The sequence below is a fragment of the Castanea sativa genome, chromosome 7 (assembly GCF_040712315.1).
Source record: "Castanea sativa cultivar Marrone di Chiusa Pesio chromosome 7, ASM4071231v1".
Taxonomy (NCBI): domain Eukaryota; kingdom Viridiplantae; phylum Streptophyta; class Magnoliopsida; order Fagales; family Fagaceae; genus Castanea; species Castanea sativa.
The window spans coordinates 43,939,593-44,011,681 of NC_134019.1; the positions used below are offsets into that span (position 1 = coordinate 43,939,593).

General features: G+C 34.8%; 3 protein-coding genes across 5 annotated transcripts; all 3 read left to right on the top strand.

Moving 5' to 3' along the window:
* The first annotated feature begins 7,952 nt into the window (after positions 1-7,952).
* LOC142643168 (cullin-4) lies at positions 7,953-22,958 on the top strand. The gene is made up of 17 exons (XM_075817715.1): positions 7,953-8,464; positions 12,286-12,401; positions 12,513-12,859; positions 15,568-15,748; positions 15,974-16,096; positions 16,213-16,500; positions 19,117-19,242; positions 19,374-19,475; positions 19,564-19,617; positions 20,660-20,766; positions 20,865-20,925; positions 21,022-21,153; positions 21,280-21,417; positions 21,543-21,623; positions 21,825-21,905; positions 22,025-22,105; positions 22,589-22,958. The coding sequence occupies exons 1-17, from the start codon at positions 8,092-8,094 to the stop codon at positions 22,700-22,702; spliced, it is 2,505 nt and encodes an 834-aa protein (XP_075673830.1). The 5' UTR covers positions 7,953-8,091; the 3' UTR covers positions 22,703-22,958.
* Positions 22,959-25,330: 2,372 nt separating this feature from the next.
* Positions 25,331-45,085, top strand: LOC142642939 (multiple RNA-binding domain-containing protein 1-like). 2 transcript variants are annotated; one of them, XM_075817392.1, is made up of 17 exons: positions 25,331-25,494; positions 27,184-27,300; positions 27,406-27,548; positions 28,184-28,291; positions 28,565-28,679; positions 31,429-32,216; positions 32,469-32,600; positions 34,574-34,663; positions 34,773-34,896; positions 35,238-35,561; positions 36,888-36,952; positions 41,435-41,603; positions 42,999-43,103; positions 43,187-43,288; positions 43,373-43,546; positions 44,522-44,653; positions 44,731-45,085. In XM_075817392.1, exons 4-17 carry the CDS (start codon positions 28,281-28,283, stop codon positions 44,902-44,904), a joined length of 2,505 nt encoding a protein of 834 aa, XP_075673507.1. In that variant the 5' UTR covers positions 25,331-25,494; positions 27,184-27,300; positions 27,406-27,548; positions 28,184-28,280; the 3' UTR covers positions 44,905-45,085. The 2 variants fall into 2 exon arrangements, with proteins under 2 accessions (XP_075673507.1, XP_075673506.1); XM_075817391.1 differs by lacking the exon at positions 27,406-27,548.
* Positions 45,086-49,787: 4,702 nt separating this feature from the next.
* On the top strand, positions 49,788-54,195 carry LOC142642940 (protein EIN6 ENHANCER). 2 transcript variants are annotated; one of them, XM_075817393.1, is made up of 4 exons: positions 49,788-49,837; positions 51,657-51,841; positions 53,257-53,324; positions 53,915-54,195. In XM_075817393.1, exons 2-4 carry the CDS (start codon positions 51,667-51,669, stop codon positions 54,044-54,046), a joined length of 375 nt encoding a protein of 124 aa, XP_075673508.1. In that variant the 5' UTR covers positions 49,788-49,837; positions 51,657-51,666; the 3' UTR covers positions 54,047-54,195. The 2 variants fall into 2 exon arrangements, with proteins under 2 accessions (XP_075673508.1, XP_075673509.1); XM_075817394.1 differs by having other exon boundaries at positions 51,664-51,841.
* The last annotated feature ends 17,894 nt before the right edge of the window (positions 54,196-72,089 follow it).

Genomic DNA, 72,089 nt, shown 5'->3' on the forward strand with positions numbered 1-72,089 from the left:
AAGAAGAAGGAAGATTTGGCTACATGGCTATCAAACTAGACTTAGAAAAAGCCTATGACAGGCTTGAGTGGAGTTTTGTGTGAAGAGTTTTACAAGCCTTTCACTTTCCCCCAAAAATTACTAAGATTATAATGAGCTGCATTGCGAGTACAAGTACATCCATCTTGGTTAATGAGGGTGCTTTACAATCTTTTGAGCCTTCTAGGGTTATTAGACAGGGAGACCCTTTATCCCCGTATATTTTTATATTATGTATGGAGTACTTAGGCCACCTTATTGAGAAAAAAATGCGTATATGGAGTTTGGACTCCTTTGAAGGCCTCTAAGGAAAACTTAGGCTTTTCCCACCTCTTTTTTGCGGACGACATCATATTGTTGGGAAGGTGGACCTGGCTGCCTATGATGCAATGGTGGATGTGCTTGGAAAATTTTGTGCGGAATCAAGCCAAAAAATTAGCTTGGCAAAATCTCGCATATACTTTTCTCCAAACGTTAATGAAAGCTTAAAGGAGGAAGCTTGTGAGAAAATGGGCATCCAAGAAACGCAGGAGATTGGAAAGTATCTCGGATTCCCATTAGGACATAGAGGGGCGAATAGAAGCCCATATAAGTTCATTGTGGAAAAGCTCAAGAACAAACTAGCGGGGTGGAAGGAAAAATACTTATCCTTTGCTGGTCGTGCGGTTTTAATTAAGTCTATGATGGCTGCCATCCCAAATTATGTGATGCAAGGAGTGGCTTTACCTGCCCACATCTGTGATAAATTGGATAAAATTAATAAGGACTTTTTATGGGGCTCCACTAATGAGAAAAAGAAGATGCATATGGTGGATTGGAACAAAATTATAAGGTCCAAGGAAGAAGGGGGCTTAGGAATACAAGCGGCCAGGGTGAAAAATATAGCTTTTTTCTCCAAATTAAATTGGAGAATGTATCATGAACAGGATGCTTTGTGAACTAAGGTGTTGCTTAAAAAGTACTGTTCCAATTTGAGAATAAGATCAAGAGATCCGGAAAAACTTTCGTCTTCTCCGAATTGGAAAGTAATTAATCTTGGGTTCCCTATCTTTAAAAAAGGAATATGGTGGGGAATTGGAAATGGACATGGAGTTTGGGTTTGGTCAGACAGCTGGATTAATGATGAATCTCTTCGGGGCATGGTTGAGGGATCCCTAAGGCAAGAAGAAGTGGATCTGACAGTGGCTACTTTGTGCCGAGATCATGAATGGAGATGGGAACTCCTCTCCTTTGAAGTTCTAGAATCAATCAAGAATAAAATTAAAGCCATCCCTCTTCAATTCTTTGGAAGTTGAAAAGATACTATCATGTGGAAATTTACTAAAGATGGTGAATTTTCTACAAGTTCAGCTTATCAATTAACCTTTCAGCCTGATACAACAAAAACCAATTTCAAGAGCAGTGGATATGGAAGTTGAATATTTTACCAAGGATAATAAGCTTTCTATGGTTGTGTGTTCATGGCAGCATATCAGTGAAGTGTGTGTTGGCAGAAAAGGGTATCAACTGCAATAAGGTGTGTCCTGTGTGCAAATAGCATGATGAATCTATAGTCCACCTGTTGCAAGATTGTGTCGTAGCTCGGGATTTATGGTGTAAGCTGGGTGTTCCTCCTTCTCTTATTAATTCCTTTAATGAAAATTTTGTAAGTTGGCTTAGAATTAATAGCTTGAGTACTGTTAAACATAACACACACATTCATTCCTTAGTGCACGGTATTTTTGTATGCGGTTTGGTGTTTGTGGAAAAACAGGAATAATGTGGTGTTTGATAACAGTACCCCAAATCCTAAGCTAGACAAACTCTGCTTGGGTTTATCTATTGTAATGAACACATTGTTGCAATAAATTAACCGAATTATTTTTGTCAATTATTTACAATCTATTCAAATAAGATTCGTGAAGTGATAGCCTATTATTCCAATATATTCAAAGTAGTAAATTGATTATTGTAACAACATATATATCATTGCATCAAAGTTGTTATTAAAATATCTAGAGTTCATTGTAACAATTTTTTTATTGCACAAATCTATTGCCTCAAATTTTATTGCAACACCTCACATCAACTATTGTAATAACTCTTTTCTTTGTAACAAAACATTATTCTCTTGTAGTAGTTACCTTTTTCTTCCTCAACTTTAGTGTTAATGTATTTGGGGATCCTCATATCACAATATGCAATAGAGGATTTTAGTGTGTCCTTGCAAAAAAAAAAAAATGATCAGATGAATTTCCACACTTGTCTTCTCTATTGCTCTCTATTGCAACCATGATGATACCGTTTAATTGTGTTTTTTTACTTATGCTATGTATTTTTGCGGCTATTGTTCCTGTCATAATTTTTATTTTACTGTAACTCCCCCTTCTTGCTAGAATGGCCATTTCAACCTACAAATCTAATAGAAAACTGAAGTTTGATGTATAGGTTTTGAGTAATTGATACATGCTAGGCAAAACCGAAGGTGTTTTTTTTTTTTTTTTACTGTAATTGATGAATTTTCAACGCTTGTTGCATAATTGGTATTTCTTTGGTTTTAGATAGGTTATAATTCCATTATATAAATCAATGCATCCATTATATTTTTTTGGCAAATGTTAACAAGTACCATGCGGTGCTTGTTAATGTTGCACTAATGTGGGTCATATTTAATAAAAAAAAATTAAATAAATAGAAGAAAAAAAACCTAAAACTGACCTCGCAATTTATTTTAATATATTTTTTTCTCTCTATAAAGTTGGCCCTATAACCTAAAAGTTACAAAAAAATGACATAAAGCTACAATAAAACTACAAAAAAAGGACAATAGGCAACAAATAATGGGCACCTTATGGTGCCCGTTAACACAACCCATATATATTTTTTTTTTTACTTTCTTTAGTATAATACCTGGATTGGAACATAAAAGAGGACTGGTTAGTATTTAAGCCCTAAGCTAGTCATATATTAAATTGTGCCTTTTCTTACTCATGACTATGCTTCATGCATCTTCTAAGGTAGGTTTGGTATGCTAAGGTTGTGTTTGGCAATATGTAAAATATTTTTCAAGTGTAAAATATTTTTAGTTGTTTGTTTGTGTTTTGGAAAATTTGCTGGAAAAGTATTTTTAGTATTTGGTAATGCATGGAAAAACCTATTTTCAAAAAACTCAACCACCACAGTCACCACCATAAAGCCAACCACCACCGGCCACTACAAATCCAGCCACCAGCCACCAATAACCACCATCAACCACCACATAACCAATTAACCTGAAAAAATCATAATCAAAATCAAAACCTATTAATCTCAAAATTAATATATAAACCCATCTACCAAAACCCACAACCCACCACCGTTGAATCCCACAAACCACCCCAGCCATCGATCCACCACCCCCAATTGGCCACCATAAAAACCCACAAACCCACAAATCAATCCACCATCAATCCTCCAAAACCCAAGAACAAATGTTATTTTACAAAAAAAAAAAAACAAAGAGGGCAGTGATGATGTGGGTGGGGGATGGGTCGAGGTGGTGAGATTGTTGGGGTGAGGGATGGGTTGAGGCGGCGAGATTGATGTGTGAAGGATTTGGGCTTGGGTTTGATAGAGATGGAGGAGCAAAGGTCAAAAATGGAAGAGAAGAGAGGAAGCTTGGCTGGTTCGGTGGGGTGGCATGATTTCAGCTGGTCCAAAGCTTGGCTGGGTTCCTAACTCATTCTCTTCTATCTCTTTCTCTCTCTCTCTCTCTCTCTCTCTTCATGTTTTTAGTCCGTAAAAATGGGTTTGAAGGTATATTAAGGGTGTAAATAATTTTACAGGTGAATGGGCAAAATTTTATAGTCAAAGTAAATGGTTTTCAGTTTGTCTGAGTTTTACATGTGCACTTAAACACACATTGGGGTGTCAAATATTTTCCCAATTTCATTTATACCCAAAACAACACACAACCTAAATGAAAATTACAATACAACTAGAAATTTTGGACTTTTAGAAAATGGTTTCCACATATATTTATAATTATTTGCTACGTGTTCGTATTTTTTTAAATAAAATAATTTTAGTCCAATTTAGATATTGCATTAGCACTCTCTAATGCCACATAAGACCTAAGCTAATGAAAATAGACTGAAGGACAAAAATTAGTAGCTTTGGAAAAGTTTAGCGACAAAAATAGAATATTTGAGACCTTAGGAAGACAAACTTCTGTAATAGTTTAAAGATGAAAATGATGTTTTATCCAAAATGGTCCATTGATGTATTTATTTATAATAGGGACTTACTCGACATTTCCACTTAAAACATCACACGCTAACAGAATAGCATCCCCCTTACTATCCTATAGTTTCTCGGCTCAGACAAAGCTCTACGCTTTGTAGAGAAAGAGAATAGAATAGAGAGAGTAATAAACAAAGGTAAATATCATACAATGCCCTCCTCTTCTTCTTGATCACACCTTCTTCAGAGGAATTTTCACACTTGTCTTCTCTATTGCAACCATGATGATAGCGTTTAATTGTGCTTTTTTACTTATGCTATGTATTTTTGCGGCTATTGTTCCTGTCATAATTTTTATTTTACTGCAACTCCCCCTTCTTGCTAGAATGGCCATTTCAACCTACAAATCTAATAGAAAATTGAAGTTTGATGTATAGGTTTTGATTTAGTAATTGGTACATGCTAGGCACATGCTAGGCAAAATCGAAGGTGTTTTTTTTTTATAATTTTTTTTACTGTAATTGATGAATTTTCAACGCTTGTTGCATAATTGGTATTTCTTTAGTTTTAGACAGGTTATAATTCCATTATATAAATCAATGCATCCATTATATTTTTTTGGCAAATGTTAACAAGTACCATATGGTGCTTGTTAAGGTTGCACTAATATGGGTTCCATTTAATAAAAAAATCGAATAAATAAAAGAAAAAACATAAAACTGACCTCACAATTTATTTTAATATTTTTCTCTCTCTATAAAGTTGCCCCATAACCTAAAAGTTACAAAAAAATGACATAAACCTGCAATAAAGCTACAAAAAAAGGACAATAGGCAACAATTAACAGTTAACGGGCACCTTATGGTGCCCGTTAATACTTAGGGTGAGCAAATGAATACCGGAGCTGACCCAACCGACCGGCGCCGACGACACCGTCCCGACACCAGTGCCGACTGAATGAGCCGATGCCGGCGTTCGGAGGGCAAAGCACGTTTCGACGCCGGTGTGGTGCAATCACCGGATCAAAGAAGGCGAAACCGATCTACACCGATACCAGACCCAGTATTTGTTTTTCTCCCTACAGTTTGGATACGGCGTCGTATGGGTGTTATTATAAAAAAAAAAAAAAAAAAAGAAACAAGAGAGACCAGATTAAGACAGAAGCTACGAGCAGAAGGAGTGCTGTTTCGGTCAGTTCTCCATTGTTCTTTAAAGTTTTTAGAGAGACCAGATTTTGAACTTAAAACATGCAGAATGGATTGTTGGGTAGGTAAGGTAATAAATGGGAGAAGATATTTAACAATTTTATTACTTTTTTATTCAACAATCTGTTACTTCAAGTGCTTTTATCTATTTTTTTAATTATATTATTGGGATTTGTATGGCACACGTGATAGGTAGCCTAAGTTTCACACAATTTCAATGATGAATATAGCACTAGTGGGTTATTCAGGGGGAAAAAAAAGTAAATCTAAAAAAAGAGAGAAGAATAAGAAGAAAAAAAAAACTAATATGATGATTCTGATAAGTTAATTAAGCATTTTTTTAATATTTATTTCATTAACTTGTATTATTATTTAACTAAATAAAAATAAAAATACGTAATACATTTTTTTGATGTTAAGACTTGAGACTAAATAATTTGTATTATTTGATATTTAGTTATTTACTTCTTTGAATTGCTAATTTTATGTTGTATAAGAATATATATATATATATATATATATATATATATATATATTTATTTATTTATTTTAGGCAACCCGAAACACTTTGAAACGGTACGCCGAAATAGGCCGGTACCAAAATATTTAATTTTACTGGACAAACCGAAACAGGATCCGAAACGGTATCCATAACAATGGTTGTGAGTACTGTGTATCATAGGCATAAAATAAATGACTGTGTTTGTGTTTGACTTTAGTCCCACCTAGGCTCTTACTTTAATATGTCTATGTATTTTTCTCAGTTCAAAAAAAAAAATGTCTTTGGATCATTATGGGTGAACAGATATATATATATTTTTTTATGTGAATAGATTTTTTGAACATTTTTTTGATGTGAACTGATTTTTTTATGTGAACAAACTTTTTTTTTTGTTAATGTTTCAAATCAAACCGACCAAACCGATTAAACCGCACCGCTATAGATTGGAAAACCGACCATAATCGGTATGCATCGGTTTTAATTATTACAAAACCGATCCCTATCGGTTCGGTAACAAATTTAAAAAAATACCAAGCCGACCGAACCGCGCACACCCCTAGTTAATACAACCCATAATTTTTTACTTTCTTTAGTATAATACCTGGATTGGAACATAAAAGGGGTCTGGTTAGTATTTAAGCCCTAAGCTAGTCATATATTAAATTGTGCCTTTTCTTACTCATGACTATGCTTCATGCATCTTCTAAGGCATGTTTGGTATACTAAGGTTGTGTTTGGTGATATGTAAAATATTTTCCTAATGTAAAATATTTTCAATTGTTTGTTTGTGTTTTGGAAAATTTGCCAGAAAAGTATTTTCAGTATTTGGTAATGCATGTAAAAACCTATTTTTAGAAAACTCAGCCACCATAGTTACCACCATAAACCCAACCACCACCGGCCACTACAAACCCAGCTACCAACAACCATTATTAACCACCACATAGCCAATTAACCTGAAAAAATCATAATCAAAATCAAAACCTATTAATTTCAAATTAATATCAAAACCCATCTACTAAAACCCACAACCCACCACTGTTGAATCCCATAAACCACCACAGCCACCGATCCACCACCCCTAATTGGCCACCATCAAAACCTACAAACCCACGAATCAACCCACCATCGATCTTCCAAAACCCAAGAACAAATGTTATTTTACAAAAAAAAGAAGAAGAAGCAAAGAGGGTAGAGATGATGTGGGTGGGGGATGGGTTGAGGCGGTGAGATTGTTGGGATGGGTTGAGGTAGCGAGATTGATGTGTGGAGGATCTGGGCTTGGGTTTGATAGAGATGGAGGAGCAAAGGTAAAAAATGGAAGAGAAGAAGAGACGAGGAAGAAGAGAGAAGAGAGGAAGCTTGGCTGGTCCGATGGGGTGGCATGATTTCGGCTGGTCCAAAGATTGGCTGGGTTCCTAACTCATTCTCTTCTCTCTCTCTTTAGTTTTTTAGTCCGTAAAAATGGGTTTGAAGGTATATTAAGGGTGAAATAATTTTACAGGTGAATGGACAAAATTTTACAGTCAAAGTAAATGGTTTTTAGTTTGTCTGAGTTTTACATGTGCACCTAAACACATATTAGGGTGTCAAATATTTTTCCAATTTCATTTATACCCGAAACAACACACAACCTAAATGAAAATTACAATACGAGTAGTAGTTTTGGACTTTTAGAAAATGGTTTCCACATATATTTATAATTATTTGTCACGTGTTTGTATTTTTTTTAAATAAAATAATTTTAGTCCAATTTAGATATCGCATTAGCACTCTCTAATGCCACATAAGACCTAAGCTAATGAAAATAGACTGAAAGGACGAAAATTAGTAGGTTTGGATAAGTTTAGCGACAAAAATAGAATATTTGAGACCTTAGGAAGACAAACCTCTGTAATAGATTAAAGATGAAAATGATGTTTTATCCAAAATGGTCCATTGATGTATTTATTTATAATAGGGACTTACTCGACATTTCCACTTAAAACATCACACGCTAACAGAATAGCATCCCCCCTGACTATCCTGTAGTTTCTCGTCTCGGACAAAGCTTTACGCTTTGTAGAGAAAGAGAACAGAATAGAGAGAGTAATAAACAGAGGTAAATATCATACAATGCCCTCCTCTTCTTCTTGATCACACCTCTCCTTTATTTTCTTCTATTTCATGTCTCTCCCCACCAAACGCTCAGCCACATCCACCACCTCCAACATCAACAACAACAACTCTTCTTCTTCTTCTTCCAATCCCAACCCCACATCTCCTCCTCCCTTCTCCGCCATGAAAAAGGCCAAATCCCAAGCCGCAGCTCTCGACCCCAAAAACGGTCTCCACCACCAAGACTTCAACAGCAACAGCAACAACAACGATGTCGTTTTCGACCCCTCTTCCATGTCCGTCGACGACGATTTCAAGCCTCACGACTCCTCCGCCCCTTCCCTTTCCCCAACTCCGCCTCGCTCCGTCGCCGCCAATTTGGCCAGAAAGAAATCCCAGCCGCCTCAGCCCACTAAGAAGCTTGTCATCAAGCTCCTCAAAGGTTTCTATCAATTCCATCAATTTTTTTTTTTTTTTAGGGTTTCAAGATTTTTCAATTTTTTTTGTTTTTGTTTTGGGCTGAAAATTCTTTGATTTCGATTTGGATTTTTATGCAATTTACTTACTGTTTTGGATCTGGATGCTGATTCAACAACCTTAATTCTAATGCAATTTGGTTTACATTGGTGCATTCAATTGTGGAACTTATAAGCTGAATTTAGGGCACTCTATTTTCTTAATAGTTCAAACATGAAATTACTACCGTATCTTCTTGTAGTTCACCACATAAGTAAACTATACATGGACTTTGGCTTAGTGACACTGCACTGAGCCCTAACTCAAGGATTGGCCCGATTTGGAGTCGGCGCCTGACTAGTTTTGGAAACATTAATGGAACAAAAACACGGCCGGTGTACTTATTCCAATGAAGAGAGTGGGTCTGTTCATTGCTGACATTTTCCAAAATTATTTGGGGGGCGAGATTGGGTCTGTTAGGCAATAGATGACTTGTCCTCATGGGAATGGGAATGTGGCCATTGCTAATAAATACACAGGATCTTTGCCCTCACACCAGACATCAAGGAAATGGAGTTTACCTCGTGAATACTAAGCTATTGCTACAAATTAAACAATATCGTTGCAGTGAGGTCGTAAAAGCCATTGAACCACAAACTGGATTTGGACTGCACCTGTGGTGCATAAAGGTACATTGGGAGTGCTGCAAGTGTTGGACCATGCTTCTCGAGATTAGCTTCTGCTTTAACTTTCAGGAGGAGCTCAGACAGTGTACTGATGTGCTACAGAATGTTACAGAGCATCGCCAATGTCACCATGATGTGATTTTTCCAAGTTAGATCTGGTCTTGGCATATTATTATTATTATTATTATTGTTATTATTTTTAACTTAGTGGATGGAACTATGTAATTCTCTTGAACCCCCAGGTTTTTTATACTCCAAGTGGAGGTACTGCTGGGTGTAATATATATATATATATATGTGTGTGTGTGTGTGTGTGTGTGTATATATATATATATATATATAATAAGTGCTCTTAAGCTAAAAGTACGAAGCCCCAAGGCTCCAGCGCTTTTTGCCTTGGACCATGCTTTTGGAGATTAGCTTCTGCTTTGACTTTTAGGAGCAGCTCAGACACTGTCCAAATGTGCCACAGAATGTTACAAAGAATCGTCAATGTTACAATTCTGTGATTTTTCCAAGTTAGATCTGGTCTTCGCATATTCATTTTTGTCCCTGTTCTGCAATTTTGTGTAGTGGTAACTTGTGGTTGTTTTCAACCCCTCTTCCATGTCTGTCGACGACGATTTCAAACCCCATGACTCCTCCGCCCCTTCCCCTTCTCCAGCTCCGCCTTGCTCCATTGCTGCCAATTTGTCTAGAAAGAAAGCCTTGCTGCCTCATTCGGCCAAGAAGCTCGTCAGAGGTTTCTATCTATTCCATCAATTTTTAGGGTTTCTGATTTTTCATTTTTGGCTGAAACTCTAGGTTATAGGTTTAGTTCAGCTTCGATTCTTTGATTTTGCGTCGGATTTTTATGCAATTTAGTTACTGGATGGAATTTGTTGGGTCTGGATGCTGATTCAACAACCTTATTTCTAATGCAATTTGGTTAACATTGGTGCTTTCAATTGTGGAGCTTATTAGCTGAATTTAGGGTTTTTGGCTCTCTATTTCCTGAATAGTTGAAAGTTGAAACATGAAATTACTACTCATGGTAATAGTATGCTTCTTGGTCATCTCAACTCTGGTTGTCGACGGTTACTATCAGCTAGTACTTCAGTGGCCACCAACCTATTGTGTTACCGTCAACTAATGTTCCTCTTGTAGTTCACCACATAAGTTCACTATACATGGAAGTTGGCCTAGTGACACAAATACTAATCAAAAACCAAACTGCACTGTGCCCTCCCTCAACTCGCTGATTGGTGATCAACCAGGAATGAACCAACTGCTCCCGATGTTGCTTAAGGAAGTTGGAGTCACCTGACAGCTTTTGGAAATATCAATGGAACAAACATGGCTGGTGTACTTATTCCAACGACTCCACATATTTCAACACTATGTTGGCACTGAAGAGAGAGCTGGATGCCAAGTTCCAAAGTTGGGGGGAAAGAGTGGGTTTGTTCATTGCTGACATTTTCCAAAATTATTTGGGGGGAAGATTGGGTCTGTTAGGCAATGGATATTTCCAAAATTGGGTTGCGGGAAGAGTGGGTCTGGTGGGCAATCTCCAACTTTGGGAAATTTTGCCGTTGCTTGTAGATAGACGATTCGTCCTCATGGGAATGGGAATGTGGCCATTGCTAATAAATACACAGGATCTTTGTCCTCACACCACCAGAGGTCAAGGAAACGGAGTTTACCGCATAAATTCTAAGCTATCACTACAAATTAAGTAATATTGTTGCAGTGAGATCATAAAAGCCATTAAATCACAAACTGGATTTAGACCACACCAGTGGTGCATAGAGTTACAGTGGGACTGCTGCAAGCGTTGGAACATGCTTCTCGAGATTAGCTTCTGCTTTAACTTTCAGGTGGAGCTAAGACACTATCCAGATGTGCTACAGAATGTTACAAAGCATCGTCAGTGTCACGATGATGTGATTTTTCCAAGTTAGATCTGGTCTTGGCATATTCATTTTTGTCCCTGTTCTGCAATTTTGTGTATTGGCGTGTAACTTGTCCTTGTCATTCTTCTTCTTCTTCTTGTTGTTTTGGTTTTTTTTTTTTCAACTTAGCGTATGGAACTATGTTATTCTCTTTAACCCCAAGTGGAGGTACCACTGATTGTAATTCTCCTAATTTAAAATATATTATATTGTCCAAAAGATTTTTCACCTATCAAAAAAAAAAAAAAGTCTTAAAACTTGGATCTTGTTAATGGGAAGTGCAGCATTTAGATGCATGATGTTTGACACGATCTGACTTAAGCAATAAGTTTCTTATGAGGATAATGTTGGGATACAATTAAATTATCTGTATTGAAGTAGTGGGTTTAATATTGTGGCCCCAAATTTCAAGCTATTGTTTGGAAAGACTTACCTATAATGCAGAGAGGGTTCTCATTCCACTCTGTTGGCAAATTCAAACAGCTAATTTTGAGGATTTGAAATAACAGCTTGAAGGTGTTATTTAAAATCCATAAAATTTGAGGTTGAAATTCTAAATTTATCTCAAGTGTTCTAACTGAAATGACTTGTAAGCTTCTAACATATGCTGTTTTTGGACAATACTTGTGTTATCTACACATAAATTCCTCTGCATTTGATAAGCTTGATTTTGCCGGGTTTAATAAATATGTAAGATATTCTTATTAGGTATTGTTATTATTATCATTGGTTTTTAATCAAGTATTGTTTGTGATTGGCCGAGAAATGTGCAACGTCTTCTTTTTCATTTGTCTTTTTTAACCTAGCTTTAATTTGTCATTGGTTTCCATGGTTTGTGATGGAACTATTTTGATAAGTATTAATTTGTTTTGGCCATGGCAAGTTAATTGGTGTTGTTTTAATAGTTCTTTTGTTGTGTGCCTTCCATGTCATGTTATACCTAGAAAAAGAAAAGCTGTAAAAAGTTGTATGTAAGCTAAATAAGAAGGAAAAAAAGCTATGGCAAGCAAGCACATGTATGTTTCACTTGCTAATAAAATTGTGAGAGACCAACAAAAGTCATGTTGAAGTAGAAAAAAACTAGTAGCAGTCGAGTTTGGAATCCAAAAATGTTCTTTACTTTCACTATTATATAGAAGAAGAGGGACTGATGTATTTCCTTCTTAATTTCCCCTTTTGTTTCTCTGAAGCCAAACCAACACTGCCTGCAAATTTTGAAGAGGATACATGGGCAAAGCTGAAATCTGCTATATCTGCTATATTTTTAAAGCAGCCCGATCCTATTGACTCAGAGATACTTTATCAGGTGGAATCTGCTAAATCTTTCTTGCTCTTTGTTTGGGATTCAGATACCTTTTCCAATGTAAAATTTCTCATGCATTCTGATTGCTTAGCTAACGCATTATGTTTTGTTTAGGCTGTTAATGACCTTTGTCTACACAAATTGGGGGGAAATCTTTATCAACGGATTGAGAAGGAGTGTGAAGCGCACATATCTGAAGCATTGCAATCCTTGTTTGGCCAAAGCCCAGATTTGGTGGTTTTTCTCTCACTTGTCGAGAGATGCTGGCAGGATCTTTGTGACCAAATGTTGTTGATTCGTGGTATCGCCTTGTATCTAGATAGAACATATGTAAAGCAAACACCTAATGTGCGATCATTGTGGGATATGGGATTGCAGCTTTTCCGCAAACATCTTTCATTATCTCCAGAAGTTGAGCACAAAACTGTCACAGGCCTTTTAAGAATGATTCAGAGCGAAAGGTAAATATTTATTCTTCTGAAGATATGCAAGCCATCATACATCTCCTCCAAAAGGTTTTTGATATTCTTTTTCCTTGGTTCTTGATGCTGTTTGTAGTTGCATTAATAAGTGTTTTAGGTGTTTACATGGAGGTTCCACAGAAGTTTCACATTTGGTTTCATAGGTGCTATTCTCTTTTGAGCCTTTATGGTCCTTTACTTTCCTCCAGTTACACATTTTTAAGTTTCATAGGTTTTTACATGGAGGTTCCCATAACGATGCTTATTTTTGGTATCTCATATTTTTTATTAATCTTAATGTAGTGCTTGTGTGTTAGCGATCACTTATTGTAACTTAAAAATGATTTTATCTATTTCGAAGTGCCTAAATTTTAAATTACAGCAGGGCCATGAGATAAGGTTTGGTTATATGAACTACTTATATTCATTTTTCGGAAGTGGCAAAAATGACATTTCTCCTACAATCTTGGGGATTTGACATTCACACAGGCCCCTGAGACTAGTTATGGGAAGGATGTTGTTCTTAAAATTGTCTTCACGGAAAGTTGGATATAAATTCTTGTTGGCAATGGTTTAGAAGCCTGTAAACCTCAAGGAAGATGCCAAAAAAGAAAAAGGTCCTCCAAAGGCGATTATGCAGTTATGGAATGGGTCATAAGAAGATTAGTTGCGATTGAATTTACTCTGTCAATGCATGTAGTGTATATGTTTCTATTTCCATCATCAAAATAAATAGGAAATAATTTTGTGGGTGTATTTATGAATATAATTTCAGCTATCTTTTTGTGTATGCATCTCTTGTGATTTGTTGATGGTATATGAATTGCAAAAAGAAATGATATCTTGGAACCAGCTTGATGCATGTAGGGATGTGTTGTCAAGAAAAATAGTATTTTCTTTGTATATATATGCCACATTTATAAACATCAAATGCTATAAGCATGTAGCCAAAGAAATTAATTCCCTAAATTAAAAATACAAAGTTGAGACTTAGGGGGTGTTTGGTTTAGCCATTTTCATCACTCAATTCTCAATTTCCATCACTCAATTCTCAAATTTCATGGGCCCCACCTCAGGTTCTCTTGTTTGGTCTTTTTTTCTTTTCAATTCTCATATCTCATTACTCAAAAAATTGAGTTATAGTGATGGAAATTGAAAACAAGTTTTGTTAGTAGTCAAGTTATAGGAAATGAGTTAAGTGGCATACTTGTAAAAAATTTCAAGTTGCTAGGACCCACACAACTGACCGGTCACTATCAAGTCAGACACAGCACTAAACTCATTTCATCTTTATCAGTAGAGGAAAACAAACACACTATTCACCTCACTCAAAATTTTTCTGCTCATCTCATCTATGATCTCTGTCTCTCTTCTGATCTTAGTCCAACGGTTGTTTCGTTGATCTCAGCTCAGGTGAACGTGAATCTCTGTCTGTCTGTCTGTCTGTCTCTGTCTCTCTCTCTCTCTCTTGTTCTCTCATCTCTCTCGGCCTCTCATCTCTCTCAATCCAACAAACCCTCCCTCCAACTCAGCTCAGGTGAATCTTCTTTGTTTCTGACCTTGGTGGGTTCTTTGGGTTTTATGGTTAAAATTTTTGTGGAATTTTATGGGTTCATAAGGTATTTTTCTGGGGTAACAGCTGCACAACCATGTGGAGAAACTGGGTTTTGATTCAGATGTTTATGCTCAGAAATTGGGCTTTGATTTAGATGAACAACCATGTGGGAATATGAGTGATGCACGTAAGTTTTTTGATGAAAGTCCTCTTTTGGAATTGGTTTCATGGAATTTGATTTTTGGCAGGTTATGTACAGGTAGGGAATGTGGAGAATGCCAAGTCTATATATGAGCTTGGAAAGAAAATCAAATTGAAAAAAATACAAGTAAAATAAACTTGCAGTGAGTTTTGAAACTTGGCGGAAAAATCAAATTGACAATATGATTTGGTTCTAAAATCCCATGCCTGATGGATGGCTGTGGCTTTTTGTTACTCTTCGTTGGGTTCTGAGATGTAATGGAGTATAGGACCAGTCATGCAGGTGAGTTGAAGTAGAGGACAACATTACCGTTCTGACTAAACAGTAGAGGACAGCAAGTTAACTTAGCTTTTTTAAGAGAGAAAGCCAACTGGATTTGGGATGCCAAACATGGTGAGAATGAGTTATGAGGAAATAGGGAAATAAATATGAGTTATGAGCTATAAGATGTGAGTTATGAATTGTGGGTTATGAGTTTTGAGGGAACCAAACACCCCCTTATCATCTGATTTTTGGACTTCCCTACTTGGTGAATTCCTGATTTTGGTGCTAGGAGTGTAATGTCTGCATAATATCAGTCCAAGATAAAAAAGATTCTTTTAGTGTCAAGAACTTATGTTTGATTTGTATAGAGCCAACTCCTAGTTGTCATGGAATTCTTCTTGTTGAAGGCCTGGCACTTTTTATTTCTCTTTGGCATCGTTTGATTGTTTAATCATCTTAGAAGAAGTTGACCCCCTTAGAAGTCTGATTGAAAAATTCCATGTCAAGGTGATGTTTTTATGCTGGCAATTTTCTAGCATGTTCTTTTCCCCTTATGCTTGTAATAGTCATCTTTATGGTCAATGACTTTCTATTTTTCCTGTTTATTTTGTTGGTGGTTGGATTCATTACCGTATGAAGAAGCTTGACATTTCAACTTGTGATTTGCTGTTCTGTTTGGTATTTCAGATTAGGTGAAGCAGTGGATAGGACTCTCCTTAACCATCTCTTGAAGATGTTTACTGCATTAGGAATTTACGCAGAAAGCTTTGAAAAGCCATTTCTTGAGTGCACGTCTGAGTTTTATGCTGCTGAAGGCATGAAATTCATGCAGCAATCAGATGTTCCAGATTATCTGAAGCATGTAGAGGTGCATATTCCCCCCCTCTCCTGGTTTTCCTTATCTATCTTCCAACTATAAGTAATTCTCTCTTCTGTATAATCCTTTTGCTGTATCGTATTGTTAGTTGACTATATGTGTAAATCACTTGAAAGTGGTTTACTGAATGACAATTTTGATCTATCTTGCCATCTGATTCTACATTACATGATTTCTGTTAACTTTTGAACATATGTAATTACAAAATTGCTGCAGACAAGGTTGCACGAGGAACATGAAAGATGTGTACTCTACCTGGATGCTTGTACAAGAAAACCACTAATAGCAACTGCAGAAAAGCAACTCCTTGAACGCCACATATCTGCCATTCTTGATAAGGTGTGAACAAGGACATGGCTCTCTCATTCTACGCATAGTTAATTCTTGCCTTCTCTATATAATTGGCCAAGTTTTTCATCCTTTCTAAACCACTAGGCTTTTTATGCTCTTTCCAGGGTTTCATGATGCTAATGGATGGGCACCGTATTGAGGACCTCCAGAGGATGTATTCACTGTTTTCAAGGGTCAATGCGCTTGAATCACTTAGGCAAGCCCTTAGCTCATACATCCGCAGAACTGGGCAGGGCATTGTCATGGATGAAGAGAAAGACAAAGATATGGTTTCATCCCTTTTAGAATTTAAGGCTTCGCTTGATACAATATGGGAAGAAAGCTATTCCAAGAATGATGCATTTTGCAACACCATTAAGGATGCATTTGAGCATCTCATCAATCTTCGTCAGGTAATAAGTTGCCCATTGGTCTTTCATGTTTCTCTTGTTGGCTATGTTAGTGATAAACTAAACAAAATGGATTATCTATTGCATAGTTGTGGATAGAGAAGTAAAATCAAAGGAATAAAAACCTATAGAGGTGAAAGTATGAATTTTTTAATTAGTGTGTATTAAGTTCTGGTTAAATTTAGAGTTACTAGAAAGCGCATAACTTCATTTTGGGTGCCATAACTGTGTCATATTCGTGTCGGACACTTGATACTCCTGGGACACTTCTGCATGTGTGTTCCAGTCATGACCTTTTAAAAAAGAATATGCAGGACATGGCCGGGACACGAACAACAAGAACCAAATACCCTTTCTCAAAACAAAGAGAGTATTCATGCTCTGAAAAATAATATTTCATTTGAAAATTAACAAATATCTTTATTCTTGGTTTGTATTCTAATTTTCTAAACATCCTTTAATAGTCATAGACTTGTTTTATTATTCATTATTACTCTTAAATTGATATTTATTTAACATTATATGAAAAATAAATGCTTAATACTATATAGAAAATATAAATATAAATATTTAATAATTATTCAATAGACGTGTCCTGCCATACTTGTGTCCCATTTTTTCAAAAATTGTCGTGTTGTACTTGTACCCATGTCAGTGCTTCGTAGTTTTTTTTTTAATTTTTATTTATTGAATAGTGCTTCTTAGTTAATAACACTATTATCATTATCCTTTATTACCAGCCTTGGGATGAGATTTAAATTGATAAAGTGCTATTTATGTGCTGTTAACTCTTCCCCTCCTCTCAACTTCACTTGAGAATTAGAAACCCAAGGGGTCGGTCTAGTGATTCCCAAGGCCTTATGAGATCTATGAGTTCTTAGGTTCAAAACTCCTATCCATCATCTTGGGGCCTCACCCAAGGGATTCTTTGTAATTATTTGGTGTGTGTTAGATGGGGAGATTACACATACTCGGGGAAATAGTTAGATGCTCGAAGAGCTTTGGACACCCCTATTAGAGAGAAAAAATTAAAAATAAAACCCTTCATAGGAGAATTATATATATAGCAATGTTGTTGAAAGCGCTGAGCGCACTTAAGCGCAAAGGCCTCTTGGAGCCTAGGCGCAAAGCGCAAGTGCACGCTTGATCGATGTGAAGCAAACATTTAAAAAAAAAAAATATTAATGGTCAATACAACAATCAAGTGATCAATTAATCATATAAATTACATTAAAAATTTTTATATAATTAAATAGCATTTATATAATTCTCTTGTGCTTTACAAAATATATGCAATCATGATATTTGATGGCCATGATTAAAAAACATGGTTGAATCAAAATAGAAGTATAGAACCAAAAAGGCAAAGGCTAAAATGTACTAGAATGTTAAGTAATGTTATCTTTGACTAACAAAATCAATGCAAATATGCAATGCAATCTTAATCTACGTAATCATCATTCTCATTAAGCAAGATCCTCATTTAGCAAGGGACCATCATCATTGTCATTAAGCAAGATTTGAAGTTGAAGCACCTAAAAAAAATTTTAAAAAAAGAATGTTGATTAGATGATGCATTTATATGGTGAATTGGTTGACCATAATTTCCTTCATTTTCCAATTGCTATGGATTTGTGGTCTATGGTTTTGGGTTTATTTCAAGTAAGTTGGGTTATGCCGAAGTCAATTATGGGGCTCCTAGCTTGTTGGCAAGGTTGCTTTGGTCATTTGAAGATAATGAGAGATCCATATCATACCTCAAGTTATTTTTCTTTAGAACCTTAATGGATTGGTTGTCTGCTTTACGAAACCAATATTTCTCTTCTTTTCTTATAGTTCTTGATTTATGTAATTTTTGTACTTGATTTGCTTGGCCCCTGTACACTTCCCATGTATTAGGGTGTCCCTTTTTGATATCAATAAATCTTATTACTTATTAAAAATGATGCATTTATATGGGATTTATAAACATAGGAATCAGAATAGCCAAAGTCTGGGAGACTAGCAATTCCGGATTAGCTAAGTTTAAGTCTTTTCTGGATTAATGACAACTATTTGTGATCAGTGTCTATCCATACCAATTTTATATGTACATTTCACTATCTATCCACACACACTCACATTTCACTAACAATACAAATCCGTCCTACAAGAATTCATAATTTTTATATTAGAAATTGTTAATACCTATCAAAAATATTAGAAATTGTTATTAACAAGATTTTGGTGTGCATCCTGCATGCAAACTGTCAGATCAATTAATTCAGTTGCTACTTGCCAGGAAAGATACCTAATCTGACTCCAGTAATAAGCTCGCCCAACTGGTGCAGTGACCTGCATTATTTGCTTTTTCATAGTTGTATCGCGTTCTGCCCAACGCACATCAATCATACTGCTTTAGTTGTCAAAATATTTGAGTATCCTAAAACAAAACTAAGAGTTCTTGAAATCCCATGGAAGTTTCTCTCTCTCATGGTGGGAGTTGTTCTCGGAAAGATTAATGATTGAGGAAATCCTTTACTTGTTAAAATCTGCATCAATCTTATGTTTGTTTTGTTTTGTTTTTCTTTTTTATCTATCAAGTCATTATTTCTGACATATTGGTGCTTCTTTTCATAGAACCGACCTGCTGAGCTGATTGCGAAATTTCTGGATGAAAAGCTTCGTGCTGGGAATAAGGGTACTTCTGAGGAAGAATTGGAGGGTACTCTTGATAAAGTTTTGGTTTTATTCAGGTTTATTCAGGTTAGTTTGACTATTGGATTAACTAACAGTTCTATTGTCTGGTAATGGTTGTTTTTGCTATTTTTTACATCTCATGTTTTTCATTTAAAATGACACTGAGAAACATGTCGTATTCTTGCTTATTAATGAAGGGCAAGGACGTGTTTGAAGCATTTTATAAGAAGGATCTTGCAAAAAGGCTGCTTTTGGGAAAGAGCGCTTCTATTGATGCGGAGAAATCCATGATCTCTAAGGTTAAGGATTGATTTTTGTGACTCACATGTATTTGCTGCATGTTTTTCATCTATTCATTATGCTGACAAGTTTTTGTTGCTAATGCAGCTAAAGACAGAGTGTGGCAGCCAATTTACAAACAAACTTGAAGGAATGTTCAAAGTATGCTCATTTGTTAATCTGTATAAATTTCGGGTTTGAAAATTGTCAATTATCATTAATGCTATTAAAGATGATTTCAAAATGTGGGGCAACCTTTATGGGAAAGGCTCGCTTCCAATTCAAATCCTTCAATTTTAATCCAGATGTAAGACACATTTAAGAAATCCAATGGTCCTAAAAAAACACATGTAAATCACACAAAATCAAATAAATACAACATTTCTCACATCTGGCTAAAAATTGAAGGGAATTGGAGGGGATCTTATCCCAACATTTAATATCATCTAGATGATGTGGCCTTGATGATGTGTTGATGTCATGAATGGGATGGCAGCTTTTTGTCTGATTTTCCAAATCTGGAAGTTTACACTAGGGTCTTACCTGGTTTGATGGAAGAACCCTGTTCATTCCAGGTTTAACCTGCAATCTACATATTAAATTATGGATTAGCACCTTGGTCTAGGCCTAACTTTTGGTGGATTTATTAGGGGAGCATGTGTTAGCTTGCAATTCTCTTGAGCAATGTAAGAATCATTTAGGCATACAAAATTCATGTTTTCACCATTAATATACACTTAAGATTCGCGTGTGACCAAGTGCTTGCATCCTGAGTACTGGATCAACTTTTTATGATGCTTCAGGAATTGAGACTTTAAATGGACAATAATATGAAGATCAATGCAGCACTGTGCTGACAAGTTATCGTCTACTGTGTTGTGTATAATTTGTACTTAAAAAAAAGTATTGTGTAATTTGTATTAGTGTAGTTCAGCAAGAGGGAGATGTAGTGTTGGGTTGACTTTCTACAGTAAGAAGTTCATCATATGAGATTCTGTAGTCAATTTGTTAGCCTCTATATTATCTGTATCACTTCATTATCATGATTTTGCAGTGTGCATTTTGAGCTTTTATCTTTGAAAAAGCTTAGTAAATGATTTTTCTATTCTTTGTTAAGAAACACTCACCATATGAGCTTTTATAATGAGTTTGTATGGGGTATTTAATGATAGTTTCTGTGTTTTCTTTTGTGAAAATTTTTCAGGACATTGAATTATCAAAAGAAATAAATGAATCCTTCAAACAATCATCCCAGGCCAGGACAAAACTCCCATCCGGGATTGAGTTGAGTGTACATGTTTTAACAACAGGGTAGGTCTTACTTTGTTCATTATCTTCAAACTCAATCTGACTTTTCATTCACTTAATATTCCCAAGTAGCTTCATTGGTTTTGGGTGACCAACTGCAGGTACTGGCCAACATATCCGCCCATGGATGTTAGACTTCCTCATGAATTGAATGTCTACCAGGTTGGGGGAAACCACCAAATAGCTCTTTCAACTGTAGGTTGTTTCATTATGCTTCTGAGCACCTGTCTCAATCTTTTCTTTTGCTTGGTGCAATAGGACATTTTCAAGGAGTTCTACTTGAGCAAGTACAGTGGGAGGCGCTTAATGTGGCAAAATTCGTTAGGTCATTGTGTGTTAAAAGCTGAATTTCCTAAAGGTAAAAAGGAGCTGGCAGTTTCTCTGTTTCAGGTTGGTCTCTTTTAGGCCATTATGCTTTGTTTTGCTTTTCAGTACTCTCTATTATTATTATTGATTTTGCCTACCCAAGTGGACAACTTATAGTGTTCTGGTTATACCATATGACTTGTGCTACAGACTGTTGTTTTGATGCTCTTTAATGATGCTGAGAGGCTAAGCTTTCAAGATATTAAGGACTCCACTGGAATTGAGGATAAGGAACTAAGGAGGACTTTGCAGTCCCTTGCGTGTGGAAAAGTTCGAGTCCTACAAAAGGTTGGTAGTCAAGCATTGCAGTATGTGTATTTAAGAAACGTACTTGTAAAATTGAAGTGTTGGATTACTTATTTATTTATTTATTGGTTAACTATTTCTGCTTTCCATAATTATATGTGCCACAGATGCCCAAGGGTAGGGACGTAGAGGATGATGATTCATTTGTGTTCAATGATGTATTTACTGCTCCACTTTACCGTATAAAGGTAAATCTGTTTGTATGTTAAGTAACAACAGCGTTGATTAGATGATCCTGAACTTGCATAAGTTTGACAAGTGTCAAAAGTTAATATGTGAAATCAAAGACTTTCAATTTTGACTTTGGGTGAAAGAACTGTTGGACTTTTGAGTTTTGGTTTCCACTCATATGATGGAACATGAAGCTAACATTGCATTGATGGGAGCAGGTAAATGCAATACAGATGAAGGAAACAGTGGAGGAGAATACAAGCACCACTGAACGAGTTTTTCAGGACCGTCAATATCAGGTGAAACCTATGTTTGTGTTACTATTCTATATAGAAATATGCACATACTAAATATTATTCTAGATTCCCAACTCAAACTGAACTTTTCTAATGTAATTTGTTTTCTTGATAAACCATAGGTTGATGCTGCTATTGTACGAATAATGAAGACAAGAAAAGTGCTCAGTCACACACTTCTGATAACTGAACTCTTCCAACAGGTAAATGTTTTATGCTTTATTTATCTTTTTCTTTTAAGGGTCCGGTTAATGTGTGCATGGACACACATTAACCATCCATTTTAGGAAAGTTTTTATGGGAAATTGAAAAAGTTGTCAAAACAGTTAATTACCTTTTCATTTTTACATAAAAAGTTTTCTAAAATAGTTTACTAATATATGCCCTAAAGGCACACGTTAGTCAATCCCTTCTTTTAATATTGAGATCTCTACAAAGTAGGGCCCATGGAAAATCAAATATCATGGCAAGCATGTGCTATTGGCTTCCATGTAAGAAGAGAAAATGGTTAAATTTACAAAATCATTGAATTTATGGAAGCCCCTTCTGAACTCAGATTAAACACAATGTGATTGATGACCTGAGAGGCATAAAATGGACGGCCCAACTATTTTAAATTTAAGATGAATTGGATTGTATTAGTGATGTGGGGATGTTTTTTTTTTTTTGCCTTCTCCTTTGAACAGCTCAAATTTCCAATAAAGCCAGCTGATTTGAAGAAACGTATTGAAAGCCTTATCGACAGGGAGTATCTAGAGCGTGACAAGAACAACCCGCAGATATACAATTACTTGGCATAATCAAATCTTTTTTAATCTATTTGTAAATGACAAGTGAAGCTTCAGTCTTCTACATAATGGAAGATAGAAGACTGCCCCTTTGTCTGTCTGTACAGTAGTTTGTAGCTTTCATTTTTGTTGTGTTTAACACTATAAATGTAAAGCATATTTAGTTGCTGTTTTGAAATTCTCTTCCTTCAGAGGACTTGGTATTCTTGATAATAATCGGCACTTTTTGGCAATAGGTTTTTACTGGAATGAATCCAATTGTGGTCAATTTCATTTTCCTATTACAATATTTTATTTTCTTCATATCTCTGAATCAATCTTTTTCATTTGGAACAGCACTGGCGTCCACACCCTCACTTTTTTTCTTTGCCGAATGTCCATGCCCTCACTTTAGAGCACTCACATAAGTGGGCATATAATATTGTACGCCCACTATAATAATGTATATTTACTCAAAAAGTACCACATGTAATGCTGTACACGCCCACTATAATAATATATATATTTACTCAAAAACAACACGTTCAGTTTATTTATAAGGATTTTATTAACGTGTGCTCTAAGGGTACACAATAATATATTATTTAAAAAAAAAGTTTTATTGGGAATTAAAAACGTTTTACAGCCTTTTCAATTTTTTATAAAATGTTTTCAAAAATAGATAACTTAATGTGTGTCCTTAGGACACATATTAACCGGATCTTATTTATAATACCGTATGTTTATATTTTTGTAATTATAAATGTATACGATTATTGTAGTTTTGTATTTTAATATTTTATTAATTTTTAATTATTTTCTCATTATTTCATCCTTCTTCCTTTCTCTTTCTTCCTCTCTTCTTTGCTTCATTGATGGTGCCAAATTAGTCATATAATGTAGAAGTTTTTTTAACGGATGGGGTATTTGTTATTAGACCATTTTATAAAAGTTTGGATATCACTTTTAAAATAAATATAAAAATAAGGGTATGTTTAGTAATTGTTTTATTTTTTTTTTACCTTATTTTTTGTTTCAAAAACAATTTTCTATTTTTAAAACTAAAAAACTTATTTGGCAACTCAAAATGGACAGAAAACAAAAACTGTTCTTAAAACTCAATTTGTAAAGGAAACTGAAAACATGCAAAAGACTGCTTTCAGTTTCTAGTTTTCAAAATTCATTTGATTTAATGAATCTGTCTCATTTAATGAATTAACATTATAGTTTAAATTCTAATAACAACATATTTTATTTATTTTTTTATTTCAACTAACTAAACATGTTTTTATTTCAAAAATATAAGAAAATTGTTTTTCTTTTATATTTCTAAAAGCAAGTTTTTGAAAATAAAAAATAAAAACTGTTGCGGAACATAACCTTAGTTTTTTTTTCCCATAAAAAGTTTTTAAAAATATTTTATAAGTCAATGCTCTCAAGGTGTCTGTTAACTTTTTTCCTAAAACAAAATGTTAAGGTAAATTAATCGTGTCCTACACATTTTTGGAGAATCAAATGATTAAGAATCAAAGTTAGCCATGTGGCCGTATGACAGAGTTGAGCAACTAGTGTCACTAATGCATGTTAGTGGCCAAACATGTGAGCTTTTTCATGGACTCTCATATTTTGAAAATGGTGCTAACTAGCAAAATCTCTGTTTTGGGAAAATGAAAACCCCCCATAATAAGCCTAATCATGACCGTCCAAAAAATCACACTTTCTTAATTCCCAACTATATTTTAAGGGTTTGGGCCATGCATTGAAAAATAAAAATATTTGTGTTGGACTCGTTGAGTTTTAGCAAAAATAGAAAACAACAATTGTCTATTGCATGCCTACACAACACTACCGAAAAAAAAAAATACTTTTAAAAAAAATTGTCATTTTGATCCTATATAAGTTTCATTTTTATCAATTTGATTGTATAATTTCACATTTATTTTCAACGTTAGTACTTCTGTCCATTACTCTTGTTAAGTATTAAAAAAAAATTAAAAAGCTATTAAAATTTATTTTTAAGAAAATACAAAAATACAAAATACACTTTATTAAGTTTGGTCACAAGTTTATTTTTCAGACACAAAACTTATTAATATGGGTCAATTACTTTTTTTTTGGGATAATTAAATTTTTTTTAAACTAATATATATATCTATACTACTATTTAAGGGATTTTTCCCATTTGGATTCTTATTTTTTTAATTAAAAAATGCCTCTACAGTCCTATGTTTAAATAGAGACAAAACTAAAGGACAATCCGGTAAAAACTCATTTTTTTAGTTCAAAGATGCCCATACAGTCTTATGTTTAAGTAGAGACAAAACTAAAGGACAATCCGGTAAAAATGCAAATCTAACTCCCACTAAAATATTGCCTAAAAAATAGGACCACTCTCCTATTAATTTTTAAATTAATTTATTCACTTCTAAATTATATTTTTAAAATAAAAATTATATATATATAAAATAATTAAATACAGTTTTTTTCTACAAAATAGGACCACTAAAAAAGAAAAGTCTCATCGCATGTGCGAAGCGCGTGTGGTGAGACTAGTATATATATATATATATATATATATATATATATATATATATATTTTTTTTTTTGTATAGTAAAAAAAAAAAAAACTTAAAGATGTAATTTGTATCTTTTTTAAAAAACAAAATAAATATACGGAAAGGCCTGTTGGCCCTAACGAAGAAGCTACCATAGACGCAGAAGCCACCATAGAAATATACTTATTAACGAGCAGTAATACTAATTTCTCTCATCCTCCTCGGACTACGGCGAGCTTCACCACCACTCTTGCCGCCGTTATCGTCAAGGTATTGCCCATCTCTCACTCTCTCTGTATCTTTAGATTTTCGCCAACAATACTTGTTTTTTTGATAGTTCACCTTGTAATTTGTGTGCGCCTTATTATGGTTTTTTTTGATAGTTCACCTTGCGCTTCTTCATTCTCGTTTGGTAATTTGAGGATATTCCCAGATGGGTATTTCTTATTTCTTCGTTTCTCTGGGATTTTGAAGCGTGGCTTTTTTTTTTTTTTTTTTGGGTGTGTGTGGTAATTTCATAAAAGTATTTTCTTTATTTTGTAATTTTAGTGATGGGTTCTCTTAGAGGTATTGATCTTATCTCTGAAAGCAGAATTCACCTAAAAATACAGTCTTTATTTTGATTTTGATTTTTTAACTGGCTTGATTTGTTGTTATTTTTCACTCCATAGAAACTGTCACAGCTCAAATTCACCTAAAAAGTATTCAAGCATATAACAAAAGTAAGAATTCAAGCATATGCAAAAATAGAGAATGAGACATTAATGAAATCAAAATAAATAATCCAAGCAACAACTACCACAAAAGCAGTCTCAGTAGGTTGTTCTGCATAACTCATGTTGCCACAATTTTGGTTAACCTAAGCAAGGAATGAATAATTTCGATAAGCAATTATAACTCGGTGGTTCAAAAAAGGGGGGAAAAAAGCACAGATAACCAAATATTGTATTGTTTAGTTGGGGTTTGTAATTGTTTGAATGGTGCAATGATGCACATGCTTGTGATGTTTAGTTTCGAGTTTTGACATTACATGATATGTGGAGTAGAAATGTTGATTGATTTATCCTATTTACTATCATTGAAGTTAAACTTCAATTTTAGACTTGTAGTGGTATGACATCATCATTGTTAGGACAACATTGTATCTCCTATTTAATCATGAAAATCCCAAAATCTGTTGTTGTAGTTCTTCAGTATGCTGGATGTGCCTTCGGCATAGGCAACATTTTCAGTCGACAGCAGACCTCCTGCTCACATCATTTTCACTGTCAAAATTCCTTAGGCACCCCTGTAGTCATGCTTAATGTAGTATAATGACTAGGTTCACCGAGCATAATTTGCCCAGCACACCCAAGTAGTATATATGAATTAGTCTATTAGCAAACTCTCGCTTCTTTTCTTGCCAAATCACCCCATAATGGTCTATGTGCATTTGTAGTTGTGACTTAGTTGGAGTTGCACACGATGCTAGATCCGAAGCCATCTTGCACACCTCTCATTGATCTTGATGCCTCGGAACTCATTCCTCATTGATACAATTGAACAAGAGCAAGAGAAACTTACATAAGAGAGTATATATGTACTTGTGAAGTCCAATTGATTAGAAATTCATATATAATGTCACCTTATGTTGCTAACTGCTAAACATTTAATAAGACTTTGCATTTTAATTGCAGCCTATCACATGATGCATGCTACATACGAATGTCACACTTATATGACTTGTCATTTCAATTGCAGTTTCTCATATGATGAATGCTGCATTAAATGTCACATTTAATATGTCTTGTCACTTTAAATACAGCTTCTTGCATGATTTACACTTCATATCAATTTTGACATTTACTATGCCTTGTCATTTCTTCGTAGCTTGTTCTTTTCATTTTTACTTTGAATTGTCCTTTCTAGCTCACTCGGTGGGTGCATGTGATTAACAAGTCATTGCATGTTTCTTCGCAGTGATTGATTTGGTGTGAGTAGAGTGGTGTAAAGAGAGAAAAAACAAGAAGAAGACCAAGGAGGAGGTAGAGGAATGGAGGATCACTTCAAGACCCAGATTGTGCCTCACCCACTTGGGTTAGTTTTGCTCTCAATCTTTCTCTCTCTCTCTCTCTCTCGCTCTCTCAATGGGATGGAAGATCATTTGTTTGAAACCATTTAGATGTTTTCGTGTGGTTACAGAGAAAATCCTTATTCATCTCCAAGCAAAGAGAGGAAACAACCAGAGATAGATATATGGAGTCACCCTAAGAATCTTATCCATTCATTTTGGAATGAGTGGCTTGGAGGCAACATTTAAACAAATGTTGACTATCATTAGTTTGGTATCTATTTAAATTATTGATGACATGGCAAAAGTCTACTGTTTTTTTTTTTTTTTACAATTAATGAAGTTTTATTAGCAAAAACAGAATGCATCCGGTATACAGGAAGTAGACTTGATGAACATCTCAGCTAAGCTCTAAATTTACAATGCTCCATAAATTCTAAAAATTTTGAGAAAAAGAAACTTCATGAAGCAGCCACACATTCGAACAAAGTTCTTAGGAAGTGCAATTTTTGATAGAATCGTCCTCTCATTTTAAATGGATGGATTGTATGTTAGGAGCCCAATGGTTGAGTTACCCTAAAAACTCTAAAGGATCCTATTCGATTTAAGTTCAGAGTGTTAACCATACCTATCAAAAAAAATGTTTAGAGTGTTCACCATCGTGAACATGATATCCTTTTTATGAAATAAATCTTTGATTACCTATAAAAAAAAATCGAAAGGATCCTAACCCAAAGAGAAGAATTGTTTAGTTTATGTGATTTTTTTTTTTAATAATTTGATACAGAAGAAAGCAATTTTCTATTTCTTTTCTTCTTAATGCTTTAAAAAAATCAGCAATGAATTTAAATTGTTTTAAAAATTAAAATTATATTGGCATAATTATTTCTTTTATATTGTTGTGAACAGGACTAGGATATGTGTGAAGAATTTACCAAAATATGTGGTAGAGGATCGCCTTCGAGAGTTATTTTCTCAAAAAGGAGAAATAACAGATGCGAAGCTAATGCGAACCAAGTATAACTCCATTTATTTATATATATTTCCTTTTAAAATTTTTTTTTTTTTTATGTTGGATTCATTGTTTGTCATTTTTTCAAGTTATGGTTTAGTTCTAAAAATTTTGTTTGTTTTTGCTTCATTTGTGGGTTTCTTTAGGAATGGTAAGAGCAGCTCTTTTTTTTTTTTTTGGGTGTTCATGTCGGATTCATTGTTTGTCATTTTTTCAAGTTATGGTTTAGTCCTTAAAGTTTGTGTGTGTGTTTTTGCTTCATTTGTGGGTTTCTTTAGGAATGGTAAGAGCAGGCAGTTTGCTTTTATTGGGTTCCGCACAGAGCGTGAAGCTGGAGAAGCAATCAAATACTTCAACAAATCTTACATTGATACTTTTAGGATTACTTGTGAGGTGCGCATTGCTGTATCTTGTACTGTTTATTATTATTATTTTAAAATAAAAGTTTGGTAGATTTTTTTTTTTGTAAAATATCAGTTGTATCTTGATTAATTAGGAAGTCCTGTCTAGAGCTGAATTTACACTAATTGCAATTTTCTGCCTAATATGCATTTTTTAACAAAATCATGTAGAAACCTTTCTATTACAACTCTCATAGAATCTTCTTATTCTCCGTCCATTGCATACATCAAGTAAGCTCCAAGCCCTAGCAAAGCTTCAACCTTGAAACCAACAGCCTAGCCCAACGAAACATGAATCTACAAAACTTATATCTTTTTTTTTGATAAGTAATAAGTTTTATTGATATAAAAAAAAGGACACCCTAGTGCACAGGGAGTGTACAGGGGGTCAAAAAAATTACAAGAATCAAGAAAATCAAGAAAGGAAGAGAATAATTGGTTTCGCAGAGTAGCCAACCAATCTAATAAAGTTCTAAAGAAAAATAGCTTGAGGTCGGGTATGGATCTCTTATTATCTTCAAAACACCTACTATTTCTTTCCCTCCAAAGACACCACATTAAGCAATGGGGAACAATTAACCATATATGACCATTTCTTTGATGACCAAGCCTGCCTTGCCAGCAAGCTAGGAGCCCCACAACAGACTGCGACATAACCTAGCTTACTCCAAATAAACCCAAAACTATAGACCACAAATCCATAGCAGCCGAACAGTGAAGAAATTGATGGTCAACTGATTCACCATTACACTTGCACATATAACACCAATCCAATATCCAAACCTTCATTTTACGTAATTATCAATCGTCAAGCATTTCCCTAGAGTAGCAGTCCAAACAAAGAAGGCCACTCGAGAAGGGATCTTCTGCTTTCAAATACTTTTCCATGGAAAACAACAATCATTAGAGCCCACTATAATAATTATTAACCATGAACCCCTAATTTCTATATGGTTTCCAATACATCTTATCCTTACCAAATCCCCTTACTGTAGTGATATATATGGTATCCATGAAGCTCGACACAACCTCTAATTTCCAAGCATGAACACCCCTAAAGAAACTTACATCCCAAAAAAGAACTCCATTAGTGGACTTAATAAGCTCCACCATACTTGCCTCCTTATCTCGGCAAAATCTAAACAATTCAGGATTGGTGATTGCAAGAGATGTCTCCCCACACCAACGATCTTGCCAAAACTTCACCCTTGACCCATCACCAATATCATATAGAATATCACCAATATCATACAGAATATAACGTGAAAAAGAAGCCCATCCCCTACTAATATTTTTCCACAAACCAAAACAATATGGACCATATATAGATCTGGTACACCAGCCACCACATACACATCCATATTTCACCTCTATCACTTGCCTCCAAAGGGCATCCCTTTCAATCCCAAATCTCCATAACCACTTCCCAAACAAAGCTTCATTATCAAGTCTTACCTTCCTAATCCTCAATCCACTCGAAGAAGGAGGAGTACAAACAGTAGCCCATCTAACCAGGTGAAATTTGGGATCATCACCTAGCCCACCCCATAAGAAATTCCGTTGAAGTTTCTCAATAGGTTAGCCATAGCAGCAGATATAGGAAATAAGGATAGAAAATAAGTAGGTAAATTAGGTAGAGTGCTCTCAAACGGAGATTCTAATTTCAGCTCTCTATGTCAGCCGTGTCATGAAGCCTATATTTTCCTTCGAACAATAGGATATCAATAATTCTCAAGTTTAATTAGACAACGTGACCAAGCTGGATATAACAAAAACAAAATTCCATATCACAGACCAGGACTAATAAGCACACAGATGAAGATGCATATAATTTTCATTACAGATCTAACCACCAGAAACCCTTTATCCCTTTCACAGATTATCCCAAACTCATCCTCAACCACTAATTCATGCATATTTTATGAAACAAAAAATAGATTTTGTTAAATTAGAGTCAATATTTATTGAGAATTCAAATTTCAAGATTTTTGAAGAAGGGAAAATTTGTTGCAAACTAATAGTAACCTGCTGCAATGCACGTTTTAAATTGTAAAAATGGATTGTGGAGTCAAATGTCTCAATTCCAACCATCATCTGAAACTGATTTTTTCTCTCTCTTTTGATTGTCGTGTGGATGGGGTAAAATGATCTTAGCCTAATTGGTAGGAAAAGCAATCTCCTTTGTTTACTTTTGGATTTCTTGTGTTGTGTTTAATACCCAAAAACATAGAGACATCCATTGACCAACATGAAAGTGATTGAAATTTGAACTTCGAGCAAATAGCAAGCCCTTTTGCTTACTTCTGAAGTTCTTCTTATGCACCGAATGCATATATATATATATATATATATATATATATATATATATATTGATGCATGCAGAATGATAATGCTTCCTTTGAAAATGCTTGTGGTATGTCAAGTATCCAAATGCTCATTGAGACACTTGTTCATCCCCGTCCCCCCCCCCCCCCCCCAACCACCAAAAAAAAAAAGTTGAGTACCGTATATACTATTTTCTTATATATAAAATGGTTTTTATACTTCAGAGCTCAAAAATGCTTAATGAATGGAAAGTGATCTTTCCTTGATAGAGGATTTTCGAGTCCTTTTGTATACTATTTTAATATTGGACACCCAATGGAAAACGAAATTATATGTACACAGGAAGATATGGAGAAAGGTAAATTTAGCTTTGCATTTGACCAGACCAGAAATAAGTCCTATATGCTTAATTTCAGATTGCTCATAAAGTTGGGGATCCAAGTCTTCCTCGTCCTTGGAGTCAGTATTCTTTGAAGAAAGAAGAGAAAGCAACTGAAGAGAAGAAACTTGCTGGTGCTAAAAATTCAAGCCTTGTGGGTTCTAAAGAAGAGAGAAAGAATCTTAAAAAGGGTAGTGAGGATTATGACCCTAAGCTTCAAGAGTTCCTTGAGGTCATGCAGCCACGTATGAAGTCAAAATTGTGGGCAAATGATACATTGATAAAAAATACAGCTGACCAAAATGCTAATCTCAGTGAGAAGCAAAATCAAGAAAAGGAGGAACACAAAGATAAATCATTTCCAGTACATGTTGACTTGGATGAGCATGAAACAGTAGAACATGGGTTATCAGATAGTCATGAAACTAAGAAACCACATAATCTAGCTCATGATGAACTCGTTTCAGATATGGATTACTTCAAGAGTAGAGTGAAGCAAGAATGGTCAGATTCAGAAAGTAGTGATGATGATGATCATGACAATGACAGTGATAAAAATGATGATAATGATTACAAAGAAGACAGCAGTGGATCTTTAAAGGAAAGCATTGAGAGCCAGGATGATCATAAAGTAGATCCAAAGGGATCAAACACTACCCTTAAAGAGGTTGTACCTGACGAAGAGATTGAAGAGGAAGAACATTCCCATGACTCGGACAGTGGAATACCTAAACCCGGGTACCTAGCATCAAGTTTGAAAGATGAGAAAGAAGTTGTTCTTGAGACTGGTCGTCTTTTTGTTCGTAATCTGCCATACACAGCAAAGTATTCATCCTTACTTCTATCTTTTTATTGATTAATTTGTATGTGTGTGTGTGTGTGTGTTTCCTGTCCATTATAATTAATAAATTGTATCTTATACAAAAGGGAAAAAAAAGGAAAGAAAAAGACATGTTTTGTTCGGTATATGAATTCAATTTGTTTATGATGCTAACAACTTTTCTAGTTTTCATGTTCCTGCTTGGCCTTAAATGTTATCGTGTTTTTCATTTTTATTTGATGTGTTTTTTGTAACAGTGAGGAGGAATTGGAAGAGCATTTTAGTAAATTCGGTGATGTCTCACAGGTCCATATTGTTATTGACAAAGATACGAAACGGTCCAAAGGAATAGCTTATATCCGTTATGCAGTTGCAGAATCTGCAATGAGGTTAGATAGTTTCCCTTCTATTACTAAGAACCTTTTTTTTTTTTGGATTGCAATGAGTTTAGGTCACCAACGACCAATTTGAAGCTTGAAGCTGGATGATACTTGTAACGGTTCCAATTTTGTGGCTCTTATGCCTTAAACAAGATTTGCATGAGATGGGCATTGAGGTCAATCTTTCTAGTTTTGAGGCTTGTCATACTTGAAAAAAAGAAGAAAAAAAAGGAAGTTTTGCCAAAACATATTGTTCATTTGATTTTTTTTTTTTTTCCTTTGTACTCTTTGCTGACCATAAACCACACACATGAGGCATACAATAATTTCATGTTCTTGGTAGTTTTAGACCATATAGTTCCTTGTCTTGATGTAGTTGCCAGTGTTGGTAAAAGCGCTCCAGCGCTTTTTTCCTCTAAAGCAAGGCGCATTCATAGAAGCATGCTTTAGGCGTGCTTTTTTGCGCTTTTTTCCTCTAAAACCAAAACTGAATTGTAGCCATAGGATCTTAACACTATTGATCTAAACCATGGATTTATAAAATTCAATCTATGGTGTGCTGCTATGCACTTCTATAATTCTATTATACCCATTTCGGACCACAATCACTCCACAGTCCACCATTGATCGTTTATTGACTAATTCTTATTTTCTTATTAAACTATTAACTAATATTAGCAATTAGCCCTAGCACATTATGGCCACTGGAGATTCAAGAAAGGATATTGACAGAAGTACTCATATCTAGCTAATCCTAAATATAAAAATGACTTGACTTGCAATTTTTCTGGTAAAATTGCAAAAAGAGGTGCTTATATAAATGTTATATGAATTGTATAAAATGTCTTATTTGAATTTGTATGATTTTTTGATTACTTGATTGTTGAATTGCCCATTAATAATTATTTTTGAATTTATCAAATTATTTTATAAAAATTGTGCGCTTCACTTCAATCTAGCATGCTAGCACTTTGTGCGTAGGATCAACGGTTAAGTGCACCCGGCGCTTTTACCTACGCACTTATGACTTTCTTAACATACACCTTGTGTACTGGGGATCTTTTTCTCTTAATACAATTTTATTATTTATTAAAAAAAAAACAAGTTTCAGTTCCATATATCCTTCTGCACTTTGTGATTGTTTTGCATTGTAGGGTGTAGAATTATTTTCCTCTTTTATTTTTTATTTTTTGTAAATTATACACAGCCTGTGGATTCCTGCTTCCTAATTGATGATGCTATTCAAACCTTTGCTCAATCTTTCCATTTTGTTCGGTGTATGTACCTAGTCCTTTCCTTGAAGAAGTATTTGGAAGCAAAAGGTTCCTTCCAAAGTCACATTTTTTGTTTGGATTGCAGCTTTGGGAACTATTTTGACCATTGATAATTTACGTAAGAAGGTGTTGATTTAGATTGGTGTTATATGTGTGCATCGACGAGGAATTACCCATCAAAAATAATAGATTGGTGTTATATGTGCAAAAGTAACGGAGAATCGGTAGATTATCTTTTACGACATTGTCTAATTGTTTGGAGTTGTGGTCTATGGTGTTCACCTTGTTTGGTATCTACTGGGCAATGCCAAAAACTGTGGTTGAACTCCTTGCATTTTGGCAAGGAATCTTTGGTCATCATTATAATGGTGTTATCTGGATGGCTGTCCCTCATTGTTTGATGTGGTGCATTCGGCGAGAGAGAAACAACCAGTGTTTTGAAGATTCTGAAAGGAGTATAGCTGATTTAAAACTGTTCTTTTTTAATACTCTATCAGATTGGATGTCTATCATAGGAAGTCATTCTATTTTTTCAGTCTATGATTTGATGGATGCTTGTAATTTATGTATTTGATTATTTTGGTCCCTTGCTGCATACTTCTTGTATACTTGGGTGACTCCTTAAGACTATGAATAAAATTTTCTTTACTTATCAAAAAAAAAAAAAGTGTATGTCAGACTGCTTAAACTATTTTTCTTTGTAAACAGGGCATTAGAAGAATTAGACAATTCAGATTTCCAAGGCAGATTATTGCATGTTTTGCCAGCTAAAGAAAAAAGTTCTTCTGACCAGCAAGGGTAAAAAGCATTACTATATATTGGCCTGTTTGTGCTTTTCTGTTCATATCACATCATTCATTGCTTTCTGTTTTCACTGAAACTAGGAGTTTGACATCTATTTCTTTAGGACTGATGTTTCTGTTGCCCAAACTCCAAAAAATTTTAAGCAAAAGAGGGAGGAAGAGAGGAAGGCATCTGAAGCCAGTGGAGATACAAGAGCATGGAATAGCTTTTTCATGCGCTCTGATACAGTATGTTTTAACCTGAAACACAGTATACAATGCATACTCAATGTGAAGCTAAGTTTCAGTGATTTTGCAGTTTGAGTAAACTGAAGGAGGTTGCTGGTTTTAATTTTTTTTTAATCTCAAAAATGTCATGCCATCATACCTACATTTGATTTCTTCCCCCCCCCACAAAAAAAAAAAAAACTCATTACTGCCTAATACTCTATCCCATTACTGCCTAATACTCATAGCAATAGCATTCCAAAGGAATTTACCGTGTTTTGCTGAAGTATATCTGTGTGTACATTTTATGCTTTCTGTAATGGAATTGGGCCTCATGCTATCTGTTCTCCTGCACATAATAGGTTGTTGAAAACATCGCTAGGAAATATGGTGTAAGTAAGAGTGAATTACTTGATCGGGAAGCAGATGATCTTGCTGTACGCATAGCTTTGGCAGAAACGCAAGTGATTGCAGAGACTAAAAAAGCTCTTACAAATGCTGGAGTAAATGTGTCATCTTTAGAGGAATATGCTGCTGGGAAAGTTGATGGGGTAAAAAGAAGCAACCATGTTCTGTTAGTGAAGAACTTGCCGTATGGTTCTTCTGAAAATGAATTGGCCAAGATGTTTAGCAAATTTGGGAGTTTGGACAAAATTATTCTCCCTCCAACAAAAACATTGGCCTTGGTATGCATTCATGTTTTTTTTCATAGTTATTTCATTCAAGGTTTTGTTATTGAATGTCCCTCTGCAATTGAGAATTTCTATTTGTTATGTCATCTTCTAGTTGAAGTTTACACTGATGCTTAATTCTCAATGTTTTTCTCTTCATTTACCCTAACCTGTCTAAGGGAAGTTAGACTAAAAAACCTAGGATGTGTATGAGAGAGAGAGAGAGAGAGAGAGAGAGAGAGAGAGAGTACAAAGTTGCCAAGACTTCATTTTATTTAATTACTTAAAAGTATGTATGTATCTGCTCTACAGTCACGATCAAGAGGTCTGTGTAAATGATTGAGATAAAATAAACGAGCATTAAAGTGGTCCTAAATTGAAAACATTTTCAACAAAAACATTGGCCTTGGTATGCATTCATGTTTTTTTTTCATAGTTATTTCATTCTAGGTTTTGTTATTGAATGTGCCTCTGCAATTGAGAATTTCTATTTGTTATGTCATCTTCTAGTTGAAGTTTACACTGATGCTTAATTCTCAATGTTTTTCTCAACTAGATTCATTTACCCTAACCTGTCTGAGGGAAATTAGACTAAAAAACCTGGGATATGTGTATGAGAGAGAGAGAGAGAGAGAGAGAACAAAGTTGCCAAGACTTCATTTCATGTAATTATATAAAAGTATGTATGTATCTGCTCTACAGTCACGATCAAGAGGTTTGTGTATATGATTGAGATAAAATAAACGAGCATTAAAGTGGTTCTAAATTGAAAAGATTTTCATCACAGTAAAACTGGATAATGAGGAGTTTAAGACTGTTCTTCTATAAGAGTGGAGAGGTTGTAGTTATTAATCAAAAAAAAAGTGGAGAGATCGTAGTGAATATTGTTGTCTGATGGTCTGAGAGATAAGATGTAGCTTAGATGTTTGCGTCTAGACTCAATAGACTGCTGGTGGTGGAAGAGGATCTAACCTGGGCCTGAGTTGCTGAGGTATTGGCCTGCAGTTGGCATTTGACTATCATGTGTGGAATATCGGTGGAGCAATATTATTATGGTTTACCGAGTATTTGGAAATGCTCTCTTACAAGAGTTCCTTGTCAGTTCTCGTATGTAGTCTAACTAGGTAAAGTTTTCTTCTCTGTTAGAAAACTCTGTTAAGTTTGAAGATTCAATGATCTTTTTTACTTGCAAAGTGAGTGAACATTGTGATAAATGGGAGAAGTATAAAATTATATCTCACTTTTTGAGCGGTATATTACTAATTCTCCTTACCTATCATATATATATGTATATATATTACTAATTCTCCTTTGTTTATCTTTTTGGGGATAATATTTCAGGTTGTTTTCCTTGAACCAGCTGAAGCTCGTGCAGCTTTTAGAGGTTTATTATATAAGCGTTACAAGTAAGTTTTTTTTTTATCTTTTATTATTTCTTTTTGGACATTAATTGAAAATATTCATGAATAGATATTCTTTTGCAAATAGCTGATGAAGTTCTGATTGTTCAACACATCTACTTAATAATGACAATTTATTTATAAAAGAAAAATTTTAGCAGTGGATTTGGTTTGTGTTAGATTGGGTTCTGCTCAGATCGGAAATGTTTTTCGTACATGTAAACTGGCCCATTTGTGTATGATGATGAGGATGAGGATGAGGATGAGGATGAGGATGAGGATAATAATAATAATAATAATAATAATAATAAACCCTGGGTATATTACTGTTGTGAATATAAACGGAAAAAATGCCTTTTCTTTTATAAGAAAGAAGTAAAAGAGAAGCTCATCTTTAACTTAAATTACACTTCCTCTCAACATTAGAATAAGGTGAATGGTCAACTTTTGGGGTATATGCGTAACTTAACTTATCAATTGAAAAAAAATGTCTAGACTCAGACAGGTATATGTGTAACTTATCAATTAAACAAAAGAAAAAAGAAATAAAAGTCTAGAGAAAGTTTCAAATGGTTTAAAATGATACTCCTCCATCTCATTATGTTTTGTCCTACTTTGTACTTCCAACTATTTTGGTGAACATCATTTTTTGTTTTTACATGCAAATAAAAGGCAATTGCATTCCAAAACTACCCGTTTTTGTTTTGTTCAATTTCAAAAGAGCACTTTCAAAATTTTGTGTTTATTCTAATCACTTTCAAAAAAGCCAGATTAGTTTAGAAAAGTAATACTACAAATTTGTTGTTCTATTCTATTGAATTTAAAATAAAATAAAAAGCTAGGGTAGTTTAGAAAAAAAATTACAACTGTACATTTATTTTAGAGAGTTGACATCTATATTAGGAAGAAAGATTTTTTGTTGTTGTTGTTGATAATTTCAATCGTTGTTGGTGAAGGGATTTGAATCCTAGATGTCTCTATTGGAAACACTAGGAGGTGCCAACCAGTTGTGCTATGAGGTTCTTGGCAATATTAGGAAAAAGATCTGTGTTTAAAGTAATTTTCAAGTTTGGCAATTTGAAGCGTTTCATGTGTGGGATTCATGTAATGTTAGATTTAATGTGTGAGTATATTTCCTTATCTCATCCCCCTTCCCCTATATGTGTGTGTGTGTGTGTTTTTCTCAAAAAAAAAAAAAAAAAAGATTAAGGAGCGGAGAACGGTTGGGGATTGAGGAGCGGAGAAGCTGGAATGTTCGTTTTATTCGGAGTCCTAATGATTGGGAGATGCGTGAAGTGGATGATTTTCTTCAAACATTGGGCTCCAATCTTCCTCACACCGAAAATGTAGATCGTATGCGATGGAAGTTGACAAAGAACGGGGTCTTTGATATTCGTTCGTTTTACAATAAGTTGAGAAGCTCCGCGCCTATTATCTTCCCTTGGAAAGGGGTTTGGAAGGTTAAGGCTCCTAGGCGTGTCTCTTTCTTTGTGTGGACTGCTGTTTGGGATAGGATCCTTACAGGGGATAATTTGAGGGGAAGAGGGTTGGATTTTGTCGATTGGTGTATCATGTGCCGCTGTAATGGGGAGACGGCGGATCATTTGTTATTACATTGTGGAAAGGCTTCTAGACTGTGGAGTTTGGTTCTTAGATCTTTTGGGTTTTCCTGGGTCTTGCCTAGATCGATTGCGGACACCCTATTCAGTTGGTGGAATTGGCTTGGAAAGCATTCGTCTAGCATTTGGAATTTAGCTCCTTTATGCTTGATGTGGTGTCTCTGGAGGGAACGCAATAGGAGGACGTTTGAGGACATGGAAAGCTCAGACGACCAGCTTTTGGCTTCTCTTAGTGGCACTCTGTTTGATTGGTCTAGGGCTTGGGGACTCACCTCTAGTGAATCTCTCCCTACGTTTCTTAGTTCTCTTATGTGTTCTTAGTTTTTTCTCCTCTTTTTTCTTTTTCTTTTTCTCTTCCCTGTGTACTTATCTCTCTGCCTTATGTCTTTTGCATAAGGTAGTGTTTTTTTGAATGCACATATTTTTACCTATCAAAAAAAAGGGTCCACTTATTAGGTATCATAGGGAAGATTTTCACCTCAAATCTTATGTCTTGTGATGGCAGTAAGTAAGTCCTATTTAGTCTCAGCCAGACACCCAAAACTCACATGAAGGACAGCACAATATAAGCTTACACAGGCAACAGAAAGCTTATGGAAAATACTCCCAACATTAATGAGATTCCTAAATTTTAGGATCTTCACTCATGCCACCATCCATACAAAGAAAGTAGACCATCGATGGGGCCTTAATACACCAAATACTCTTCCATGGGAAGACCTGGCACATAGCCCCATAAGACATTGCAAATAGAGTGAACGTCAATGTCCCCACTCCTATTCAACCTCCAACTCATTCTATCACAACCCTTTGTGAGAGATATTAGAATAAAGAAGATTGAGAAAGGAGCCTACCAACTTGAACTCCCAATCATTAGTCTCAAAGAAAGGTTACATCCTATCTCCTCATTTTCCCATCAGTCTGTCTAACCAGCATGAATAAACTGAAGCTTCTCTAGCTATTGAGCATTCATACAAGATAGGAAATACCACCTTCAACAGATGATCCCTACACAATCTGTCATGCCAGAACCGAATATGGCAACCATCTCCTACATCCAATGTGGAGATAATGTAAAAATCAATCCCACCACATCCTTGTTCTTTTCCATAAGCCACTACCATGAATCCCATGAACAGATTCCAAACTCTATCCACCCCATTCCTCACTGTACTTTGCAGCTACTACACTATAAAAGTGTTTCTTCTGTCCTAAAGTGCCATAATCATATTCCCAATAGAGCTTGGTTAAAGGTTCCTATTTTCGCAACACCCAAGCCATCCTTAGCAATAGCAGTGTAAACCATACCCCACCCTATCAAATGGTATTTGAGCTTATCACCCATACCTCACAAAAATCATTTTGAATTTTGTCCACTCTATTCCTTATACCAATCGGCAATGAAAACAAGGGAATGTAGTACATTTGGGAGACTAGACAACTACAACATACTCTTGATAAGAGAGTCTTCCTCCCTTAGACAGATTCATTTTCTTGAATCCTTTCCAAAACACCATCCCACATATTTCTCAACTTGAAATGTTCTCCTAGAGGTAAACCCTGATATTTTAATGGAAGGAAAGAAAGCTTACAGCCAAGAATTTCCCCAGTTCTTCCCATTCCCTCTCCTTGCCAACTGGTACTGTTTCAGATTTACTTAAATTAATCTTCAGGCCCAATATAGCTTAAAAGAACACACCTTCAAAAAGAGAAGCTGGTCACAGCACCGCAGAAAATGAGTGTTTTGTCTGCAAAGAGAGAGTGAGAAAATCTACAGTGGTTCACCATTCACATTGCGGATGGAAAACCCAGTGAACTACTCTCTGTCCCCTTCCTCATGAACTTCTAGAAATTCACTTGGTTTGCCATTGACCAAAATCAAAACACATATTTGTGGAAATGCTAAATCGTATTCACTTATGCCATTTCCCCCCAAACCATACCTCTTCAGCATATAGGGAATGAACTCCCCAGTTTTGGCATCCTGTAGTTTTCAGAAGCTTATTTACTAAAGGTTAGGCAAAAAGATAAAAGTTGGCTCATTTTTGAAAAAAAAAAAAAAACTAGTTTTGTTACTTATTTGCTATAAGGTGAGACAAAAAGCAAAAAAAGTAAAGTTTGGGGTGCCAAACGACATGGTCATATCCCATACTTTTTATGTGTGTCATATTGTCTTGACACATGTATGATGACATGGCTAGGTGACGGGTTTGAGTAACACAGTTGCATTGTCCACCTATAGATTTAACTTCAATTGTCAATAGTGGCTCAGAAACAACCTTTATTTGCTTTCTTGATTTGAAATTCAACCTGGATATTACCAGTTTGAAACTGGTTTCAGGACTTCGCCATTTTAAACATTCAAAAAACTTTAAATTGCAGTGAAATCCCCCTTATTTCCAGTGTGGGCTGCTCAATCCAATGTCAGGCTGCTGGCTTGGGTTGGGGCATTCACCTGTCTCATTTTTATTCTCACGCCCTTGGGCTTTGGAATTTATGTGCAAGTAGATGTATTCTAAACTTCCAAACTTGGGTTGGCTGGTCAGGTTGAAAGCCAAACTTTTACTTTGAACAAGCTGCAGTCAAACCCAAGCCTACAAAATCTCCAGTATCAGCTGCCTGAAGGCCCTGAACTAGTTTCAGGATGGTTCTGTTGCTTCTCTTATTTATGAGGTTTTTTGGGCTATAAATCTTAAATAACCATAAATTAACATCATCACATAGGCATTACAATATAATTTTCAGTATTCGTTTGGTTTTTTGTTGTCAATGTGAAGGCATTTAATTCTATTTTAATTTTTTAAATTTTGATTGATGCATCTAGTTTTTTGGAAGTCAGACTTTCTAACCCTTCAGATTATCAACATAGGGATGCACCACTATATTTGGAATGGGCTCCTGGCAGTATTCTTACTCAATGTTCTACATCCAAGATTGATGAAAAGAATAATGCCATTGGTGAACATGATGCCAAGAGATTCATACTGGAGCAACAAGAGGGATTAATGGACATGGATATTGATCCTGATAGAGTTGAGGTTTGATACGCATTTCTTACTTGCCTTTTATTTTATTTCGTTAGTGTAGGGTTTTACCAGTATTACAATCTTTGAATATGCTGCAACTTTTTAATTTTTTTGCTAAGCTAACCTCAAAGCGTATGCTGTAATAAAATAGAAGCAATAACTATCTTTTAATAAAATATGCAGTAGTGAACATAAACTATTGCAGGTTTTTAGGCCAATGATCTTTTGTTCTTTCCTCTTAGGATATTACACACTGTGTTATTGTGCTTTGGTACATGGACCTCACTTTTATTTATTCACCTTAAGTATTATTGTTTTTGTGTTGTTTTCTACTTGCCTAACAAGGTTGTTTTCTCTCCTGGTTTATATTGTAAAATAGAGTTGGCTTGTAAACATCAGAAAGTTAGAAGTCTTTAACATTTTTATTGTTCATAACTGGTGTACAAATATGATTCAATTAAATTTCAATTGTACTTGGTACCAAATCTCAATTGGGACTTTTTTCTTTTCCTCTTTTGTAAAATAAATTAAAAAATCCATAAGCAGAGTGTGGGTGCATTGGTTGTCTATCACTCTATCTTCTCTATGCGTAAATATATATATCAATTGCTGAGGGAAAAAAATGTAAACAAACTGTAGAAGCGATCTGGTGTAGTTAATTGTTTATCTTTGCCAAGAGCTTGGTAGCTCAACTGACTCTTCTTAGTGTTTCTAACAAATGTCCAGGGATCAAATCCCCCTTCCCCCGATGATCGAATTATTAATTGACCTATGAAAATCTGTGTTTCAGCTCACTCTTTTCATTGATAAAGGTGTTGGAGATTGTTCATCCATTCTAGAGTTCCTAGCTTCTCTTAGACCTGCTGTGTGAATCTTTTTTTTGTCCTTTTGTGTTCATCATTGTGAACTCAAAGTTTCTATTTCTCTGATTAATAAAATTGCACTATTTAACTATTACAAAAAAGACTCTCTCTTTCTCTTTAGGGAAAAGAAAGGTGCAGCATTTTTATGTTTTGTGATCATTTTCCATAGTCTTGGTCCAATTATTATTAGATGCTGTTAGTAGAAAAAAGTAATATATTTTGTGGATCATAAATAAAGGGCGTTTTCTGTTGTGCTGGTCTGCTTGCACTTTTTAGCTGTTTCCTCACATCTAGTGAAGTGAACTTGTATATTCTTTAGGCAATAAAATGATTAGATATAATCCATGAGAGCATGAAGCTAAAAGAAATCACATTGACAGCTGGTTTAAGAAATTATGGCCATGTATTTGATGGAACACTGGTTGGTTCTTCTGTTATTTTCCCAAGATGGTAATATATGTTCTAATATCATACAGCTTTTAGTTTTATGTGCTTGCACAATATGTCTGATTAATACTTTGGTTTTTTGTCTATTTTGCTTCAGTCACGAACTCTATTTGTCAAGAACCTGAATTTTAAGACAACCGATGAGGGTTTGAAAAAGCATTTCACTGACAACATAAAGGAGGGAAGAATTTTAAGTGTCAAGGTAATTATCTTGGTCCATAGAACTTTTAATGACCTGTATATTATAATTTTCTTATCTTTTGTACCATGTCTGGTCACATGCAGGTGAAGAAGCATGAGAAGAATGGGAAGAATGTTTCAATGGGCTTTGGTTTTATCCAGTTTGATTCTGTTGAGACAGCCACCAATATTTGCAGAGATTTGCAGGTATTAACTGAATTTCGTCACAATTAATTGCACGCTACATGCAGTTTTGGAAGCTTATTGCAATTCTCACATTTTCTCTTTCAGGGAACTGTTTTGGATGCCCATGCTCTTATCTTGCAGTTTTGTCATGCTAAGAAGGATGAACAAATGCTGAAAAAAGTTGACAAGGATAAGAGTTCAAGTAAATTACTTGTCAGAAACGTAGCATTTGAGGCAACAGAGAAAGATCTGAGACAGCTATTTAGTCCATTTGGCCAGGTAATTACTTGTATAAATCTAATCATAGTGCATATATTTACGCATATATAATTTGGGACTATGTTCCTGCAAAGTTAAAAGGTTAGGAAGCTTTATTGCTATAACAGATTTTTCAATCTACAGTCTACACTTTGAAATTGACCTAAGAAATCAAGATGCAAAAACTAGTGAATGTTGTAAAAAGGAACAATGGAAGTAGTGTATTATCAAATCCTCTATAAGCTATTTGTTAATGAGCTATATCTCAACTAGCACTTCCTTCTCCCATAATTAGTGGTTGGAGGGTTAGGTTTGGATGTGTGTGTAGTTTATCAATTAAAAAAAAAAAGGAATATTTTTTTTAGAGTGTTTCAACCAATGGTGTCCGCTCTTGATAATAAACAGACCAAGACACTAGTCGGTTTTTGGTGTAGGCGGGGATTGAATCTTAGATCTCTTATTTAACCATTAGAGACTTTACTAGTTGAGCTAACTGGAATCTATAAAAAAAATCTCTATGAAGCTTTTTGGGTTTTCTATTATTTGTAATAGATAAGAGGATGCTGGATAAAGTGGAGAAGTTCATTAGGAGTATTGTGTCATCAAAGAATCTATCAATTTAAAAGGAATATCTTATAAGACTATCATGCTATGTGGTATTGAATGTTGAGCTATTAAGATGCAACATGTTCATAAGATAAGCATAGCTGAAATGAGACCCAGTTAAATGGACAATGGAAAATACAAAGAAATATAGGATTTCCAAATGAGAAAAATTCACTTAAAGATAGCGGTGGCCCATTTAAGTATGAAGTTGCTTCCAAATGGTAACACCTACATTCCAAACAATTCAACTCAGTAGGAACTGATTCCCCCCTTTCCTCTCCCACTGATTATTCTAGGTTACCATTCATGAGCAAATTTTTTGTGAATGATGCATTGTTAAAGTATAACAAATTAATGTTCTTGTGTATTGACTTTCTTGTTGTTGTACAGATTAAGAGCCTAAGGCTTCCAAAGAAGTTTGGAAATCATAGAGGGTTTGCTTTTGTGGAGTATGTTACAAAGCAAGAGGCACAGAATGCACTTCAAGCACTTTCAAGCACACATTTATATGGTCGACATTTGGTAAGTTTTCTAGATGTGTAACTTTTTGCTCCTTTCACACAATAGAGAAATCGCCATAACTGCCTGTCCCCTTTCAGGTTCTTGAGAGAGCGAAGGAAGGTGAGAGCTTGGAAGAGTTGCGAGCTAGAACAGCTGCTCACTTTACCGAAGATCAAAATGGGCTTCAAAATCCGACTAAATTGTCCAAAAAGAGGAAGAACATGGACATCTTGGATGTTGGAACAATGAAGTTTAAAAGGATTGCCAATTAGCGTTTCTTCACTATTGTCGTGTTTTATAATTGGGAAATGAGTTATGTAGTCGTATTCATTGTAGGTTATGTATTATTTTATATGTTATGCTTGCCCCATTTTTGCTTTGCTGGGAGCTGGTTTTGTTAGTTACACGAGAAGGAATTAAAAAAAAAAAAAAAAATTTATATTCCTGTTTCAAGGTTCCTTTTTTTTCTCTTCAAAGTTGAGCTGCCTTTAGGTAGGTCTTTAGATTCAAGCTTGGTTAGATATTTGCATAACACTAGGTGTGAGTTAAGTCAAAAAAAAAAATTGGAGAGAGTTTCAACTTATAGCGTTTGCTACTGAATATAGCTTTTTATCATTAGATCAAGACACCAGTTGGTTTTTGATATAGGCAGAGATTGAACTTTAAATTTCTTATTCAACCATTAAATATTTTATCAGTTGAGTTAGCTAGAACTTACGAGTTTAGTTAAATTTAGTCTAAAAAGTTATTTTAATTAACTCATTTATAGATACTCTTACATCTAAATGTTTATTTTTCTATTTTATTTAAATATTTGTTTTTCTTTCCTCACACTCCATCTTTAAAACCATTTTGGCCAAGATAATAAGGCACCACCAAAACCACCGCCAAACCACCACAAAAGCCTCTACCAAACTAGCGCGGATTGCTCAAAGCTGCTCATTTGGTAGATTGCACAAAGTTGGCGATGATGTTATTAGTGGTGCATTTGGGTGGCAATGACATCTTGCGGGTATGATCTAGCGGTGTGGCGTTAAGAAGGGGCAATGATACCTAAATCAATGAGTGAGAGAGGTGAGAGAGCTTTTTTGGGTTTTGAAGGAAAGGGTTGAGAGAAAATGCAAGTAGAGAGAGCTTTGACAGTCCAACTACAAGAGAGAAATGAATAAAAGTAAATAATTTTTTTTGGAGTATTTGAAGTGTTATTTGTGAACACTAAAATGTTGAGTCTGATGCATGAGTTTTTATGAGTATTTTTAGTTATATTTTTTTTTAAAATGTTAGTTTGAATAGTTTGATGAGAATGCTCTTAGTTGCAGCCCATATTCAAGGTTCACTTAATATTTTTCATTTTTGATGAGAGGTGTGCCTTAGTGAAATTTGATGTGCTCAGCTCATTTGGAGCTTAATATGTGCTCAAATTATCATAATTCACAAATGAAGGCAGCTTATTGTGAGTCTTCATTAGAACTGTACTACCAGGACTGGATCTCTTCAATTCTGCACAATAATCCCAAAGTTGATTATATTGCTCTGTGAAAGCCTCATCTACAAACTCTTGAGCCCTTTCTTTATCCTTGCTGGCCTTCTTGGAACTGATTTTCACCACATACTTCTCATGAACAGCATCTTTGAATATCCTTCAGTTTTATGTCAGATTGTCTCCTCACCTATTTCATCAACTTCTTTGCAAGGAACTTGGCTGTACACCTTGGAATTTTGTAGCTTTTTGTACATGTGTGCTCCAAGTTCAGGGTCTTAAGTTGATAAGTCATCTTCCTAGACATCTTTACTAGGTAAGCTATAAACTTACATGGAGGTTGACACTTGACTCTAACCCTTTACCTTATCATTTTTCACAAACCTCACCCCCCATCCACCCCCACACTGCATACTTAGTGATATCATCCTTGAATTGTTTAGGAGAAATAAACAACATATCATTCTTAAACCTAAGGTGTTCAGGATTAGAGACTGACTTAAACACCGAAAACTTGTTCCTCCTAGTAACATTGTTCACCTGTCCATGATCACCTTCACCATGACCCTTATTGCCACTATCATCAACCCCCCCCCCCCCATCATTTGATGGCTCAGTGAGACTTAACAACTCCTCACTGGTGTAATCTGAGTTCATTACACCAGCTCCCATCTGATTTGGCATTGGTACCTCAACCTCATTATCCCAATTGTCATCATTATCTTCTCCAACATACCTTTGGTTGGGGTTCATTTCTCTGGTCCCTTCCATATCACTATCATCATTACTGTCAAAGGTGACAGCCTCATCCTCTTTTAGTTTATCAACAATTGGTTCCTTACCAGGTCTACTGCATCCTACTATTTTAACATTAGAATTAGTTTGGATACCATCTCCATTGGTGGGAGCATGATTTTCACTACCATCATAACCACCCTCAGACCCAACAACACCACCATCCCTATCACCCCTGTCATCCCTACCAAAATCATTATCCATGTCACCCTCATAGAAGTATTGATGACCATCAAAATCATCATCACCACCAAAGGACCCATCCTCATCATTAGAACCACTACTACAAAAGTAGCCCTTACCATTGTAATAAGCATCATAAGCAGGTTCCCCCTCAGAATCACTAACATCCACAAAGTCATCATATTCATTTCCTACAACGACCTCCAATGTTACACCATTACCCCCATTAATGAGGATAGATCATGTACTGGATGCTTTACGTATACATGAAGCTGCCCATGACCCCTTACCAATTCAGTCATGAACATTGCATCATTATCATCATTGATCAAGTGGAATACCCTATTCTCCTGATTATCCCCAAGCATTATGTACCATAGCCTGTTCACAGCAGCGTACCCAAAATCCCTACAAATGGCCTCAATCTCTACCTTAGACCACTCATCAAGATCACAATTCTCTACTACCCTCACTTCACCCCCCACATACTCCTCAAGATTTTCAGTGAAATGCCCCCTATGATGCATATGCAGAGTAAATAACTCATCCATTTTGCATGCATGGAAAAAAATTGTACTGAATATTTTATTACGATAAAGACAAAAGTAAACCAAACAGTCAAACATGCACTGACTCTATACATTCTAAACAATAAGCTCCAACATGGAACACAAAACAATGCCAAAAATATATATAGTTTATTGATAATAGGGAACACACGTGGACCATATTGATCCCTGAAGGCCAAACAATAACAAATACCAACCAAACAGACAAATTAAAGTATAATGAACCACCAAAAGTGTGGTCCCTAATCAATGAGATAGACAAAATTACATACATAGACAGAACGTGTTAAGAGAGAGAGAGAGAGATTTATGTACATAGACAGAACGTGTTAAAAGTAAGAGAGAGAGAGACATATAAAAAGAGATGAAGAGACAGATATACACACATAGAGAGACAGATATACACACAAAGAGTTTTAGATATGCACCTATGAGAATCTCAGATGTCAGAATCAATGTGGTAAATCGAGCTTTAAATCACGACGTTCTTCTCCTCATCCAGATCACATCGTTGTTCTAAGTCATACTGATTTGTTAGGGAAATCGTTTCAGAGAAATGGGATTGAGTTTTCTCAGGGGACTGGGCTTGAGTTTTCTCAGGGAAGTTGAGGAAGAACACGAGCTAATTTGGGGATTTTAGGGTTCAAGTGAAATTTGGGGATTTAGGATTGAACTTAGTGGGATTAGTTGAGGACTGAGGTCACATGGATTGTCACGTGGGGGAAAAGTGGGCGAGAACATGACGTGGTTCGGTCACGAGAGGGTCTCGTGGGTTTGAGTGGGACACATTGGCATTTTTTGTAATATTTTATTACTTGGCTTTGACATCTAGCATTTCTGTTTGCCACCTCAGCTTTTTTCGTAACTGGGTTGATGGTGGGACCATTTTAAAAAATCAGGGATTGACCTAGGAGTAAAATCAATTTAAAGACCAAATTAAGAAACAACCCAAATTGTAGGGACCAAAGTGTATTATGCCTTTATTTTTCCTCTCTTGAGAAACCGGTTTGACTTGTACTCAAGGGAGTTAATCTCATATCGAAGGCTGTACCGGTTTGACCAATAGAACGATATATTTCGGTACCGGTCAATACTGATTTACCATTTTGGGTTTACCGTTACTTTTTATATTTATAAATAAATAAATATATATATATATATATATATATGCGTGTGTGTATTATAATAAATATAAAAATTTACCATAAAATATTACTTCAATTCATAACAAATTATTCATGATTTTAGACTTTAGCATCAATTAAAAGAAAAAAAAACACAAAATAAAAAATAGAAAGTTTAATTGTTCATTGCATACTAAAAAAAAAAATAATACTAATAAAAATTGTCATTTTGATCCTATATAAGTTTCATCTTTATCAATTTTTTTAAGCTTTCATTTTTATCAATTTGATTGTATAAGTTCACATTTATTTTCAACGTTCATACTTCCGTCCATTACTCTTGTTAAGTATTAAAAAAAAACCTAAAAAGCTATTAAAATTTATTTTTAAGAAAAGAAAAAAAATACAAATTATACTTATTAAGTTTGGTCATACGTTTATTTTTGTCGGACACAAAACTTATTAAAGAATGGGTCAATGTTTTTTGGGGAAAAATATATATATATATATATATATATATATATATATATATAGACACACACACTAACCTCATTATACACATTTTTCATGTGATGAGGTTTTTTTTTTTTTTTTGTTTAGTGTCATAATTTTTCATAAATTTTTTTGAAAAGAAGGTTATATTTTGTAAAAATTTTAAGTAGAGTTAGAGACCATTATAATTGTCCTTAAGTTTTTTTCTCATTAAATATAAAATTTAAGGTATTTTTGAATCACGTAAAAATTCAATAAAAAAAAAACATATATTTTCATAGATAATATGGATATATGAATAATATTTATAAATTTTTTAAAAAACCAATAAATATTTATTTATTTATTTTATATATAGTAAAAAGAAATCAATGATGTAATTTCTAATTTGTATTTTTTTGAAAAAAAACAAAATGTAAAGCCCTGTTGTCCCTATCAAGGAAGCCACCATAGAAATATACTTATTAACAACGAGCTATATTTGTGTTTTCTCCTCTTTTGTTTACTTTTCTCTCGGACTACGGCGAGCTTCTCCATTACTCTCACCGCCGTTATCGTCAAGGTATTGCCCATCTCTCACTCTCTCTGTATCTTTAGATTTTCGCCAACAGTACTTGTTTTTTTGATAGTTCACCTTGTAATTTGTGTGCGCCTTATTATGGTTCTTTTGATAGTTCACCTTGCGCTTCTTCATTCTCGTTTGGTAATTTGAGGATATTCCCAGATGGGTATTTCTTATTTCTTCGTTTCTCTGGGATTTTGAAGCGTGGCTATTTTTTTTTTTTTTGGGTGTGTGTGGTAATTTCATAAAAGTATTTTCTTTATTTTGTAATTTTAGTGATGGGTTCTCTTAAAGGTATTGTTCTTATCTCAGAAAGCAGAATTCACCTAAAAATACATTCTTTATTTTGATTTTTATTTTTTAACTGGCTTGGTTTGTTGTTGTTTTTCACTCCATAGAAGCTGTCACCAACTCAAATTCACCTAAAAAGTGTTCAAGCATATAACAAAAGTAAGAATTAAAGCATATGCAAAAATAGAGAATAAGACATCAATGAAATCAAAATAAATAATCCGAGTAACAACTACCACAAAAGTAGTCTCAGTAGGTTGTTCTGCATTACTCATATTGCCACAATTTTGAATAACCTAAGGAATGAAAATTTTCAATAAGCTATTATAACTCATGTGACATTTAAATGTATTATTTAGTTGGGGTTTGCAATTGTCTGATGCCCATGCTTGTGATGTTTAGTTTCGAGTTTTGACATTACATGATATGTAGAGTAGAAATGTTGATTAATTTATCTTATTTACTATCATTTGTAGACTTGTAGTGGTATGGCATCATCATTGGTAGGACAACATTGTATCTCCTATTTAATCATGAAAATCCCAAAATCTGTTGTTGTAGTTCTTCCTTTTTCCTACTTCCAGTTATTTTGCATGTATTGTCTTTCTTCTCTGGATGCATTTTACTTCAGTTTCAGTTCAAAAAATGTCCTTTCCATTTTAATCTATATACAGCAAATAGTCGTGCTGTTAGGGACCCATGTGTAAAACTCACTCTCGAAAACTGGCATGCAAGGGAAGGGTGTTCAAGAGCTTATAAACACATTGTTAAGCTTATATTTAATCCATGTGGGACACTAGGATCATAACATACCACCACGCACTGCAACTGACGTCCACGACGGCCCACTCTAACAACACTGACCTGATGGTAGCCTTTTCTCTTTTGGTGGCTCCACTCACCTATCAGTTATTTTAATCTAGCCTCTAGTTCACCCCCTCTGGGATCTGACTACAAAGCCGCAACTCATTTGATCTCATGCTCAATGAGCTTCGTCCGATTACTCAACGTGATGGTTGACTCTGATACCAAATGTTAGAACCTATGGCTAGAACTCACCTTTGAAAACTAGATTGCAATGGGAGGGTGTCCAAGAGCTTATAAACACATGGTTAATTAAGCTTACACTTAATCCATGTAGGACAATAGGATCATAACACATGCCTTAATCCCAAAATTTTTGGGGTGTGCTATAGTTCCTCAGCAGCCTAGTTGGGGTCAGCCACTTCCGTTCCATCCTAATATGTGCTTAATCCATATCCTGACATCTTATAATAGTCTCGATTTAAATAACCCTAAGAAACAAACCTAGGCGGCAGCAAGATGTTGATCTCAATATATATTGGTTATAGACTAATGCCCAACCCAGCACAACCAACCCTTAGCAAGGCCTTTAACAGCCCAAAAAATGGTTGTGTTTTAAAGCTGCCATGCTTTCGCCAGTCATTTGGAATTTGCTGTGTTTTTATAAATAATTATTAAAATCGTATATTTCTCACAAGAGCCCCTGTTTTCCCCTGATATGCAGAAAGAAGAAGATGGAGCTAGACGTGGTGAAAGCAGAGTTAGTGTTGCCAACCCACCTCAGTTTCAAGCAGGTTCAAATGTACGAGAAATACCCAAAAGGCCAATCCAGAGGCAGACACTGGAAACATCTCAAGCAGATCCTTCAGGCTGAGAATTACCAGAATTTCCCTCCTGACGAACCCACCTGTAAGTTTTTGGAATGCATGAAAAAAAAAAGGGGACTCTTTTATTGGCTTTCCTTTTCCTATATATTAATTACAGAAGGAACAATGAGGCTGTTGTAATGGGAAATAAAATTTTATGCACTATGCTGGACTTTGTATGACTCATGATGTTGAAAGGAATGTTATACTTGCTATACCGACAACAAATGGGAAACCTTTTATTCATGAATTGATACATGATTGTCTTACATGGAAAGAATGTAATTCCTAAGTTTGTGGTTGAACACAAGTGTAGGCGGGGCAAAAATTTTAGAGCTTAGTAGATCCACGCTTTAAATGACTATAGAATAAATGAATATGATTAATGGACCCATTTAGCATTAAGAGTAAGAAGTCTATGCTTGGGGAGTCTTGGGAAGCTTAAAGCCCAATGCTGTGGGATGAAGGGTTTTCACCTCACTAAGTTTACATCAAGGATTGACTTATGGTATTAGAGTGATTCTGGATCAATTTTTTTGTATGAAAAGAGGTGTTTGCTGGTATGACTAGAGAGCGTATAAGAAATCACTTGTACTGTAGGAGATGCTTATTGGTCAAACTGATTTGATTTTAGTCAAGTATCTTGAGATAAACTAGCCTGGATTGGCTGCTTTACTTAACTGTTCAATCATATTGTCAGTTGGGATCTTAATGGAAGTGGGAAATTCGATATTCGGTCTTTTTATCATAAGATTCGAAATGCAGCTCCTTCCACTTTCCCCTGGAAGGGCATTTGGAAAGCTAAGGTTCCTAAAAGGGTGGCTTTTTTCCACGTGGATAGTAGCTCATGGTCAGATTCTTACCTTGGATAACCTTATGCTTCGTGGTCGCCCTTTGGCGAATCGTTGTTGTATGTGCTGTTGTAATGCGGAATCTATGGATCACCTGTTACTTTTTTGTTCGATAGCTCATTCTTTGTGGATGTATATGCTTTGGCTGTTTAGGATTGATTGGGTCATGCTAGGTTCAATGGTGGACTTATTATTTTGTTCGTATAATTGGCTTGGGAAACATAGTTCTGATATTTGGAATTTGGTTCCAGGCTATTTATTGTGGACCATTTGGACCGAATGGAATCGGCAGTCTTTTGAGGATCAAGGGAAAACTATTGTTCAGTTATTAGAGCTTTGCCATCGGACCCTCTTTGATTGGTCTCGTTGTTGGGGTCTCTCGAATTGACCTACTCTTATGAATTTTCTTTTGTCTATTAGAATAGATTAGGAGCTGTTTTTGTCTTTTTGTTTTTTTTTTCCTTCGTTCACTACCGTGAACTCCTTATATTTTTCTTGCTTTTCTTTTATTAATAATATGCTCTTATCAAAAAAAAAAAAATCTTTATTGAGATTACTATGAATTTCCTTTCTGAGTTTTGATCCCTTGATGTCTCCTGTTCTGCAGATGTTAATATTGAGTCACCACCCTCTATGCATCCTTGCAAGAAAATTTGTGATATTACAGGATATGAGGTATGTGGCTCTCTTAATAAGATGTGGTATTATAGGTCCAATCAATGTGAATATTTAGTTTGAATGTTTGATCCTGCTGTTAGGGGTAGATTCATTTCTATGGATATTTGCATCCTGCTGTTAAAAATTTTACCTCAATTAAATCCAGTTCCATGGTATTAGTTCTCTCTTTTAGATCAATGCTAAGAGTTGAACCCACTTGTTCCTACCCACCCACTTTGTTTTAGGTCTGTTTGAAAACCTGGAAATCATAAAATTTTGGATTATTGTTGGTGCACTTTTTGATTTGCCTAAGCTTGTACTCTGCCTGTTAGGTTTCTGAATTAACTTGGATGAGTTAATGAGTCTTATGACTTGACCATTGTCCATCCGGCCCTCTATATGCTTGTTTTTCTATAGGGCCTAATAGTTATAACTTATAACGTTCTTGTTGCCAAATAGATTTTGTTTAGATGCATTGAGAACAGGAATATAGGTTGCAACTGCTCTGTGAAACACTATGATGAATCCATCAGTAACTGAATTCCATTTTTTTTTTTTTTGGTTTGGAATATGTTACCTACTTTTGTTTACTCTTGTGTATCATGCAGGCGCCTTACTATGACCCTAGGACCAATCTCCGTTATGCGAATGCTGATGTTTTCAAGCTCGTAAGATCGCTTCCTAATGAGTATGTGCAAAGGTATTTGGCTCTGAGAAACGCAGCAGTGGTCCTCAAGTAGAATAGAGTAGGTTTTCTTATTTGAAATTTGCTTAGGATCCTTTGTGCTGATTGTTTCGATCTGTATAAAAGGACATTAGAATGGAGTTTATTGTTTTCTGTTGTCTCCAAGGCTATGGAATAAGTTTATCCAGGCATCTTCTTTGATAAGCACATGTTCCCACTCCGTAGGAAAAAGATTTCATCATGCATATCTTTTTGTTGATGCAGTGATGTGTTTCTTTCCATCTTCAACTTGTTCACATCCAGTTTTGTTTTGTTTTGTTTTTTTTTTTTTGTGTAACTCGTTAAATCTCTTTTTTCACAAGGTAAAATACATTATTGATCAAAATCAACAAATTACAACTCAAGAAAAAAAAGGTTTTAAGCATTGATTCATTGAAACAATTTTTTATTATTATTTTAACCTCAAGCCAGTTTATATATATATATTCAATAGAAAACGATGGGAATTTTATTCAAGAATGAGGAGGGAAGACGAAGGAGACTACTCTAGCCAAAAGAGGTCTTCCTCAACCCAGACAAGCTTGGCAGGACAATATGACCATCACTATATGACCCAAACATCAACTAAATAAGCAAACTCATTTGTACAAATAGACTTTTGGGGACATCAGCTGCAAAAGCCAACTTGATCGACACAAAACTGCAATATTGCTCGAAACAGAATTAAATTTAGCTTACAAGATAAAAGCCCATCTGACTTATCAAACAGAACTAGTGTATCCAAATACAATTATTTAAAAAAGGCAAATAATCAGGAATAGATTTATTTTCTTAAAAACAAAATTCAGAAAGAAAACCCCAATAGTTGTTTAGGACTTTAGATCCATATAACTTTTAACTTAGAATGACTATAGAGCGGGTTAGGGACTAAAAAAAGCAGTCTAAACTAAAACTCTCAAAATATTTTAGATTCCAAATTTGCACAAAACCATAAAAAATCTAAATTTCAAGATAGAAAAATCAGATTATTGGTTGAACAATGAACAAAATTTTACAAAAGGAATTATCTTTACAAAAGGAATACTCTAACATGGATGGGGAGGAGTCTCGGTTGTTTAATGGCAATTCAAGTTATTGGCTGAACAATGAACAAAATTTTGGACACTAGGCTTGAAAGGATAGCGGCTAAAGAACTAGTATTTGACTGTAGAGGCAAAAGGCTTGGAAGTAGACTGGTAGAGGCGTAAAATGAGAGTTGTATAGTGTATGGATTACAACAAAAATAGAAGCACACCTAGCATTGTGTAGTGGCAAAAATGGCTTGGTTTGGTACTCATTGAGGGCTTAACTAGGATGGATTTCTTGCTCCCAATAGATCAGAATTTAATCAACATACAACTAGCTGAAATAGTATGTGAGATATAAGTGAAGATCCAACCCTGCAAAAATTTGTCAATGGCTATCACAATGGGCCGAGGGTCAATTTTAGTCCTTACAGGTATATTTTTTTAATTTATTTTGAGAAATCAAATTATGGGAATTGAGTGTACCCTAACCCTAGTCATAGATGTCGTCTCTATCAATATACTGGGAACAAAACCACTTCTGATTTCTTGCACTTCTTTTTATAAATTGGTGAGATTCTCTTTGCACTTCTTGTTCTCATTTACTTTCTGAGCATAGCAACAATTAATGTTGCTAGCCTGTTTCTTAATTAAATAATAATTAATAAATGAGAGCAGGGACGGACTCAGATGGGGCCTAAGGGACCCAGGCCCCCCTTGGGCCAAAAAAAAAATTTAGCAAGTTAATTTTTGTTTTTAAAATATGCTTAGGCCCCCTTAGTTTTTTTCTCAGGCCCCCCTCATGAGTTCCTAGCCCAGCCGGCCAGCCCAGGAGGCAAGAGCCGATGCCTATGTAAAAACATAAAAATAAAAAGAAGAAGAAGAAAACTCAGCAGTCCAAAACGGCAAAACCTAACGGAGAAACTAGAAAGTGAAAGATGAAGGAAAAAGAAAGAAAGGAAACTTTAGGAAAGTGAGGCGATACAGAGAGATAGAGAGGCGAGATAGAGAGATAGAAAGTACCCAGCCCACCTTCGTTGCTCCAGAGGCCGAAGAATCTATAAAGGAGAGTTCGCCACGCTGTTGCCACCACAGCTATCGCCGGTCGACCGTCCTGCCCATGACCCAGGCTCGCCACTGACCCAACAGACCAGCCAATCTACCTAGTGACTGACCCAGAGTTCACGCACGCCTCTGACACCGACCGTTGCTGCCTCTATCTTCCATCCCGAATCTGATCTGCTCCAAGTTTGTATTGATATAATCCTGTTCGGTATTTAGGACTTTGACTATGTGCAAAAACAAGTAAAGGTAAGAAAAGTAGTGCATTATAAATTGGGGGTAGTGGGTGAGTGACAAAGATAAAGAGTAAAAACTCAAAAACAAATACATAATATAATCTAATAAAAATGTCACAATAATGTAACAAAATAAAATTGCGACTTTACTCATATTGCTAATTCATAATGCTATAAGTAATATTTCTAAATTATACAAAATTTTAATTGAAAACTAGAAAATTTAACAATTGAGGAATATTAAATTTATAATTAATGCATAATGCATATTATCCGGATTTTAGCCTTCACCTTTACTCAGTATCAAGAATTAGAGCTGTTGTGACATAATATATGTAATTCTTAGCATGTAATTCTTATTTGATTTGTAGATTATGGGAAAATCAACCGCTTAGTAACTAATTTTTTTTTTTTGCTTATACTCCAGACCCCCTTAGCTTGAAATCCTGGGTCCGTCCCTGAATGAGAGTACTATTTACAAGGATGATAGAGTATGGTAATGAAATTTTAAAGAAATTGTTTACCCAAAAAAAAAAAAAAATTAAAGAAATTGCAGCTGTGAGCCGGTGTGAGCAGTAAATTTTCTACAGATAAATTACTAATGAAGTTGGTTGTTGAATTTGCACATAGTTATTACTTATTGGTTATTTACTCGAGCACCTTTATTATTGATAACTGATAAGTACCTAAACTAATTTCTTCTTCTTCTTCTTTTTTTGATGAACTAGTTTCTTCTTAAATGCAAGGGTGATTTTCAATATACAACTATTTTACAGTGGCTTGGTTTGCCGAAATTAGTATGACTTGTCACTTTAATAGCACTTACATTAATCAATGTAAAATTTTAACAAATCAACCCAAAAAATTATATCCATCAATTTTTTTTTTAAATTATGCATATTTATATAAATTTATACAACCATTGTTTGTGTAAAAATATATTTTACTTATTTCTTGATTCATTGGGTTGGTGTGTATGTGTGAGTGATGTGGATATTTTAAGAAAAGTGGTTAAATGAAGAATTAATATTTTATTAAAATAACTTCTAGAAGTGTTTTTCAAAAGAATGTCAGTATAAAATAAAAAAATAAAATTCTTACACTAAAATAGATAAAGAATATATGCATGAATTGATGCTTTTAAAACCATAGATTGAAAAGGGCAGAATTTTTAACCCATGCATAGGTTTACATAAGAGTTCTATCAAGAAATGAATAAAAATGTGCATCATTCATAACTTAGAAGCCATGTAGGCCACAATTTTTTTAATCTCGCGATCCCTATCAAAAAAATTTATGGACAAAACCTATGATATGATATTAATTGTTGATTTTTTGGCTTAGATGTACTATTGATTATAATTCTCTCTAAAGGTTAGCATAATTTAGTTTTTCTAACAAACTTTTACTTGACTAGAAAAACAAAGAGCTAGTGACAAGGTACCATAGTTTCACATAGTATGTTCAAAGGATTTGGATTGATGCAATTACCCCCAACACAATTTTATTTTACTATTTAATAAATTTTTTTTTTTATTCAAGGGTTGAAATTAAAGGCTATTTTTTCCACTCTTAATATCAACCCGTGATAGGTATTGCAATCCATGTTCAAACGCAATTTGTGTGTACAGATGTCAGTTGTGCACAACTTTATGAACTTCTATATTTATATTTCTTGTCTTGAAATTAGGTTTTATTTAAAAATTTATTTTGATTCTCTGAAAATAAATTGTGCTAGGTTTTAGTCCAGGAGATAATTTGACTAGACGTAGGCTCGAGCTCCATGTCAATAATTGGTAATTTATTCAATTTGATATTTTCTATGTATTAAAAGATTTTTTTTTTTTCACAAATGTCCACAGTCCACACCAGCTACAGATTTTAATAATATATATATATATATATATATTTTTTTTTTCTTTGTCATTCTTTATAAATTAATTGTGAAAAGGAGAGTACTTAATTAGATTCCCTTCCCAAAATTTAATAGTTTTTCCCAAACAAACTAATTCAAAATTAATGAAAAAAATATGAACCACGTTGTGAAAAATAAGAGTATTATTATATTATTAACAAGGTTATGGAAATCATTTTTCAATCCAGTGAGTAGTGAGTGACTTGTAGTATATTACCAATTTATCTATCGTTATTTTATGAAAATTAAGAGTACTATAAAATATATGTTTAGGTCAATCCTGATTTTGGTAGTTTATATTTAAAAATTCTTAAACCAATTAATTAAAGTCACTTCGTCCATTACAGTCAATCACTAATTGGTTGTTAAATGTCATGTAACCTCATTAAAACTTCTTGCCTTTCTCTCAACAAAAACAAATCTCATTGAAACAATGTTGTTTCAATAGGTTCACCTACCAGTGGTTTAGGGGGAATGTTGGTAACTTTGAGTGGTTTTTGAGCATATTTGGTGATTTTAGGGGTATTTTAGTTATTTTATAAGTTTTATTGGTATTTTGCTTAGATTTTGAAATACTTTAGTCATTTTAGTAGTTTTTGAGCATAATTGGTGATTTTAGAGATATTAGAGCATTAGCATCCGGGGATGCCAAAAAAAAAAAAAAAAACATATATTACATCCCCAAACACTACTTTATCTATTGAAATAATTACACTTTACCCACCTATGGTTTGCCTCTAATTTGATATGCCTACTCGTAGTTTAAATTTTGACACTTTACCCACCTGTGGTTTCCACCGTGTAATCTCTGTTACTCACCTCTATTAAAGAAATGGGTAAATATGTTTTTTTACACCCATTTTATGTCTCTCTCCTCCAAAAAAAAAAAAAAAACAAAAGAAAAGAAAAACAAGATCAAAATATGGTATTAGTTTCTCACAATTCACAAACATGAAGAACATACACAAACGTGAAGAACATAAACCCAGAAAACTAATACAAATTAAATCAAGCAATAGCATCAAAGTACAAGAGCACAGATCTATCAAAATATAACTAAAAACACAAGAGAAACAAGATCAAAAAGTGGTATTGACCTCTCCCTCAATTCACACAAATCTTGAACATGAAGAACATAGAACCAGAAAAATCAAACTGAAATCAACCTCCAGAAATATATATTTGCCTTGTTGTCTCTCTTTCACCACAATGGTTACTAATTTATTAAAAGAAAAAAAAATCTCCGCCGCTCCAACACCAAACCCAGCCATGGCCAATCACTCTCTCCAAACAATCTGCTCAAACAATCTCTCTAGCTATGGCTGACCACTAATTTGCTCAAACAATCTCTCTTCAAACCCCAAACCCAGCCATGGCCAACCACTCACAGTACATCTCCGCCGCTCCAACACCACCTCAGATGGTGGTTCTCCAGCTCGAACCTCCCTCTCACTGCAATCTCTATCTTAACCCGATCTCAGCCACCACCATCTCTCCACTTCTCTACCCGATTCGCTCCAACACCACCTCAGATGGTGGTTCTCAAGCTTGAACCTCCCTCTCACCGGAATCTCTATCTTAACCCGATCTCAGCCACCACCATCTCTCCACTTCTCTACCCGATCCACTCCAACACCACCTCAAATGGTGGTTCTCAAGATCGAACCTCTCTCTCCACTTCTCTACCCGATCCGATCCGCCTTACACAATTAGACCCACTCGGATCTGCCTCCGCACAACCTCAAAGTGCTCTATGTGGTCTGTTTTTTTTATTTGTGCTCTACGTAATTTGTATCAATTTTTTTTTTAATTCTTGTTGATGTTGTATTTGAAAGTTGGTGGTGTGTGTTAATGTAGGAACTATCTAGAATTTCTCCCTCAAATCCCATTTTTCACGGTGATTTGTGTGTTTGGATTTAAGTTTTTGGCTAGGTTTAGATCTCGTTGTTGCTAGCATTGGGTATGTTGTGATGGATCTGCTGGGCTTGTGTGTTTAAACACGCAAGATATCAATTGAAAAAGAAAAAGCATATTCATTGAATGAATGAATCAAATCAAACTCCACACAACATTTGGGAGTGAGTGTGTTTTGATCTGTTTGGGTTTTGATTTTTTACATATTTTGTGTTAAGAGTAACGGCTGAAGGAGAGGTGGGTTATGGCAGAGTAACAGTGGAAACCATAGGTGGCTAAAGTGTCAAAATTCAAATCACGAGTAGGCACATCAAATTAAAGGCAAACCACAGGTGGGTAAAGTGTAATTATCCCTTATCTATTTTACAAATCTATTTTACAACTCACCCTACATTTTAGTTTTTATTTTTACTTACAACTCAATAAACTAATATAAATTACCTAATAAAATAATAAAAATTATTATTCTCTCTCTTTTTCCTTACCCACTTTTTCTCTTCACACACAACCACATATTAAAATAATATATATTTCTTTACAACCTATGAACAATAAGCACTAGCATTGGGGGGTGTATTATCTTATCTCATCTCTCTTCCCCTATGTGTGTGTGTGTGTCTGTGTGTGTTTCTAAAATTAAAAAAAAAAGATACTCAGTGTTGTTAAATCGTCCCTCATCGTTAAGATGTGATATTAAGAAGGAGTTTATCACTTGCTTTGCGACACTAACTGCCACATGCAGTTTTGGTGTTGGCATGTGAGTGTATTCCTTATCTCATCCCCCTTCCCCGATATGTGTGTGTGTGTTTCTCAAAAAAAAAAAAAAGCATTGGGGGTGTAAACACCCCCTAGTTGCTATTTTACATCCAAAACCTCAAAAATGTTGCTCTATTCGGGTATGGGTTCTTAAAAAATTTTAGAAACTGTGAACAGTTGGTTCTTATATATAGAACCAATGGTTTACTTGGATGTAAAAAAAAAATACTATTATTTTAATTGAGAAAGGTGAAGAGAGGAAAAAGAAATGAAAGAGAAGAGAGAGAAACATGATTTTTTATATTATTTGATGTTGTAATTTGTATTATTTTAATGAGTTATATATAAAAATAGAAACTAGGATGTTGGGTAAGTTGTAAAATGAGATGATAAAATAAATAAAGTAGGTTTTGAGGTTGTAAAATAGAAAATTTTTGGAATCCCGGATGGGAATGCTAGGTTGCATATATGCAACCTTACAATTCATAGGTTGCAAATTTTTTTAAGTTTACAAACCTGGATGGAGTGGGTTTTGAGTAACTTAGGTTGTAAAATAGTAACTGGAGAGTGTTTACACCCCTCAATGCTAGTGCTCTTAGGGGTATTTTGGTCATTTTAGAGATTTCATATGTATTTCGTTCATTTTTAAGATTTTGAGGATATTTTGGTCATTTTCGTTGTTTTTGAGCATATTTGGTAATTTTATAGAAATCGGGTTTGGGTAGGGTATAAATTTATATGGGGTAAACAAATCGGGTAACAATTGGGTATGAGTATTAATTGAGTAAAGTAATCGGGTATCCATGGATAAATTAATTGGGTCGGGTATGGGTATACCCTATCCATACCCTACCTATGGTCATTCCTACCCATCACCTAAAAAATAAACACTAAAGAAAGAAAGAAAGAAAGAAAGAAAGAAAAAAACTCTATTTTCGCAAGCCTTTCAGTCTAGGATCTGATTCATCAATTTGGCCTCTTATTAGGGTGTAGTTTGATTTTTTGTCGATAGGTGCTACTTCCACAACATTTTCACAACAAATCATAGGTGGTTAGTTGTTACTGGTTCAAATTTAAACTTAACACTAAGATTACTTTTTTGCCCCAACAATAACAACCACTAACAACTTGTCACTTAAGATTTGTAGTAAAAATATTTTGAAAATGTTATGGATATATCATTCCTCTTTTCTATATTCTTTTTTTTTTTTTTTGAAAAATTTTAAACCAGGTACAAGAATATATGAATGAAGAGCTGCACATGGCACATTTGAATGTTAGGTAAAGCCACATGAAAAACATACATTACAAAAGTACAAATTAGGCGTTTTTAGTTTGAGCACGATAATCAAGATATGACTGACGTGAAGTTGTTTGGACTAGGCAACAAAGGACCAATCTAACAAATAGGGGTATGCAGCCAGCCGCCAACTCGCTAAATCCGACTCAACCCAACCCAACCCAGCGGGTTGAGTCGGTTTTTAGGACTTGGTGGGTTGCGTTGGGTTACAAATTTTTTTTTGATAGCGGGTCGGGTTGGGTTCGGCTCATAAAATTCCAAACCTGCCAAACCTAACCCAACCCACTCATATATTTAAAATATATTATATAATTAAAAATTTTAAATAATCAGCTCTTCCTATCTTATATTAAAGTCAATTAGTTCACACAAATCCTAGAATATTTTCTCTTAATGTGCCACCTCCCACTCCCCTCTCCCACTTCACTCTCTTTTGAACCCTAACCCTTTCTCCCATCCCGTGCAATACCCTAGGTATTGCACGGGATATGAATCCAACTTTAACCACATGTTGCAGACGGTCTAACACAAACTTTCTGTATATAAATTAATCTTTTAATTGGTTTTTTACAATTGTTTACAATTTTAATAGATTTTGTACAATAATTATTGTTGTTTATAATTAATTAATTATTCTTTTACTCTTTTTTATCAGGATTTTTTTACATTTAATTTTGCCAAAAGTTGTATATTTATTTGTGCAAAGAAAATTTCCAATGGTACTGTGTCAATATTTTGTTTTAAAAGAACCCGTTTTTATAATATTGAGTTCCATTGAAAATGCTAGTTCAAAACTCTCCTCTTTTCTCACTCTAGTCTCTCTCTCTTGAAGGCACGATCGTCTCTCGTCTCTTCTTAGTTCTCAGTCTCTCTATAAGTATATGAACAGCTAATTGAATCGTATTGAATTTAGATTTTTTAAAAATATATTATTATATATATGGATATTAATTTTAGCAATTTTGTTTTATAAATTTACAATTTTGCCTCCTTAAAAATATCATTAATTCTTTTAAGAGTATTGTTATAGTCATAAATTTTTCTAAAACATTTTTATAAACTATTAAGATAGAAAATTCTTATTGGTTTGCATTTGGGCCCATCACTTACATTTTTTTTACTTACCAATAACCACTCATCACATCAACAATTTGTAAAAAAGTTTGTAATTCTAACATTTTCCTCATTTTAAAGATCAAATCTCAAACAAAATATATAAGCTCAAAAAAATTAGTCCACCAAAAAAATTACCAATAGTAAAACTAAAAAAAATTAAGCCTAGTAAACCAATTTTACTCAAAACAAACAATCTGACCCTTTAAAAAAATTTAAACAACCAACAACAAAGTAGTTAAGCAGCAGCAAGGTCGAAGACCGAAGTCACTGCACACAACTTGCAACAAAGCCGCCCCTCTAACTCTAAGTTCAAGCTTCGTCCCTGCTCTAGCTGAAGCATATACTGAATCTTGCATCATACTGACATGGATTCTTCATCTTTTTCATAAATTTCACCACAATATTGTTGTTTGGGGCAATTGGTTAGTTGGTACTGTAATTTTATTTGGCATTATATCACTAGGTAACATTTGCAAGCTTACTACAGGTATTTTTCTCAAAATAATCCTTATCTTTTTTTTTTCTTTTTTTCGAGAAAATTTTAACTTATGGCGTCCGCTCCTGATGATAGCTCTTTATCATCAGATTAAGACACCAATCAGTTTTTGGTGTAGGTGGGGATTGAACTCCAGATCTCTTATATATCTATTGGAGACTTTACAAGTTGAGCTAACTAGAATTCACAAAATTGTTCTTATCTGATAGAACTAATGCACCCATTTCTTTGGATCTTACATTTCACCCAAACAAAGTCTTAACTATTTGAGTGTTGTCTATACCATCGGCCTATTTTTTGTTTAATAGAATTGGTGATTCAAGATTACCTAGGAGACTATCTATTGTTGAATCATTTTTGTTCATACAATCATTGACTATCACTTAGGAAGTACAGACACTTCATTTGGAGTGTCGTGCTTGTGTGTCGTACTAGTGTCTTATCCGTGTCAAACCAATGTCGTAACCACCATTTCATGTTATCATTTTTCAATTGTTACAGCACATGGGGAGGGGAATTTGAATTCTGATCATCCTTATAAAGAAGGCTAGACAATACCACTAAATTACAAAGATATTGACCTATCAAGGAAGGTTCAACTGTTGTTTATTTTCTTCTAGTTAATAAGGTTTTTTTTTTTTTTTGAGAAACAGGCCAAGAAGGCCACTTTATTCAAAAGATGAAAAATCTAACAAATAACAATTATAATGATCCGGTGGAATAAACTCCATCCAAACCAACAACGGAAAATAAAAATTAGCTCTCTTGGCAAAGGCATCAACTAAAACATTACTTTGCCTACAAATATGAGAGAAAGGAAAGCTATGAAGGGAGCTAGCAGACAACAAAATTTCCTTAATAATATGAACACAAGACGAATGTAATAATAATGCCTTACTGATAGCATTAATGGAAGACTTAGAGTCGCCCTCAAAGATGGAGTTACGAAGGCCAAGTTCTTGACAAATTGAACCACTCGCCTAGCCGCCAAAGTCTCAAGGGTGGTCATACAATGGACATTTGGCAAATGTTATAGGATAGTCTTTCTTCAATTATACTTAATTCACTGATTGTCAAACACAAGACCAAAAGTGAAAAGGTTTATGCAAAGTCCGACTGCCTTTGCAATCCGGGAGAATTCTCCCAAAAATGTGTAAAGAAAAACAAGTTAGGTGCCAAATCCAAACAAATTCAGTTATTCCTAGTATGCTGTGTTAGCTAATGAAAAGTTTTATTTTATAAAGAAATAGGATCCAGCCATTTTTCACCAAATATGCCTTGCTCCTAAAAATAGACAAGGCTTTCAAACAAGATAGAAAAGGTTTCTGATGATGATTCATGTAAATGCAACATTCATAAAGCTTGAAAGTCATTTACATTGATGTTATCTAGAATTCTGAAGTAGCAGCAATGAATCAATAACTAACCTTGTTTGCTTGATTAAGTTGTTGGGAGGTTGACCCTTCAAATACAATTAGGACTGTTGCCTGTTGCAGATGCCTAAACTCATGACAATCAGCTCCAACTTCGCCGAGTGCCGAGAAAAGCTTCGGCACCATCTTTGCTAACTTCAACGTGAAACCGACTGAAGTTGAATTGGCATTGCTCTTATCGCTTACAGAGGCATCCTCAGTGAGGGAGGCTATTAAATGACCTTTCATATATGCATCACAGGACTTAAGGATGTAATAACCACGCTTCTTGAAATAGTCTTTGACAAGCTCTTCAAAGTCCTAGACAAGAGATTAAGGTGGTAATAACTTAAAGAGTCTTATTAACAAGTACCTCAAGGGACTTGAAAAAAATTTCCCTAACGGCACAAATTAAGAAATAATACGGAATGATTAGCTGCAATGCACTTTTTTTTTTGTAAGAAAGGGTTATGTTAACTGCTGCCTTTAGGACAATTGTTAATAAATCATATTAGGAAAGTTTTGACATTACTTTCATGGGAAATATAAAAAGTTGTTAATAAAATTAATTACTTTATTATTTTCTCATAAAATGTTTTTAAAAATAATTTTTAAACCAATAACCTTAGAGCATTTTTTAACATTTCCCTAAAAGAAACATATACTTGTCAATAATTCATAAGTTTGCATGTATAGGTTAAATGTGGTTTTGTGTTTTGTGTTTTGTGTTTTTTTTTTTTTGTTGATAAAAAGGTAAGCATAGTGTTATTAAAAAATTAAGAAAATTCAAATTAAAATTCATCTTTTAAATTACATAGTTCTTCTACTCATACATCAGTGTTTGCAGTTGAAACTGCTCTCCTAGCTAAGGTGTGAGCCAACCTATTACCTTCCCGTTTGACATGTAGAAATTGGCACTACCACAGCAACTCTCCAAACCTTCTAGTCTCCTTAATCACTTGATCAAATAAGGTATTACACTGAATCAAGCCAGCCAAAACCTTGACAACCTAAAGACAGTCTCCCTCAATAATCACATTGGACAAGCTCAGCTCCTTAGCAAAGACCACTGCCCTTCTCGCTGCCAAGGCCTCAGCCATCTCTACCGATTGGGTCAAGCTAATTCGTTGACTTGGTGCAGCAATAACAAACCCTTCATGATCCCAAAACACCACTCCAATCCTCGTACATTCCAAACCTTCAAACAGAGCAGCATCTACATTCGCCTTATAGCAGCCCATCAGTGGATGATTCCAGCAAGCTCGAGGCGTACGACTCGGCACAGGCAGGTCTAGTTTATGCACCTCAAGAAGTTCCCATACTAGCTCTTTTGCTCGATCACCAATTTCATGTAGTTGCCAAGAGCGTTGATGTATCCTCATTCGATTGCGGCTCTGCCATAATCCCCAGGTGATCGTAGCAAACAAAGCTATCCTATAAATCGATCCTTCATTGAATAGTGCCTCCACAAGATCATAAAAAGACCGACATTGTTTCTAGAGCGAGAATTGGAAGCCTAGATCAGACCACCATACTGACCAAGCCTCATCACATAACCATAGGCAATGCAAGATAGTCTCCGGGTGATCATCACAGTATTCACAAGTTTCATCCACTGGTACATGCCGTGCTTTCAAATTATGCTTCGTGGGGAGAGAATCCCTAACAACACGCCAAAGAGAGTGACACACTTTGTTGGGAACCTGGATCTTCCAAATTTTCTTCCAAAACTTCTGAGAATTACCCGAGGAAGAAGAGCTCGGCATGCCGTGACTTTCATCAGCAACCAACAGACGATATGCACTGCGCACACTATATTCTCCATCCACAGTAAAGTGCCAGACCAACTTATCTTCACACCAAGCTTCGCTCACCTGGGTCCTACGAACCATCTTGGCTTCCTATGGCAGGAAGCAACTCTCGAGCTTACTGGGGTCCCATACCCTCGTATTTGTGTAAAACAAGTCGCTCACCCGTTCTACCCTCAAGTCAACTCTAGGTGAGTTAATTATGCTGTAAGTGGGATCAGGCAACCAGCGGGGCTTCCACGCATCAATTTTCTGACCATCTCCAACCCTCCAAATAGCCCCTTTTTCAATAACTCCCTTAGCTTGCAATATACTCCTCCACGCATAAGAACAATTTGGGCGAATCTAAGCATCAAGAATACTACAATTTGGAAAATACTTTGCACTAAAAACTCTATATAGAAGAGTATATTTATGAGCAATAAATTTTCAAACCTGATTAGCCCGTAAAGCATTATTGAACTTTTGAAAATCTCAGAACCCCATACCTCCAATGGATTTAGATGTACACAACGTGCTCCAATTAATCTAATGAATTTTCTTGGAGTCTCCATTACCCCACCAAAACTTTCGAATCATTGCTTCAATATCTTTGCACAATCCAACTAGAAGCTTGAAAACCCTCGTAGAGTAAGCTGGGATAGATTGAACCACCACCTTAATCATTCTTTTCCAAATCCTTTCTTTGATTTAAGTAAAGCAAGCCATCTTATTCTTGCCAACAAAAAATTGTAACCCCAAGTATTTCTCATAATGCTGTATTGCTAGAACATTTAGAGCCACTTTGATAGCCTCTTTTGTTTGCTCATTCGTGTTTTTGCTAAAGAAGAGTGTTGTTTTCTCCTACAATGAACAATCATCTGCAAAAAATAGATTAGTTAGTTTAGGCCCATTTCTACAGAGTGAAAAATCATGTATCTCTCCTCTAGTGGCAACATTATTGAGCAAAGCATTTAGCCCTTCTGCAAAAAATAGAAACAAATAAGGGGAGAGAGGATCCCTTTGTCGTAAGCCCCTTGATGGTGTAATCAAGCCCTTTGGTTTACCATTCACCAGAATAGAATACGACACTATGGTAATACATTCCATTATCAAAGCCACCCATGAATATTGAAAGCCCATCTTAAGAAGGATTTTTTCAAGAAAAGCCCACTCCACTCGATTATAAGTTTTGCTCATATCTAGCTTCAGAGCCATAAAACCATTCTTGCTTGTGCAGTTAGTCTTCATATGATGCAAAGACTCAAAAGCTATCAAGATATTATCAATTATCAATCTATCAGCAGTAAACACACTCTGAGTGTATGAAATAATAGAATTAAGCCAAGGTTTGAGGCAATTAGCAATCACCTTACTAACAATTTTATAGATCACATTACAAAGGCTTATAGGTCTAAACTTTGCCACCCTTTCCGGATTTTGAACTTTTGGAATCAAAGTAATGAAGGTATGATTTATATATTTAAGTAGAGCCTGAATTTAAACTAGACAACAGAGCTTGAGTAATTTCCATTCCTACATTAGTCCAATAAGTCTGATAAAATAAGGGAGGCATACCATCTAGACCTAGTGCTTTAAGTGGGGCCATCTCTATGATTGCAGCTCCCACCTCCTCACTGGTATATGGTCAAGCTAGAGTAGCCCTCATCTCATCACTTAGCATGGCCTAAACCCCATCTAGCACACACTCTAATTCTTGTGGGTTTGAAGACGTAAATAGATGAGTGTAGAAATTATTCATCAAAGCCGAAACCACCTCCTCATCCTCCTGCCATACTCCATTCTCATTCCACAACCCCCTAATAAAATTCCTCCTCTTCCTTTGGGTGGCTAACCCATGGAAAAATTTTGTATTCTGATCACCATTCTTCAACCATTGGATCCGAGATCTCTGCTGCCACATCTATTCTTCCTTATCATTCAGCTTATTTAACTTAGATTTTAGCCGAGCCACCTCTCCATAGTCCCCAGAGTTGGCCAAATCCTCCTTATCTCTCTACAACTTGTCTTTCACTTGCTTTATACTTCTTTGCACATTACCAAAATGATCTCAATTCTAGGCTTTTAAACGTTTCTTAGCGTTGTTTTGAGTGTCGCTCAACGCCTTGAGCACAATTTAGGTCCCTGTGCTGCATACCTGCCTTGAAGGCACCCGTCCCTTTAGTTGATTCATTCCTAGCCGACGATCCTCGCGGGGTGTCAGTAAGACCTCGAAGCTGAGATCTCTGCCGCCACATCTGTTCTGCCTTATCATTCAGCTTATTTAACTTAGATTTTAGCCGAGCCACTTCTCCATAGTCCCTAGACCTGGCCAAATCGTCCTTATCTCTCCACAACCTGTCTTTCACTTGCTTTATACTTCTCTTCACATTACCAAAATGATCTCAATTCTAGGCTTTTAAACGTTTCTTAGCGTTGTTTTGAGTGTCGCTCAACGCCTCGGGCACGATTCAGGTCCCTGTGTTACATACCTACCTTGAAGGCACCTGTCCCTCTAGTTGATTCAATCCTAGCCGACGATCCTCGCGGGGTGTCGGTAAGACCTCGAAGCCGTCCTCATGTCCCACGCGTGTCTCGCGTCCTCCGTGTTGTTGTTGCGGACCATGTGGGCGTGCTCGTTACCTTGGATACAGAACATTATGTGGGTTTAGGGCCTCTGGCCCCCATTGCCAACATACTAAGCAAGCATCATTGCTCTGCCTTGCATGATCGGGTATAGTTTGACTTTATATTTTTGAAAAGTGTATAAAAATATCATTTAATGAAGCATTCCATGCACCTTAACTTGTGCCCCTTAGGACGCTCTTAATAAATAGTAACGACATAAAATGTGTATATTATTTGTGGTCAAGCCAAAATTATTATCTATATATCATATCAACATATCATATCTACCGTATGATAAAAGTTGGGCTTAAAAGCCGTTATTGCACCATTGAGATTTTTATAAATTAAAAAAAATAGCAATGTTATTTGTTCATTTTTTTAGATTTTAAAAAAATAGATATAATATTTTGTTCTTTATCTTATTCTCATATAATTTTGAAGTTGATAAAAATTTTAATTTCATTACAATATAAATTCTTCATCTAATCCTTTTATTATCAATTGTACTTAAATTTTATTACTATACAGCCATAAGAAACAAAAGATAGCACGTTATTTGTTCATACCGATTTATCAAAAAAAAAAAATTGGATAAATTAAAAAAAAATGTTATAAATATTTGAGTTTATAGTAAACACCTTCTCTTTTTAATAGTATCAAGTGTCAACTTCTATGCAGCTTAAAATTCTATATATAATGATGGAGTATACAGATATACATATTTGTATATCAACATTTCCTTTTTTCCATTAAAAAAAAAGTTTCCTTTTTTTCTTTTTATTCATATATGACATTTTTTTATTCCACTTTTTTCTATGGTATGTATGAGATAGCAACAAACACATTGATTAGAAATCTTAATTTCAATAGGATTTGCATTTAATATCAAATGAAACTCTACCTATATATTAATACACACACACACACACACACACATATTTGGAGTGAAGCTTACTCCAATATGTGAATGCCTAAATTCCATGACAACACATGCATGCATTCTTTCTTCATTATTATTTTTTTCATTTTGTTTAAGCTATTTTTCTTTAACTTAAAAAAATAGTAATAAATTTGGACATTACCTCTAGTGTGTAAAAAAGAAAAGTTGTGATTTTTGTCTTGATCAATTCTTAATGATGCAATCCATCATGTTTAAAGTTAGAAGGCCTAAAAAACAGCAACTTAGTACACAAAAAAAAATTTAAAAAATTTAAAAATAGTAACGTAGTATATGATTTTGTTCTAAAGGTCTATTATAAAATTCTATTCAACTAATTTTAGTGTTTAAATAAAATATTAAATTCTTTGGATTTCCTCTTCAAATACCGTGACTAGTTTTTTTCTTTGGATTTTTTGTTCCGATGCCATTTTTTTTAAGATTTATCACCTTCACACCTCCACAAATTAGACTAACATTAAACTTTTTGTTCATATCAACTTCTTTAATGTGGAGATTGTGTGTGTGTGTGTGTATATATGTATATATATCAAATAATTCATAATGAATACCTACCATACGGTTCTTTTTCTCTCTTCTTTTCTTCTCCTACCTATAACCTGACAGATATGTATTTGTTTACTCTATTATTTTTTTCCCATCAAATTGAATAGGTTTTATGTATTGTTTGTCTTTTGTTTAACCTAATTTCCTTAAATTTTATCTAATTTATATGGTTATGGTATGAGAATCAATCATTAAATATGCTTAGAGATGATTCTTTTATTATTTTTTTGTTTTATGACATGGGTTCCAATGGTGATATGTTGCTTTCATCCTCTCAATTTTGATTTAGAGAACAATTTTATTTTTAGCTTATTATTAAGCATGTCTTGATATAATTTGATGATAAATTGTTCATAACAATTTGATTTTTTTTATTATTGAAATACCTTTGGCTATCTGACTTTTAATTAGAGTTGTACCTTTTGACCTATAAAGAAGGCAGCATGTCCATTTAGTCTTTTTTTTTTTTTTAATTATCAATCATTACATATGGTTAGACATGATTTTTATCAATCATTAAATTTTCTATTATTTGGTAGGATTCAGATCTTCTAGATTTTGTAGGGTACTCTACCAAATAAATTTCCTTAAATCTTAACCATTCTTTAATGATTTAATGGTCTAGATTTTGTCATATTAGCAATACTCCAATAACGATAATCTTTTTTTTTTTTTAGAAAGCCACTAATAATAATCTTAATTGTTTTTTTTTTTGCAACATTATTTTATTATTTTAAAAATATAGTTAGTGAAATGCTGACATGGTAGAATCTAGACCTTTAAATCATTAAACTATGATTATGATTTAACGAAATCTATTGATAGAGTACCCTAAGAAATCTAGAGAATCTGAATCTTATATCATTAAATTTAATAGTGGTACTTTTTTTTTAGCTTTGAGAATTGTT

Bases quoted from the DNA above. Each gene is read 5' to 3' on its own strand.
- LOC142642940 (XM_075817393.1), top strand. From the start codon at position 51,667: ATGGAGCTAGACGTGGTGAAAGCAGAGTTAGTGTTGCCAACCCACCTC. The intron at 51,842-53,256 runs GTAAGTTTTTGG...CCTGTTCTGCAG, and splicing joins CCCTCCTGACGAACCCACCT to ATGTTAATATTGAGTCACCA. The intron at 53,325-53,914 runs GTATGTGGCTCT...TGTATCATGCAG, and splicing joins GTGATATTACAGGATATGAG to GCGCCTTACTATGACCCTAG.
- LOC142642939 (XM_075817391.1), top strand. From the start codon at position 27,257: ATGGAGGATCACTTCAAGACCCAGATTGTGCCTCACCCACTTGG. The intron at 34,664-34,772 runs GTAAAAAGCATT...CTATTTCTTTAG, and splicing joins AGTTCTTCTGACCAGCAAGG to GACTGATGTTTCTGTTGCCC. The intron at 44,654-44,730 runs GTAAGTTTTCTA...GTCCCCTTTCAG, and splicing joins ATTTATATGGTCGACATTTG to GTTCTTGAGAGAGCGAAGGA.
- LOC142643168 (XM_075817715.1), top strand. From the start codon at position 8,092: ATGTCTCTCCCCACCAAACGCTCAGCCACATCCACCACCTCCAACATC. The intron at 19,243-19,373 runs GTTAGTTTGACT...TTATTAATGAAG, and splicing joins TTTTATTCAGGTTTATTCAG to GGCAAGGACGTGTTTGAAGC. The intron at 21,906-22,024 runs GTGAAACCTATG...GATAAACCATAG, and splicing joins TTCAGGACCGTCAATATCAG to GTTGATGCTGCTATTGTACG.